This window comes from Anthonomus grandis, chromosome 19, assembly GCF_022605725.1.
Source record: "Anthonomus grandis grandis chromosome 19, icAntGran1.3, whole genome shotgun sequence".
NCBI classification, from domain to species: Eukaryota; Metazoa; Arthropoda; class Insecta; order Coleoptera; family Curculionidae; genus Anthonomus; species Anthonomus grandis.
The window spans coordinates 726,993-799,081 of record NC_065564.1 but is presented as its reverse complement, the minus strand read 5'-3'; the positions used below and the strand labels follow the sequence as shown (position 1 = coordinate 799,081).

General features: G+C 35.5%; 2 protein-coding genes and 2 long non-coding RNA genes across 4 annotated transcripts; 3 read left to right on the top strand and 1 right to left on the bottom strand.

Moving 5' to 3' along the window:
* Positions 1–23,255: 23,255 nt before the first annotated feature.
* LOC126747413 (uncharacterized) lies at positions 23,256–25,356 on the bottom strand. The gene is made up of 4 exons (XR_007664194.1): positions 25,167–25,356; positions 23,781–24,118; positions 23,439–23,722; positions 23,256–23,378 (listed from the first exon to the last, which is right to left on the bottom strand). It is a non-coding gene; the product is annotated as an uncharacterized LOC126747413 (long non-coding RNA).
* An 18,594-nt stretch (positions 25,357–43,950) lies between these two features.
* On the top strand, positions 43,951–58,650 carry LOC126747163 (MIP18 family protein galla-2; the record flags this gene model as incomplete). The annotated part of the gene is made up of 4 exons (XM_050455665.1): positions 43,951–44,214; positions 44,281–44,409; positions 44,483–44,688; positions 58,507–58,650. Coding segments are annotated over exons 2-4 (477 nt in total), but the record flags the coding sequence as incomplete, so codon positions are not given.
* LOC126747372 (uncharacterized) lies at positions 46,883–49,026 on the top strand. The gene is made up of 3 exons (XR_007664171.1): positions 46,883–47,611; positions 48,424–48,586; positions 48,751–49,026. It is a non-coding gene; the product is annotated as an uncharacterized LOC126747372 (long non-coding RNA).
* On the top strand, positions 58,613–59,434 carry LOC126747371 (protein unc-50 homolog). The gene has a single exon (XM_050455948.1). It carries the CDS (start codon positions 58,652–58,654, stop codon positions 59,411–59,413), a length of 762 nt encoding a protein of 253 aa, XP_050311905.1. The 5' UTR covers positions 58,613–58,651; the 3' UTR covers positions 59,414–59,434.
* The last annotated feature ends 12,655 nt before the right edge of the window (positions 59,435–72,089 follow it).

Genomic DNA, 72,089 nt, shown 5'->3' with positions numbered 1-72,089 from the left:
GGCATCAAAAATGCCATATCTCAGCTATTAGAAGAGCTACGACCTTGGGGATGGTCTTGTTGGATTCAAAATGACGAAACTAAGACAAAACCGTTGGAATTTTCCCGATAGCTCCCATAGAAGCCGAGATATCGACCTTCAAAGTTTGGACTTTTTCATTTTTCGGGTATACCCCCCCGTATCGAATTTTTTCACCAAAAATTGATTTTTTTCGAAATCAAACTAAGTATACCAGCGTGTTATTTGGGTCACCTAGATTACGAAAACACCGGGTTATAACAGGATCCGAGCAGAACTAAGGGAATGAGAGCACTTTGAAAATCCTGAAAAAGTCGGTTTTCGACGTCCGTTTTTGAGGCCAAAAATGGGCATCAAAAATGCCATATCTCAGCTATTAGAAGAGCTACGACCTTGGGGATGGTCTCGTTGGATTCAAAATGACGAAACTAAGACAAAACCGTTGGAATTTTCCCGATAGCTCCCATAGAAGCCGAGATATCGACCTTCAAAGTTTGGACTTTTTCATTTTTCGGGTATACCCCCCCGTATCGAATTTTTTCACATAAAATTGAATTTTTTCGAAATCAAACTAAGTATACCAGCGTGTTATTTGGGTCACCTAGATTACGAAAACACCGGGTTATAACAGGATCCGAGCAGAACTAAGGGAATGAGAGCACTTTGAAAATCCTGAAAAAGTCGGTTTTCGACGTCCGTTTTTGAGGCCAAAAATGGGCATCAAAAATGCCATATCTCAGCTATTAGAAGAGCTACGACCTTGGGGATGGTCTCGTTGGATTCAAAATGACGAAACTAAGACAAAACCGTTGGAATTTTCCCGATAGCTCCCATAGAAGCCGAGATATCGACCTTCAAAGTTTGGACTTTTTCATTTTTCGGGTATACCCCCCCGTATCGAATTTTTTCACCAAAAATTGATTTTTTTCGAAATCAAACTAAGTATACCAGCGTGTTATTTGGGTCACCTAGATTACGAAAACACCGGGTTATAACAAGATCCGAGCAGAACTAAGGGAATGAGAGCACTTTGAAAATCCTGAAAAACTCGGTTTTCGACGTCCGTTTTTGAGGCCAAAAATGGGCATCAAAAATGCCATATCTCAGCTATTAGAAGAGCTACGACCTTGGGGATGGTCTCGTTGGATTCAAAATGACGAAACTAAGACAAAACCGTTGGAATTTTCCCGATAGCTCCCATAGAAGCCGAGATATCGACCTTCAAAGTTTGGACTTTTTCATTTTTCGGGTATACCCCCCCCCGTATCGAATTTTTACACCAAAAATTGATTTTTTACGAAATCAAATTAAGTATACCAGCGTCTTATTTGGGTCACCTAGATTACGAAAACACCGGGTTATAACAGGATCCGATCAGAAATAAGGGAATGAGAGCACATTGAAAATTCGGAAATTGTCACTTTCTGACCTCGATTTTGAGGCGAGATCTCAACTAATATAAGACCGACGACCTTGTGGAATGAGAGCAGTTTGCTTATGGGCAGTGCCACATAGGCCATTTTGTCAAAAATATTTTTATCTTCCCAGCTTAAGCGTACTTAAAAAATGATTTTTCGATAAATCCGGCTAGAAATGTCCAAATTCGAACACCCTGTATAACAGGAAGAGAAATCACTTCCGCCCGAACGGTTCCGGGGATTTTAACTTAAACGTACGGTCACGTATTTGAAAATTTCCGGAGTTCTGTTCGGAGACGACGATCTCGACGACGTGACTACTGATAATAATATAACAGTTTCGCATGGATAATTTCCATTTTTCCATTAGAAAAAATCGGGGGTTAGGTTTTCCATTGAATATACGAGGGTGGATTGTTCATACAAGAAAAAAAACACTCCCTATGTTGGAGGCCAAACATCCCTTATCACTCTCCTTTATTATATTTAAAAACGATTATTCGGACCTCTTCTTCTCTCGGTGTTAAAAAGCGCGAGTCCCGGGATCCGAAAAGTACATTTGTCAGTGATTTAACCGGATCCCATTAATCTTCCGGGCAATTGGTTCCGGGGATTTACACTTTAACGGAAAAAACGTGACAGTATCAGGGGTCGCAAATTGATTTTACACTTTCTCTATCCGTCCGTCCCTCTGGACCGTACGTTTAATTAAATAATAAAATCAAACCAGGGAATGGGTATAATATGTAAGTTATGCCCGATTTTTCGTCATTAAAACCCCGAAACTGTCGTTCTAACTAACGGCCTATCCGGGAATTAAATTACGTATGGGTAATGTTTACTAATACGGGATAATGCAACGGCAGTGCCCCTAAACCTAATTTAATAAGTAGACATCGGACGAATTAATGTTATATATATGTAGGGCGAGGGCTGGAAATTATTGTATACGCCGATGGAGGAGTCCTAATTCGAGCATAATTTTAATGGATTCCCGGTTATTCCGCATATTTTTGTTGGTGCACGAATATTGAATATTCAGCCAACGGTTTTCGGGGCATATTTATTTATACACCTATATTCGACTGAGACTCGGGGATCAAGGGAGGCGATAAAACTGACCCTAACTTGTCATTAACTCGAGCCCCCGAAAGACGGTAAAAACAAGACATTTAAGGCCTAAACGGTCCTATTTGGTTTATTTAGGGGGCAATATACGCCCGCCTCAGGACCCTTCATAACCCAAGTCGTCCAATAAATAAAACAAAATAGAAACGCTTGCCTCCGGGCGAAATCAAAGAGACTAAACATTTGAACTTAGCGGGAAAAGGGATGCCTGAGGGGGGAAAGGGGGAGGGCAGAGCCGCCGCCGTCGAAAGGATTAAGTGCGACTTGGCCGAGTGAAGTTTTAAAATTTAAGTTTGGGAAAGGGGATGGATTTGCCCTCCTTCCACCCCCTCCCCCACAACCCCACACTCACCGCCGATAAAGATTAAACAGCCATCCAGGTTTTATCCCGGATATTAAATTCCGGAATATCGAGGATTTTTGATGTTTTATTGAAACAGGAATATTTATCCTGGATAATATATGGGGATCCTTCGGGACGGGATTTTATTGAGACGAGTTTGAGTAAGATAATAAGGTTATATAAAATTGTTTTTCAATATGATGCTTGGGGTTTAAGTGAGTCTTGACTGAGGAGACCTAGAGGTACGAAACTTTTAGGGTGAATGAAGGGTACCTTGGATCAACTCTCCAGAAAATTTCAGCTCTCTAGCTTGCATAGTTTTTAATTTAAAAAATTAATAAATGACAGTTAGGTACAATTAAATTATGCTTTAATGTATTGTTTGAACTTAAATAACTTTTGACTGATGAGACCTACAGATACGAAACTTTCAGAGCCTATAGGCAGTACCATAGACCATTTCATTAGAAAATTTCAACTTTTTAGCTCCAGTACTTTTTAATTAAAAAATTAACAAATGACAGTCATGTTCAATTAAATTTTGTATCAATTTTAAGCTTAAAACAAAAACCTAAATAACTTTTGACTGAGAAGACCTATAGATACGAAGCCAGTTTTTCAGAAAATTTTAACTTTCTAGCTCAAGTACTTTTTAATTAAAAAATTAACAAATGACAGTCATGTTCAATTAAAATTTGTATCAATCTTAAGCTTGGATCTAAGACCTAAATTACTTTTGATTGAAGAGACCTACAGATACGAAACTTTCAGGGCCTATAGGCAGTACCATAGGCCAGTTTTTCAAAAAATTTAAACTTTCTAGCTCAAGTACTTTTTAATTAAAAAATTAACAAATGACAGTCATGTTCAATTAAAATTTGTATCAATCTTAAGCTTGGATCTAAGACCTAAATTACTTTTGATTGAAGAGACCTACAGATACGAAACTTTCAGGGCCTATAGGCAGTACCATAGGCCAGTTTTTCAAAAAATTTAAACTTTCTAGCTCAAGTACTTTTTAATTAAAAAATTAACAAATGACAGTCATGTTCAATTAAATTTTGTATTAATTTTAAGCTTGAACCTAAATAACTTTTGATTGAGGAGCCCTACAGATAGGAAACTTTCAAAGCCTATAGGCAGTACCATATGACAATTTTTCAGAAAATTTTAACTTTCTAGCTCAAACACTTTTTAATTAAAAAAATTACAAATGACAGACATGTTTAATTAATTTTTTTATCAATTTAAAGCTTAGACCTAAGACCTAAATAACTTTTGACTGAGGAGACCTACAGATACGAAACTTTTAGAGCCTATAGGCAATACTATAGACCATTTCATTAGAAAATGTCAACTTTTTAGCTCAAATACTTTTTAATTAAAAAATTAACAAATGATAGTCATGTTCAATTAAAATTTGTAACAATTTTAAGCTTAGACCTAAGACCTAAATAACTTTTGATTGAGGAGACCTACTGATACGAAACTTTCAGGGCCTATAGGCAGTACTATAGGCCAACTGTTCAGAAAATTTTAACTTTCTAGCTCATATACTTTTTAATTAAAAAATTTATAAATGACAGTGATGCTCAATTAAATTTTGTATCAATTTTAAACTTGGACCTAAGACCTAAATAACTTTTGACTGAGGAGACCTACAGATACGAAACTTTCAGAGCCTATAGGCAGTACTATAGGCCATTTCATTAGAAAATGTCAACTTTTTAGCTCAAATACTTTTTAATTAAAAAATTAACAAATGATAGTCATGTTCAATTAAAATTTGTAACAATTTTAAGCTTAGACCTAAGACCTAAATAACTTTTGATTGAGGAGACCTACTGATACGAAACTTTCAGGGCCTATAGGCAGTACTATAGGCCAACTGTTCAGAAAATTTTAACTTTCTAGCTCCAGTACTTTTTAATTAAAAAATTAACAAATGACAATCATGTTTAATTAAATTTTGTATCAATTTAATGCTTAGACCTAAGACCTAAATAACTTTTGACTGAGAAAACCTATAGGTACGAAACTTTCAGAGTCTATAGGCAGGACCATATGCCAACTGTTCAGAAAATTTTAGCTTTCTAGCTCAAATACTTTTTAATTAAAAAATTAACAAATGGCAGTCATGTTCAATTAAATTTTGTATTAATTTTAAGCTTGAACCTAAATAACTTTTGATTGAGGAGACCTACAGATACGAAACTTTCAGAACCTATAGGCAGTACTATAGGTCATTTCATTAGGAAATGTCAACTTTTTAGCTCCAGTACTTTTTAATTAAAAAATTAACAAATGACAGTCATGCCCAATTAAATTTTGCATCAATTTTAAGCTTGGACCTAAATAACTTTTGATTGAGGAGACCTACAGATACGAAACTTTCAGGGCCTATAGGCAGTACCATAGACCATTTCATTAGAAAATGTGAACTTTTTAGCTCCAGTACTTTTTAATTAAAAAATTAACAAATGACAGTCATGTTCAATTAAATTTTCTATCAATTTTAAGCTTGAACCTAAATAACTTTTGATTGAAAAGACCTACAGATACGAAACTTTCAGAGCCTATAGGCAGTACCATAGACCATTGCATTAGAAAATGTCAACTTTTTAGCTCCAGTACTTTTTAATTAAAAAATTAACAAAGGACAGTCATGCCCAATTAAATTTTGTATCAATTTTAAGCTTGAACCTAAATAACTTTTGATTGAGGAGACCTACAGATACGAAACTTTCAGGGTCTATAGGCAGTACCATAGACTATTTCATTAGAAAATGTCAACTTTTTAGCTCCAATACTTTTTAATTAAAAAATTAATAAATGACAGTCATGTTCAATTAAATTTTGTATCAATTTTAAGCTTGACCCTAAATAACTTTTGATTGAGGAGACCTACAGATACGAAACTTTCAGGGCCTATAGGCAGTGCCATTGGTCATTTCATTAGAAAATGTCAACTTGTTAGCTCCAGTACTTTTTAATTAAAAAATTAACAACTGACAGTCATGCCCAATTAAATTTTGCATCAATTTTAAGCTTGAACCTAAATAACTTTTGATTGAGGAGACCTACAGATACGAAACTTTCAAGGCCTATAGGCAGTACCATAGACCATTTCATTAGAAAATGTCAACTTTTTAGCTCCAGTACTTTTTAATTAAAAAATTAACAAATGAAAGTCATGCCCAATTAAATTTTGTATCAATTTTAAGCTTGAACCTAAATAACTTTTGATTGAGGAGACCTACAGATACGAAACTTTCAGAGCCTATAGGCAGTACCATAGACCATTTCATTAGAAAATGTCAACTTTTTAGCTAGAGTACTTTTTAATTAAAAAATTAACAACTGACAGTCATGCCCAATTAAATTTTGTATCAATTTTAAGCTTGAACCTAAATAACTTTTGATTGAGGAGACCTACAGATACGAAACTTTCAGGGCCTATAGGCAGTGCCATTGGTCACTTCATTAGAAAATATTAACTTTTTAGCTACAGTACTTTTTAATTAAAAAATTAACAAATGACAGTCATGTTCAATTAAATTTTGTATCTATTTTAAACTTGAACCTAAATAACTTTTGATTGAGGAGACCTACAGATACGAAACTTTCAGAGCCTATAGGCAGTACCATAGACCATTTCATTAGAAAATGTCAACTTTTTAGCTAGAGTACTTTTTAATTAAAAAATTAACAACTGACAGTCATGCCCAAGTAAATTTTGCATCAATTTTAAGCTTGAACCTAAATAACTTTTGATTGAAGAGACCTACAGATACGAAACTTTCAGAGCCTATAGGCAGTACCATAGACCATTTCATTAGAAAATGTCAACTTTTTAGCTCCAGTACTTTTTAATTAAAAAATTAACAAATGAAAGTCATGCCCAATTAAATTTTGTATCAATTTTAAGCTTGAACCTAAATAACTTTTGATTGAGGAGACCTACAGATACGAAACTTTCAAGGCCTATAGGCAGTGCCATTGGCCATTTCATTAGAAAATGTCAACTTTTTAGCTCCAGTACTTTTTAATTAAAAAATTAACAAATGACAGTCATGTTCAATTAAAATTTGTATCAATTTTAAGCTTGAACCTAAATAACTTTTGATTGAGGAGACCTACAGATACGAAACTTTCAGGGCCTATAGGCAGTACCATAGACCATTTCATTAAAAAATGTCAACTTTTTAGCTCCAGTACTTTTTAATTAAAAAATTAATAAATGACAGTCATGTTCAATTAACTTTTGTATCAATTTTAAGCATACAAAAAAACCTAAATAACTTTTGATTGAGGAGACCTACAGATACGAAACTTTCAGAGCCTGTAGGTAGTACCATAGGCCAATTGTTCAGAAAATGTCAACTTTTTAGCTCCAGTACTTTTTAATTAAAAAATTAACAAATGACAGACATGTTCAATTAAATTTTGTATCAGTTTTAAGCTTGAACCTAAATAACTTTTGATTGAGGAGACCTACAGATACGAAACTTTTAGGGCCTATAGGCAGTACCATAGACCATTTCATTAGAAAATATCAATTTTTTAGCTCCAGTACTTTTTAATTAAAAAATTAACAAATGACAGACTTGTTCAATTAAATTTTGTATCAATTTTAAGCTTAAACCTAAATAACTTTTGATTGAGGAGACCTACAGATACGAAACTTTCAAGGCCTATAGGCAGTACCATAGACCATTTCATTAGAAAATGTCAACTTTTTAGCTCTAGTACTTTTTAATTAAAAAATTAATAAATGACAGTCATGTTCAATTAAATTTTGTATCAGTTTTAAGCTTGAACCTAAATAACTTTTGATTGAGGAGACCTACAGATACGAAACTTTCAGGGCCTATAGGCAGTACCATACACCATTTCATTAGAAAATGTCAACTTTTTAGCTACAGTACTTTTTAATTAAAAAATTAACAAATGACAGTCATGTTCAATTAACTTTTGTATCCATTTTAAGCTTGGACCTAAGACCTAAATAACTTTTGACTGAGGAGACCTACAGATACGAAACTTTCAGAGCCTATAGGCAGTACCATATGCCAACTGTTCAGAAAATTTTAACTTTCTAGCTCAAATACTTCTTAATTAAAAAATTAACAAATGACAGACATGCCCAATTAAATTTTGCATCAATTTTAAGCTTGGACCTAAATAACCAATACGACACTTGAACTCAAATAACTCTTGACTGACCAGACCCACTAGTACGAAACTTTCAGGAAAAACTGACAGCACCTTAGGCTTATCTATAAACCAGGAACTAGTAGCCATAACCCTCAATAAAGGGATGGTCAGCACGGTTTCCAGCAAGTTATGCCAGGATCATAAAGAGGTAAAAAACCTTAAACCTAGAGAGCGAGAACCTGCCTAGCAAAAGGCAAAATTTCGGGGTAACTCGTAGCCAACTGAAAACACAATATCCAGACTTTGTCGGACATCGGCAAACTCACCCGGCCCCGGCTACAAAAGGCCTGATTTTCCAGACATAGAGAGAAACCCGAGCAGCAAATCGAGTTTAACTTTAGTTTCTGGACAGCTAGCGAGTACGAGTGTGTTTAAAATGTTTAAATGGATATAACGTACATATATATATATGGTATAAGGGAAACGTAATATTTTCCGAAAGGGTTGCAGGGGGAGGGGGGGCGGTTGTGTCAATAGCAGTTTGGGGGGGATACACCAACCGCCTCTCGTTAGTTCACTTGCTTATGTATATCGCCCCGGATGGAAAAGTCTTTATCAGCACAAACTTAGATTGTACGGCTTCCGGGCTTTGCCGAATTAACTGCGAGGGTGGAAGGGAGGATAATGTAAATACCATCGATAGTTTCGGCTTACATAGGCATAACCTCATTTGGGGAAACCGATGCACCGTTTTATCAACTCTGGAGGCAGAGAGGGGGGGGGGGGGGGGCAAGCAACAAACAAACAAAGCACTGTCGTAGTAAATTTGGCCCGGAAAGCCCCACCCTCATCGTAGCTTAGCGGGTGATCCAGTAAATTTTTCGTTCGGACAAGTCAGTTCGACGCTTTCCAGCGTTTTTGTTCCGGGGAAAACCATTATAAAACACGTCCGCCCCCCCCCTCCCTCTCCCATAATGGGGTCCGTGTAAATTTTAAACGTCTTTTCCAGATCATCGTCCCCCCGTCCCCCCAAGAAGACGTACGCCCCTGAATCCCTTATGAGATTGATTTTAATATGTAAAACACCTCCCTGAAAAATTACTAACCGGTAATAAAAATGCTAATGAAGAGAGAGAGTCATCAACCCTCCTCTCTCCCCTCCGCCCTTCACTCCTCATCGCACCCGGAAAAATCCGGATTATAGTTCCTAAACAACCCATTTTCCTGGACTTACTATAGATATACATACGAGGGTTGGTAAATAAAGGGTTTCAAGAATTAATCGGCCATAAGCCCCGTTTGTTATATAAGGGCTTAATAGGGCGCAACTTAAAGTACCTTATAGTTTAAATCGGTTTATATTGTGAGCGGTTTAGGGTGGGGAGGCGGAAAGGGGTGAATATTCAAATGCGGTTTAAGGGATAATGGATGCTGCGAGTTTTTTAAATTAATGTGGGGTCGTTGGGTAAGTTTTAATTGTCCGAAACTGCCCTTGGGATAATGTTGACTTTTTAGGAAGTTTGGAAAGTTCGAGGGGTCATATCTCGGAAAATGTTGGTCGTGCCGCTTTGCCAGTGGTGCCACATGGTTCAGGAGGTCTCGGTTATGCCAGAAAGATTGGAAAAAACAGCTGAATGTTGATAGTTTTCCTGGAAAAAATTTTGAAAGTTGGCCATTTTTGGGGCTCATTTAACTCTTCCCTCCCCTCTCTATGGGCCGAGTTATGTGGAAAAAAAATACTACGGTGTTTCAAAAATTGTAATTAATCATGTAAAATAAAATTTTTTTATAATATTTAGAGTTATGCAGGATTTTTGAAAAATGGGAAAATTTTAAAAAAAAATTTTTTTTGAAAAATCTTTTTTTTTTGATAGATCGATAGAACGTCTAAAATCCTTCAAAAAAGCTTTATAAAACTTTTTTGGAAAATTTACCAAAAAGAAGTTATACCCGAATTTCCGAAAAATTTCTTCACCAAAAAAATCCTAAGGGTACGCCTGGAAAAATTTCCATTATTTCGGTTTTTATTTTTTTTCGGGAAAACTATTGGCTGGAGAAAATAATTGTTTTAATAAAAGTTGTTTGGAATCTCAATGCGCATCAGATGCAATAGAAAAATAACTTCTATCTTCGATAGTTTTTCAGAAAATTGGGAAAAACCTCTAAACAGTTTTCCCGAGTTTTCTCAAAAACTTTTGGGAAATTTGAAATTTTTCTTGTGCCATTAGATTCCAAATTAAAATTACTACAAATTATGTAAAATGACTTTTAGCCATAAACTTCAAAATAAAGGAGTTATGAAGGATTTTTGAAAAAATGGCAATTTTTGGCGAAAAATTGGAAAAAAAATTTTTTTTTTAGAAATTTTTTTTTATTGGTAGATCGATAGAACGTCTAAAATCCTTCAAAAAAGCTTAATAAAACTTTTTTGGAAAATGTACCAAAAAAAAGTTATACCCGATTTTCCGAAAAATGTTTTCACCAAAAAAATCCTAAGGGTACCCCTGGAAATTTCCATTATTTCGGTTTTTATTTTTTTTCGGGAAAACTATTGGCTGGAGAAAATAATTGTTATAATAAAAGTTGTTTGGAATCTCAATGCGCATCAGATGCAGTAAACAAATAATTTGTATTTTCAATAGTTTTCCAGAAAATTGAGAAAAACCTCTAAACAGTTTTCCCGAGTTTTCTCAAAAACTTTTGGGAAATTTAAAATTTTTCTTATGCCATTATATTCCAAATTAAAATTACTACAAATTATGTAAAACGACTTTTAGCGATAAATTTCAAAATAAAGGAGTTATGAAGGATTTTTGAAAAATGGGAAAATTTTTGGCGAAAAACGAAATAAAAAAATTTTTTGGAAAAATATATTTTTTTTATTGGTAGATCGATAGAACGTCTAAAATCCTTTAAAAAAGCTTAATAAAACTTTTTTGGAAAATGTACCAAAAAAAAGTTATACCCGATTTTCCGAAAAATGTCTTCCCCAAAAAATGCTAAGGGTACCCCCCGGGAAAATTTCCATTATTTCGGTTTTTATTTTTTTCCGGGAAAACTATTGGCTGGAGAAAATAATTATTATAATAAAAGTTGTTTGGAATCTTAGTGCGCATCAGATACTGTACAAAAATAATTTTTATCTTCAGTAGTTTTCCAGTAAATTGGGAAAAACCTCTAAACAGTTTTCCCGAATTTTCTCAAAAACTTTTGGGAAATTTGAAATTTTTCTTATGCCATTATATTTCAAATTAAAATTACTACAAATTATGTAAAATGACTTTTAGCCATAAAATTCAAAATAAAGGAGTTATGAAGGATTTTTGAAAAATGGGAAAATTTTTGGCAAAAAACGAAAAAAAAAATTTTTTTGGAAAAATATATTTTTTTTATTGGTAGATCGATAGAACGTTCAAAATCCTTCAAAAAAGCTTAATAAAACTTTTTTGGAAAATGTACCGAAAAAAAGTTATACCCGATTTTCCGAAAAATTTCTTCACCAAAAAAATCCTGGGGTACCCTCGGGAAAATTTCCATTATTTTGGTTTTTATTTTTTTCCGGGAAATATATTGGCTGCAAAAAATAATTGTTTTAATAAAAGTTGTTTGGAATCTCAATGCGCAACAGATACAGTAGAAAAATAATTTCTATCTTCGATAGTTTTCCAGAAAATTGGGAAAAACCTCTAAACAGTTTTCCCGAATTTCCTCGAAAACTGTTGGGAAAATTGAAAATTTTCTTGTACCATTTGATTCCTAGTCAAAAATACTACAAATTATGTAGAATAACTTTTAGTCGTAAATGTCGAAATAAAGGAGTTATGGACGATTTTTGAAAAATTGGCTACTTTTTGGTGAAAAATTTGAAAAAAAAAATTTTTCGAAAAAATTATTTTTTTTTTATACATCGATAGAATTAATAAAATCCTTTAAAAAAGCTTAATAAAACTTTTTTAAAAAATATATCTAAAAAAAGTTATACCCGATTTTCCGAAAAATTTCTTCACCAAAAAAATCCTGAGGGTACCCTCGGGAAAGTTTTCATTATTTCGGTTTTTATTTTTTTGCGGGAAAACTATTGGCTGGGGAAAATAATTGTTAAGATAAAAGTTGTTTGGAATGTCAATGCGCATCGGATGCAATAGAAAAATAATCTCTATCTTCAATAGTTTTCCAGAAAATTGGGAAAAACCTCTAAACAGTTTTCCCGAGTTTTCTCAAAAACTTCTGGGAAATTTGAAATTTTTCTTGGACCATTAGATTCTTAATCAAAAATACTACAAATTATGTAAAACGACTTTTATCGATAAATTTCAAAATAAAGGAGTTATGAAGGATTTTTTAAAAATTGGCAATTTTTGGCAAAAAATTTGAAAAAATTTTTTTTTTTTTTAGAAAAAAATTTTTTTTTGGTAGATCGATAGAACGTCTAAAATCCTTCAAAAAAGCTTTATAAAACTTTTTTGGAAAATATATCAAAAAAAAGTTATACCCGATTTTCCGAAAAATTCCTGCCTCAAAAAATCCAATGATATAATTTCGAATTTTATTTTTTTTCGGGAAAAGCTTTGGCCGGAGAAAATAATTATTATAATAAAAGTTGTTTGGAATATCAATGCGCATCAGATGCAACAGAAAAATAATCTCTATCTTCAATAGTTTTCCAGAAAATCGAAAAAAAGCTCTAAAAATTTTTCCAATCAAATCCAACTTTTTCACAATTTAAAGAAACTTCTCCAGGCCAGCGCCAAGAGGAGCGATTGGAAATTAAAAAAAAAACGAACTTTTAAAAAAATTATCCAAACAACTAATTTTCCAGACTCGGAAACTAAAATAGAGATGCTCTAAACGCTTCATTGAAATTCCCGAAATACTTCCCTAAGGAATATTAAATCTCCACTCTTTCCTTGCTTCCCCTTTGTAAGTTTGCCCCCCCCCCTCGTCCGGATTTGACCTAAACATTGTCCCTTTTAGGGAGTTCTGGGAAGGGCGGGAGGGACGTTTTTTTTTTAATGAAAACTGCCTTTTCTGGAATTCCTAGTCAAATTCCAGAGAGTTGCACAAAAGGGAACGACGACAGGGCGGAGGATAAGGGAGAGAAGAGGGAAAGGCTCTCTCGTCGCCCGAGCACTTACACCAAAGATTTACATTTTAAATTTCTGTTTCCGGGAAACTTGACAACGCTCCCACTTATCGATAAAACCGTTTTCTGGATCGAGTAAATTGTACTTGCGCTGCATTCGGTTCAAACATTAATATGGTGGATAATTTATCATTTTCCATTAAATAAAAGAGTCACGGAGGAGCACGGCACACACAATATCGCCGAGGCACTTATAGGAGTGGGGTGATTTTTTTCCCTTATTCCCTCACTCCGATATTAAACAAATGATGTAAGAAAAAGCCCGGGAAAATGAGGAGCGTAAAGGACCGTTTAATTGTAGAGGGAACGTGTCTCGTTAATGGGGAAAAACTTTATCCCCGTCGGTCGTGTAATCTCCGGATAAAAAGGGAAAAAAAGTTTATTTGGACCGACGAAGGGGGCTTATGGAAGTTAAACAACGAGCAGCAACAACAACACGAAAATCATCTTAAAAGTTACCCGAAAAAACCCTCGAAATTCGACACCGGGCCACGTTTTTTCCTCCTCCATCTGGTTTTTCTCCATTAACGCTCCTCCTCCTCGCCGTTTAAAAACTTCCCCACTTGATGGACGAGCTTTTTATTGTCTCGTTTCGTTTTGTCTGTTTTATAATGGCGAGGAATTTAGCAGGGAAAAGACGGGTTTTTCTGGCACCTTTTGCTCAAAGAACACCCCTCTACCTTATCGAAACCTGTCTCCCTTAAAACGACTAAGCTGGGACAAAGTGACCAAGGCTTTCCAGACAAAATTGAATACAAAAAAAGTCTGGATTTTATGCAGTTGCAAAGAGAATGAGACCCTTAAGGGCCTGGGAAGATTTTAGAGCCTAATCCAAGCTGACCAGACAGGTCAAACTCTTCCATACATGACAAAATTTGCGCTCGTTTTAGTTTTGTGTGACGCCGCTCCCTTGGTGCCCACAATTTCCACGTGAGAAACCCCGATTTTCATATATTAAGAGGCCCTAGTGCACCACACATTTTAAAATGGCTCTTGTAGCCTGATGGATGTTTGCTTCAGTGTTCACCGCTGGTAAGTGAGTAAGGGAAAGTTGGCGCAACTGTTTAAAGAACGCGTCATAAGCCTATGGGAAGGCGCTTGCTTACCCCGGCACCGCTAGGGCAAAGCACCAAGGCATTTCCAGAGAAATTTGATTACAAAAAAGTCTGGATTTCAAGCAAACGCACCGGGATCGAGACACTTGATGGCATATAAAGAGAGTAGGTCTTAAGACAAAGTAACCAGGCTGATCGAAAATTCCGCCTCCCTCTTGCCCCACAGTGGGCTCAAAATAAACTAATTTAATCACTGGTCCATTAATGAGGCGACAACACAAACGCCATGTTTAACTATCAATCAATATGGAGAAGGATTTGGGAAATACAGACACACACACACACAACGAGAGGCTAATATTGGAGATCCCCGGCGAAACACATTTACATACCGGGTTTGGTAATTTTTAAGTGAGTTCTATCTCTCTCTGTCTCGCTAAATATATATATATATATCCCCCGATGATGTGTGGAAATTGATGGGCATTTTCCAGGGTTCCCGGATGCTGGAAATGCAGTTTTGGTCCTACCGATCCGACCGTACATGATATAGACGGACACGTCGGTGCGGAAATCACGTGTAGCAGTAGTAGTAAGGAATCAATGGGCGTTAAGTTTACGCTCTACGTAACCGTTTTCTATATTATATCGATGTCGGTTATACGATACGGTTTTGGGGCGGTGAGATGTTGAGGGCGAGTTTTCCGAGGAAAATCCGAGTTTTTCAGAAATGATTGACCAAAGGAACCATCGGGAATCGAAGAAGGTTTAATACGAAGATTGTTAAAAAAATTGAAATTTCCATGCAAAAATAAAAGAATTTTTTCAAACTTTGAAAGGCTATATCTCGGAAAATATTAGTCGTACCATTTTCCCAGTGGTACCAAACGATTCAGGAGGTCCCAAAGATGCCAGAAACACTAAGAAATTTAAATGAGCGTTCATAGTTTTCTGGAAAAAAAATTTCAAAGTTGACCATTTTCTGGCATACCTTTAAGAAAACCGTAATTTTTGTTTAACTTTGAAGGACGATATCTCGGAAAATATTAGTCGTACCATTTTGCCAGTGGTACCAAACGATTCAGGAGGTCTCAAACATGCCAGAAACATCAAGAAATATAAATGAGCGTTCATAGTTTTTTAGAAAAAAAATTTCAAAGTTGACCATTTTCTGGCACACCTTTAAGGAAACCGTAATTTTTGTTTAACTTTGAAGGACGATATCTCGGAAAATATTGGTCGTACCATTTTCCCAGTGGTACCAAACGATTTAGGAGGTCTCAAACATGCCCGAAATACTAAGAAATTTAAATGAACGTTCATAGTTTTCTGGAAAAAAAATTTCAAAGTTGACCATTTTCTGGCCCATTTTTAAGAAAACCGTAATTTTTGTTTAACTTTGAAGGACGATATCTCGGAAAATATTAGTCGCACCATTTTGCCAGTGGTACCAAACGATTCAGGAGGTCTCGAAGATGCCAGAGACGCCACGGAATTTAAATGAGCGGTTATAGTTTTCTGGAAAAAAAATTTCAAAGTTGACCATTTTCTGGCCCATTTTTAAGAAAACCGCAATTTTTGTTTAACTTTGAAGGACGATATCTCGGAAAATATTAGTCGTACCATTTTGCCAGTGGTACCAAACGATTCAGGAGGTCTCAGACATGCCAGAAACACTAAGAAATTTAAATGAGCTTTCATAGGTTTCTGGAAAGAAAAATTCAAAGCTGGCCATTTTCTGGCCCATTTTTAAGAAAACCGTAATTTTTGTGTAACTTTGAAGGACGATATCTCGGAAAATATTAGTCGTACCGTTTTGCCAGTAGTACCAAACGTTTCAGGAGATCTCAAACATGCCAGAAATACCAAGAAATTTAAATGAGCTTTCATAGGTTTCTGGAAAAAAAATTTTAAAGTTGACCATTTTGTGGCACACCTTTAAGAAAACCGTAATTTTTGTTTAACTTTGAAGGACGATATCTCGGAAAATATTAGTCGTACCATTTTGCCAGTAGTACCAAACGAGTCAGGAGGTCTCAAACATGCCAAAAATACCAAGAAATTTAAATGAGCCTTCATAGCTTTCTGGAAAAAAAATGTCAAAGTTGACCATTTTCTGGCACACCTTTAAGAAAACCGTAATTTTTGTTTAACTTTGAAGGACAATATCTCGGAAAATATTAGTCGTACCGTTGTGCCAGTGGTACCAAACGATTCAGGAGGTCTCAAACATGCCAGTAACACCAAGAAATTTAAATGAGCATTCATAGTTTTCTGGAAAAAAAAATTCAAAGTTGACCATTTTCTGGCCCATTTTTAAGAAAACCGTAATTTTTGTTTAACTTTGAAGGACGATATCTCGGAAAATATTAGTCGTACCATTTTGCCAGTAGTACCAAACGATTCAGGAGGTCCCAAACATGCCAGAAACACCAAGAAATTTAAATGAGCATTCATAGTTTTTTGAAAAAAAATTTCAAAGTTGACCCATTTTCTGGCACACCTTTAAGAAAACCGTAATTTTTGCTTAACTTTGAAGGACAATATCTCGGAAAATATTAGTCGTACCATTGTGCCAGTGGTACCAAACGATTCAGGAGGTCTCAAACATGCCAGAAACGCCAAGAAATTTAAATGAGCATTCATAGTTTTCTGGAAAAAAAATTTCAAAGTTGGCCATTTTCTGGCACACCTTTAAGAAAACCGTAATTTTTGTTTAACTTTGAAGGACGTTATCTCGGAAAATATTAGTCGCACCATTTTGCCAGTGGTACCAAACGATTCAGGAGGTCTCGAAGATGCCAGAGACGCCAAGAAATTTAAATGAGCGTTCATAGTTTTCTGGAAAAAAAATTTCAAAGTTGACCATTTTCTGGCGCACCTTTAAGAAAACCGTAATTTTTATTTAACTTTGAAGGACGATATCTCGGAAAATATTGGTCGTACCATTTTCCCAGTGGTACCAAACGATTTAGGAGGTCTCAAACATGCCCGAAATACTAAGAAATTTAAATGAACGTTCATAGTTTTCTGGAAAAAAAATTTCAAAGTTGACCATTTTCTGGCCCATTTTTAAGAAAACCGTAATTTTTGTTTAACTTTGAAGGACGATATCTCGGAAAATATTAGTCGCACCATTTTGCCAGTGGTACCAAACGATTCAGGAGGTCTCGAAGATGCCAGAGACGCCACGGAATTTAAATGAGCGGTTATAGTTTTCTGGAAAAAAAATTTCAAAGTTGACCATTTTCTGGCCCATTTTTAAGAAAACCGCAATTTTTGTTTAACTTTGAAGGACGATATCTCGGAAAATATTAGTCGTACCATTTTGCCAGTGGTACCAAACGATTCAGGAGGTCTCAGACATGCCAGAAACACTAAGAAATTTAAATGAGCTTTCATAGGTTTCTGGAAAGAAAAATTCAAAGCTGGCCATTTTCTGGCCCATTTTTAAGAAAACCGTAATTTTTGTTTAACTTTGAAGGACGATATCTCGGAAAATATTAGTCGTACCATTTTGCCAGTAGTACCAAACGATTCAGGAGGTCTCAAACATGCCAGAAACACCAAGAAATTTAAATGAGCATTCATAGTTTTTTGAAAAAAAATTTCAAAGTTGACCCATTTTCTGGCACACCTTTAAGAAAACCGTAATTTTTGCTTAACTTTGAAGGACAATATCTCGGAAAATATTAGTCGTACCATTGTGCCAGTGGTACCAAACGATTCAGGAGGTCTCAAACATGCCAGAAACGCCAAGAAATTTAAATGAGCATTCATAGTTTTCTGGAAAAAAAATTTCAAAGTTGGCCATTTTCTGGCACACCTTTAAGAAAACCGTAATTTTTGTTTAACTTTGAAGGACGTTATCTCGGAAAATATTAGTCGCACCATTTTTCCAGTGGTACCAAACGATTCAAGAGGTCTCAAACATGTCAGAAACACCAAGAAATTTAAATGAGCGTTCATAGTTTTCTGGAAAAAAAATTTCAAAGTTGACCATTTTCTGGCGCACCTTTAAGAAAACCGTAATTTTTATTTAACTTTGAAGGACGATATCTCGGAAAATATTAGTTGCACCATTTTTTCAGTGGTACCAAACGATTCAGGAGGTCACAAGCATGCCAGAAACACCAAGAAATTTAAATGAGCGTTCATAGGTTTTTGGAAAAAAAATTTCAAAGTTGACCATTTTCTGGCACACCTTTAAGAAAACCGTAATTTTTGTTTAACTTTGAAGGACGATATCTCGGAAAATATTAGTCGTACCATTTTGCCAGTGGTACCAAACGATTCAGGAGGTCTCAAACATGCCAGAAACATAAAGAAATTTAAATGAGCGTTCATAGTTTTCTGGAAAAAAAATTTTAAAGTTGACCATTTTGTGGCACACCTTTAAGAAAACCGTAATTTTTGTTTAACTTTGAAGGACGATATCTCGGAAAATATTAGTCGTACCATTTTGCCAGTAGTACCAAACGAGTCAGGAGGTCTCAAACATGCCAAAAATACCAAGAAATTTAAATGAGCCTTCATAGCTTTCTGGAAAAAAAATGTCAAAGTTGACCATTTTCTGGCACACCTTTAAGAAAACCGTAATTTTTGTTTAACTTTGAAGGACGATATCTCGGAAAATATTAGTCGCACCATTTTGCCAGTGGTACCAAACGATTCAGGAGATCTCAAACATGCCAGAAACACCAAGAAATTTAAATGAGCGTTTATAAGTTTCTGGAAAAAAAATTACAAAGTTGACCATTTTCTGGCCCATTTTTTAAAAAACCGTAATTTTTGTTTAACTTTGAAGGACGATATCTCAAAAAATATTAGTCGCACCAGTTTCTCAGTGGTACCAAACGATTCAGGAGGTCTCAAACATGCCAGAAACACCACGAAATTTGAATGAGTGTTCATAGTTTTCTGGAAAAAAATTTTCAAAGTTGACCATTTTCTGGCCCATTTTTAAGAAAACCGTAATTTTTGTTTAACTTTGAAGGACGATATCTCGGAAAATATTAGTCGTACCATTTTGCCAGTGGTACCAAACGATTCAGGAGGTCTCAAATATGCCAGAAACACTAAGAAATTTAAATAAGCGTTCATAGGTTTCCGGAAAAAAAATTTCAAAGTTGACCATTTTCTGGCACACCTTTAAGAAAACCAAAATTTTTGTTTAATTTTGAAGGACGATATCTCGGAAAATATTAGTCGTACCATTTTTCAAGTGGTACCAAACGATTCAGGAGGACTCAAACATGCCAGAAACACCACGAAATTTAAATGAGCGTTCATAGGTTTCTGGAAAAAAATTTTCAAACTTGACCATTTTCTGGCACACCTTTAAGAAAACCGTAATTTTTGTTTAACTTTGAAGGACGATATCTCGGAAAATATTAGTCGCACCGTTTTTTCAGTGGTACCAAACGATTCAGGAGGTCTCAAACATGCCAGAAACATCAAGAAATTTGAATGAGCGTTCATAGGTTTCTGGAAAAAAAATTTCAAAGTTGACCATTTTCTGGCACACCTTTAAGAAAACCGTGATTTTTGTTTAACTTTGAAGGACGATATCTCGGAAAATATTAGTCGTACCATTTTGCCAGTGGTACCAAACGATTCAGAAGGTCTCAAACATGCCAGATATAATACGAAATTTAAATGAGCGTTCATAGGTTTCTGGAAAAAAAATTTCAAAGTTGACCATTTTCTGGCACACCTTTAAGAAAACCGTAATTTTTATTTAACTTTGAAGGACGATATCTCGGAAAATATTAGTCGTACCATTTTGCCAGTGGTACCAAACGATTCAGGAGGTCTCAAACATGCCAGAAACACTAAGAAATTTAAATGAGCGTTCATAGGTTTCTGGAAAAAAAAATTTCAAAGTTGACCATTTTCTGGCACACCTTTAAGAAAACCGTAATTTTTGTTTAACTTTGAAGGACGATATCTCGGAAAATATTAGTCGCACCATTTTCCCAGTGGTACCAAACGATTCAGGAGGTCTCAAACATGTCAGAAACACTAAGAAATTTAAATGAACGTTCATAGGTTTCTGGAAAAAAAATTTCAAAGTTGACCATTTTCTGGCCCATTTTTAAGAAAACCGTAATTTTTGTTTAACTTTGAAGGACGATATCTCGGAAAATATTAGTCGCACCATTTTCCCAGTGGTACCAAACGATTCAGGAGGTCTCAAACATGCCAGAAACACTAAGAAATTTAAATGAGCGTTCATAGGTTTCTGGAAAAAAAAATTTCAAAGTTGACCATTTTCTGGCACACCTTTAAGAAAACCGTAATTTTTGTTTAACTTTGAAGGACGATATCTCGGAAAATATTAGTCGCACCATTTTCCCAGTGGTACCAAACGATTCAGGAGGTCTCAAACATGCCAGAAACACCAAGAAATTTAAATGAGCGTTCATAGGTTTCTGGAAAAAAAAATTTCAAAGTTGACCATTTTCTGGCACACCTTTAAGAAAACCGTAATTTTTGTTTAACTTTGAAGGACGATATCTCGGAAAATATTAGTCGTACCATTTTACCAGTGGTACCAAACGATTCAGGAGGTCTCAAATATGCCAGAAACACTAAGAAATTTAAATAAGCGTTCATAGGTTTCCGGAAAAAAAATTTCAAAGTTGACCATTTTCTGGCACACCTTTAAGAAAACCGTAATTTTTGTTTAACTTTGAAGGACGATATCTCGGAAAATATTAGTCGCACCATTTTTTTAGTGGTACCAAACGATTCAGGAGGTCTCAAACATGCCAGAAACACCACAAAGTTTGAATGAGCGTTCATAGGTTTCTGCAAAAAAAATTTCAAAGTTGACCATTTTCTGGCACACCTTTAAGAAAACCGTAATTTTTGTTTAATTTTGAAGGACGATATCTCGGAAAATATTAGTCGTACCATTTTGCCAGTGGTACCAAACGATTCAGGAGGTCTCAAACATGCCAGAAACATCAAGAAATTTGAATGAACGTTTATAGGTTTCTGGAAAAAAAATTTCAAAGTTGACCATTTTCTGGCCCATTTTTAAGAAAACCGTAATTTTTGTTTAACTTTGAAGGACGATATCTCAAAAAATATTAGTCGTACCATTTTACCAGTAGTACCAAACGAGTCAGGAGGTCTCAAACATGCCAGAAACACCAAAAAATTTAAATGAGCTTTCATAGGTTTCTGGAAAAAAAAATTCAAAGTTGGCCATTTTCTGGCACACCTTTAAGAAAACCGTAATTTTTGTTTAACTTTGAAGGACGATATCTCGGAAAATATTAGTCGTACCATTTTGCCAGTGGTACCAAACGATTCAGGAGGTCTCAAACATACCAGAAACACCAAGAAATTTAAATGAGCTTTCATAGGTTTCTGGAAAAAAAATTTCAAAGTTGACCATTTTCTGGCACACCTTTAAGAAAACCGCAATTTTTGTTCAACTTCGAAGGGCAATATCTCGGCAAGTATTAATCCCACGCCTTTTGCAGCGATAGCAAACAATCAGGATTTCCTGCACGAATATTCTGGATAAATATCATTTATTCAAAATCAAACGTCACCCGCCCCGACTGGACCGGAGATGATGATGATTATTATTATTATTATTGAGTTGTCATTTCCAGACCTGTTTAGGCTGAACGATTCCAATTGTTCCAGGGAAACATTATTTATTACCCTCGCGGATTTTTGATGATAATTTTTCCGTAAAACCCTTTGAAATCAGGTGAGAGACAAATGAACGAGATCGAACCACCACTGTTATTCAAAATGGGGGCGTCACATGACGATTTGGCTTTCGGAACCTCGGCACGCCGTCTTTTGTTTTGTTTTTGTTTTTTGTTTTTTTTTTTTTGGAAAAATCCGCTTACTCCCTTCCTTGTGTGTCACGCTAACAACCATCAATATCATTTTATCGTGTTCCATATTCAATCCGTGCTAGTATAATCATATCGATTTAATATATTATATTGAAAATAATGCAGATCTTTCCGTACAAGGAGCCGTAGAAACTAAGACACAATACTGAATTGAGGTTATGTATTATTATGGGGTAAAATAAACGGTTCTTACACTAAATAAAAAAAAATAAACAAATGATATAAAATATATTTTTCTGTATACAAATTAAATCACTTTTTACACTTTTTTTCAATTGTTTAAGAGCAGCAGCACAACAACACAGATGTATCCAATAGCTCTCTTCTGGATCACAAAGAGAGAGGGAGAGAGAGAGAGTCCAAAGGAGAACGTCCCAGTTTAGAGTGAGAATCACTGTATATGTCCATAGAGCGTAACTTAACGGCCATTGACGTCCGCACATCACGTCCGGCTCGGCATTTTCAAACTTCCGGTCATCAATTTCCCACTTGCGCGTAACGCGTTATTTAATAAAATGACGTTTTATACATATATCTATATGCAGTTTGTCGGTGCCCGCAAGGGACTAATTATTAGGCAATTAATATATTGTCAGTACGTTATTTAAATAATTGAATTATTTACACCATAGAGAGAGAGAGAGAGAGAAAGGGAAAATAATTAAAATTCAAACGAGTTGTTATAGCGGGAATTAGTGCACGTAATTAGTGACAAAAGAAAGATGGCGCTGCCTTAAGACAATCAATGTCAACCCCCCTCTACCCCCCGTACTGCGAACATTATTATTATTATTATTATTATTATTCGAGATTACGTTGGACATTTTATTATTATTATTCCCGCGCGATCGTAAAATTCCCTCCCTCTGCTGACTCGACGATTGCCATGACAAATATATGTGTATAGATAAGACCCGGGGACGGGTGTGGGGCACGAGGAATCTTCAATACCCCCCTTGCCACCCCCTTAAAGGGGTCAAAACGAGATGAAAACAATCGAATGTCGTATATGGTTTTTATGACGGGAAGGAAATACTGTCCTCCTCCTCCCCCCCCCCCGCGCCGGAAGTCAATTAATTTCAGGCCTCCCCACCCCCCCCCCCCAGATTTTTCGCCCAGATGATTCCGGAAACGCGGTTGCATAATGCGATGCGTCGTTGTTTTTTTTTGGAAGACATTTTTTTTGACATAACCTAATTAAATAAGTCACAAGACTCGGTTCAAGGTATCCTAAAAAATAAAAAAAAATAGTCAATAAATTTTGTTACATGGGAGTTCAAGGATACTTACTGTTTAGAAGTATATCAAGGATTCTTGCTAATTAGCAAGAATCCAAGGATTCCCAGTACGTAGAAGTACATCAAGGATTGCTATGGTTGTAAAAAATAAATTAAAAAAAAATCTGTTGTACAGTAGGAGTTCAAGGATTCCTACCGCCTAGAAGTAGACCAAGGATTCCTCATCTTAGCAAGGATTCAAGGATTCCTACTGTCTAGAATAGATCAAGGATTCCTGCTGTTTAGGAAGAATTCAAGGATTCCTACTACGTAGAAGTACATCAAGGATTGCTATGGCTGCAAAAAATAAATTAAAAAAAAATCTGTTGTACAGTAGTAGTTCAAGGATTCCTACTGCCTGGAAGTAGACCAAGGATTCCTCATCTTAGCAAGAATTCAAGAATTCCTACTGTCTAGAATAGATCAAGGATTCCTGCTGTTTAGCAAGAATTCAAGGATTCCTACTACGTAGAAGTACATCAAGGATTGCTATGGCGGTAAAAAATAAATTAAAAAAAAATCTATTGTACAGTAGGAGTTCAAGGATTCCTACTGCCTGGAAGTAGACCAAGGATTCCCCATCTTAGCAAGGATTCAAGGATTCCTACTGTCTAGAATAGTTCAAGGATTCCTGCTGTTTAGCAAGAATTCAAGGATTCCTACTACGTTGAAGTACATCAAGGATTGCTATGGCTGTAAAAATTAAATTAAAAAAAAATCGGTTGTACAGTAGGAGTTCAAGGATTTCTACTGCCTGGAAGTAGACCAAGGATTTCCCATCTTAGCAAGGATTCAAGGATTCCTACTGTCTAGAATAGATCAAGGATTCCTGCTAATTAGCAAGAATTCAAGGATTCCTACTACGTAGAAGTACATCAAGGATTGCTATGGCTGTAAAAAATAAATTTAAAAAAAATCTGTTGTACAGTAGGAGTTCAAGGATTCCTACTGCCTAGAAGTAGACCAAGGATTCCTCATCTTAGCAAGGATTGAAGGATTTCTACTGTCTAGAATAGATCAAGGATTCTTGCTGTTTAGGAAGGATTCAAGGATTCCTACTACGTAGAAGTACATCAAGGATTGCTATGGCTGTAAAAAATAAATTAAAAAAAAATCTGTTGTACAGTAGTAGTTCAAGGATTCCTACTGCCTGGAAGTAGACCAAGGATTCCTCGTCTTAGCAAAGATTCAAGGATTCCTACTGTCTAGAATAGATCAAGGATTCCTGCTGTTTAACAAGAATTCAAGGATTCCTACTACGTAGAAGCACATCAAGGATTGCTATGGCTGTAAAAAATAAATTTAAAAAAAATCTGTTTTACAGTAGGAGTGCAAGGATTCCTACTGCCTGGAAGTAGACCAAGGATTCCTCATCTTAACAAGAATTCAAGGATCCCTACTGTCTAGAATAGTTCAAGGATTCCTGCTGTTTAGCAAGAATTCAAGGATTTCCACTACGTAGAAGTACATCAAGGATTGCTATGGCTGTAAAAAATAAATTAAAAAAAAATCTGTTGTACAGTAGGAGTTCAAGGATTCCTACTGCCTGGAAGTAGACCAAGGATTCCTCATCTTAGCAAGGATTCAAGGACTTCTACTGTCTAGAATAGTTCAAGGATTCCTACTGTTTAGCAAGGATTCAAGGATTCCTACTACGTAGAAGTACATCAAGGATTGCTATGGCTGCAAAAAATAAATCAAAAAAAAATCGGTTGTACAGTAGGAGTTCAAGGATTCCTACCGCCTAGAAGTAGACCAAGGATTCCTCATCTTAGCAAGGATTGAAGGATTCCTACTGTCTAGAATAGTTCAAGGATTCCTGCTTTTTAGCAAGAATTCAAGGATTCCTACTGTCTAGAATAGATCAAGGATTCCTGCTGTTTAGCAAGAATTCAAGGATTCCTACTACGTAGAAGTACATCAAGGATTGCTATGGCTGTAAAAAATAAATTAAAAAAAATCTGTAGGAGTTCAAGGATTCCTACTGCCTGGAATAGATCAAGGATTCCTGCTGCATTCCTACTGCCTGGAATAGATCAAGGATTCCTGCTATTTAGCAATAAAAACTACAAAACTCTTAGTTCCATTCAATCCCTAGTCGGTATTGTGTTCTTTAACACTTATTACTACGAGCTTGACTCTACACCTAGTGAGAATTGGAAGAGCCCATCCTGGTGCGTTTCTGGATCTCAAAGAAGCATTTGATCACACTCTTGATTTATTGGGACTTAATTAATGCCACTTTCCTGTACGTTTTTTTTTGTTTCTACCTCCCCTGTGGTTTTTTACGACCGTCAGCCTTTAAGAGCCTTATCAAGGGCAATTTCTTTAGATTCCTATATAGCTGCCAACCAAGTCAAAGTTTCTAAAGCAGTTATGTGGAAATTTCCAGATACAACAACAATATTTTAAGACAGAGAAGGTGAGATGTTGAAAGTAGGATAACGGATAAATAAACGGACATAGATAAGCCCTTCTATGTACGTGTATCTATATAATAATTATTGCCACGTTAATTATTACGACACTTATATTCGCACGTCGGTAAATAACCGGGGACAAGATTCAAATTGAATTTTTAATGGGAAACGCTGTCCGCACGCCCCAAAAGTAATTAACCGACGCATATTTATCGTTCGATTAAATATAACTTAATGACAACAACAACCCTCCCTCCCTCCCCCCGAGGGGGAGGATGATAATAATGATCCGGATTAATCATGATTTTTGCCCGATTAACAATAATTAAGCAAAAACAAACGACGACGACGATCCGAGGCTTACGTAACGTCAGCGTTAATTCGGCATTATTATAATATAATAATAGTTTAGCTCGTTTAGCAGGAGGGGACTCAATTATGTCAGCTGCGTCCTAATCCACACACACACACAGAGAGCCCTCAGGTCATCGCTAATTGCTTCGATTGTTATATCTACTGTGTGAACACAATGAGGGGCCCTGGACCGTTTACACATTATGGGGGTTTTTCTGGATCGCCCTAATCAGTGTAGACATCATCGGTTTCTGACTTAGGACCTATGAGTTTGTTGTGTGTGTCCTAATGTCCTGGAATAATTTATTTATTTATCAATCAGGCTCAGGTTTATTACACGTCCTAGAGGTTATATATGAAAAGGATAAGGATATATAGTATATACACAACTGATAAGGTCCTGCTTGATTACAGTAAGGCGTTCGACACAATAGATGATGAATTTATGTGCCTTAAGTTGACGTACCACAGGGATCTATTGTTATATGGTTCAACTATACGCAGATGACACCCATGTCTAGTTTCTCTAAAGGAAATTCAGCTGTTTTTACTGAAATATACATACATTGGTCCTGATGATCAACAGGCATCTAATAATTTGGGTATTCATGTAAAGGTCATCGTGAAGAGTCTGTACAAAAGTGTGTACCTGCAGATATGCTCGTGCCTTCTGTGCGTTTTCTAAGGGCCTAATTGTAATTGTAATTTTTGGAAATTGCACCGGTAGTGTGTGCCCTAGTGGCCTTTAAAAGAGGCTTTGAAAAGTTTTAAGTGTTTTTTGATTATTTGTGAAGATATGGACCGGTTTATGCAGGGGGTTTAGTGAAAATTGGTTCGGGTGACCTTGAGGTCTTTTGCTATTTTCCAAGGAAACTGATAAAGATAGAGACTTGAAAATGGGGAAGTAGGGTGCGCTCAAGTGTCCTTTCCAAGAGGATCAAAGATTTTCAAATGTTTTTTGACTAGTTTTTGAGGTATAGACAGTTTTGTCCAAGGGGGTCTAGTGAAAATTGATAAAAATTGCGCAAAGTGACCTTGAAGTTTGTCCAATTTTTCCAAGGAAACTGGTGAAACTAGAAACTTGAAAACTGGACAGTAGGGTGCGCTCTAGTATCCATTCCAAGAGGCATCAAAGATTTTTAAAGAATTTTTGACTAGTTTTTAAAATATGGACAGTTTTCTCCAAGAGGATTTAGTGAAAATTAATAAAAATTGTGTCGGGTGACCCTGAAGTTTGTCCCAATTTTCCAAGAAAACTGGTGAAACTAGAGACTTAAGAACTAGACAATAGGGTGGGCTCTAGTGTCCTTTTCCAAATGCATTAAGAATTTTCAAATGTTTTTTGAGTAGTTTTTGAGATATGGACAGTTTTGTCCAAGGAGATCTAATGAAAACTTTTAAAAATTGTGTCAGGTGACCCTGAAGTTTGACCCAATTTTCCAAGGAAACTGGTGAAACTAGAAACTTGAAAACTAGGCAATAGGGTGCGCTCTAGTGTCCTTTTCCAAATGCATTAAGAATTTTCAAATGTTTTTTGAGTAGTTTTTGAGATATGGACAGTTTTTTCCAAGGGGATCTAATGAAAACTTGTAAAAATTGTGTCAGGTGACCCTAGAGTTTAACCCAATTTTTCAAGGAAACTGGTGAAACTAGAGACTTGAAAACTGGACAGTAGGGTGCGCTCTAGTGTCCTTTCCCAAATGCATTAAGAATTTTCAAATGTTTTTTGACTAGTTTTTGAGATATAGACAGTTTTCTCCAAGGGGATCTCGTGAAAATTAATAAAAAATTGTGTCGGGTGACCCTGGAGTTTAACCCAATTTTCCAAGGAAACTGGTGAAACTAGAGACTTGAAAACTGGACAGTAGGGTGCGCTCTAGTGTCCTTTCCCAAATGCATCAAGAATTTTCAAATGTTTTTCGACTAGTTTTTGAGATATAGACAGTTTTCTCCAAGGGGATCTAGTGAAAATTAATAATAAATTGTGTCGGGTGACCCTGGAGTTTGACCCAATTTTCCAAGAAAACTTTTGAAACTAGAAACTTGAAAACTGGACAGTAGGGTGCGCTCTAGTGTCCTTTCTCAAATGTATCAAGAATTTTCAAATGTTTTTTGACTAGTTTTTCAGATATAGACAGTTTTCTCCAAGGGGATCTAGTGAAAATTAATAAAAAATTGTGTCGGGTGACCCTGGAGTTTAACCCAATTTTCCAAGGAAACTGGTGAAACTAGAGACTTGAAAACTGGACAGTAGGGTGCGCTCTAGTGTCCTTTCCCAAATGCATTAAGAATTTTCAAATGTTTTTTGACTAGTTTTTGAGATATAGACAGTTTTCTCCAAGGGGATCTCGTGAAAATTAATAAAAAATTGTGTCGGGTGACCCTGGAGTTTAACCCAATTTTCCAAGGAAACTGGTGAAACTAGAGACTTGAAAACTGGACAGTAGGGTACGCTCTAGTGTCCTTTCCCAAATGCATTAAGAATTTTCAAATGTTTTTTGACTAGTTTTTGAGATATAGACAGTTTTCTCCAAGGGGATCTAGTGAAAATTAATAAAAAAATTGTGTCGGGTGACCCTGGAGTTTAACCCAATTTTCCAAGGAAACTGGTGAAACTAGAGACTTGAAAACTGGACAGTAGGGTGCGCTCTAGTGTCCTTTCCCAAATGCATCAAGAATTTTCAAATGTTTTTTGACTAGTTTTTGAGATATAGACAGTTTTCTCCAAGGGGATCTAGTGAAAATTAATAATAAATTGTGTCGGGTGACCCTGGAGTTTGACCCAATTTTCCAAGAAAACTTTTGAAACTAGAAACTTGAAAACTGGACAGTAGGGTGCGCTCTAGTGTCCTTTCTCAAATGTATCAAGAATTTTCAAATGTTTTTTGACTAGTTTTTCAGATATAGACAGTTTTCTCCAAGGGGATCTAGTGAAAATTAATAAAAAATTGTGTCGGGTGACCCTGGAGTTTAACCCAATTTTTCAAGGAAACTGGTGAAACTAGAGACTTGAAAACTGGACAGTAGGGTGCGCTCTAGTGTCCTTTCCCAAATGCATTAAGAATTTTCAAATGTTTTTTGACTAGTTTTTGAGATATAGACAGTTTTCTCCAAGGGGATCTAGTGAAAATTAATAATAAATTGTGTCGGGTGACCCTGGAGTTTGACCCAATTTTCCAAGGAAACTGGTGAAACTAGAGACTTGAAAACTGGACAGTAGGGTGCGCTCTAGTGTCCTTTCCCAAATGCATCAAGAATTTTCAAATGTTTTTTAACTAGTTTTTGAGATATAGACGGTTTTCTCCAAGGGGATCTAGTGAAAATTAATAATAAATTGTGTCGGGTGACCCTGGAGTTTGACCCAATTTTCCAAGGAAACTGGTGAAACTAGAGACTTGAAAACTGGACAGTAGGGTGCGCTCTAGTGTCCTTTCCCAAATGCATCAAGAATTTTCAAATGTTTTTTGACTAGTTTTTGAGATATAGACAGTTTTCTCCAAGGGGAGCTAGTGAAAATTAATAAAAAATTGTGTCGGGTGACCCTGAAGTTTGTCCCAATTTTCCAAGGAAACTGGTGAAACTAGAGACTTGAAAACTAGACAGTAGGGTGCGCTCTAGTGTCCTTTCCCAAATGCATCAAGAATTTTCAAATGTTTTTTGACTAGTTTTTGAGATATGGACAGTTTTGTCCAAGGAGATCTAATGAAAACTTGTAAAAATTGTGTCAGGTGACCCTGAAGTTTGTCCCAATTTTCCAAGAAAACTGGTGAAACTAGAGACTTGAAAACTAGGCAGTAGGGTGCGCTTTAGTATCCTTTCCCAGAGACACCAAAGATTTTCAAATGTTCCTTAACTACTTTTTGAGATATGGACAATTTCCTCCTCTTTTCTTTTAACGATTTTCCTCATTATTCTGCTCATAAATTCAACCGCTCTGGATCATGCCAAAATTAAGCCACTTTCCGAAATTAACCTGGATAAGACCAGACAGACAAACATATCCAGAAACAATTGTATAAATTCCGACTGTAGACGTATAAATTCGAAACGTTCTTGTCCAATTATCTTGGGCGCATCCAGGCAAAGATTTACGGACGCGTGTCGCGTTCCAGATATCTCGAAACCGCTCTTTGTCTCTCTCACGCCTTAACGATTCTCTCGGATATTTCACTTTTTCGGGGGTATTTACTTTACAATATGTGCTACGTAGATTTCGCTCTCAAAGGGTTTTTACTTTGCACCTTAATTAGTTATTTTAAATGGCCCCGAAGGATCACCAATTATGGCAACAACTTGCGAAGACATTATAGTAGACCCTAAACGGTATAAGGGAAAATTGATTACAAAACTTCCCGGGGAATATTAAATAGGGGCCTGAAAGAGGGGGGGGGGAGGGCTCTCTAAAAGTGGCAACAATTTAATCCGGGGAATTAACGGGGTTCCGTATTATGGAAATTTCAGTTTTGATTTGATCCAGAGCAGGGTTTTATGCGCCCTACAGATGGCGCGTGACATGCCCAATCTTAAAGCGCTCTATGATTTTTCTCGAAAAACCAATGGAAGGGCGGATTTTTTTCGGTTTCCGGTGGCACCCACCACTGGAAATCTGTCAAAAATCCAGGGATTTAAAAAATTCTTTTTTAGGCCTAAAGTGCCCGATGTACCTGACAAAAAACGCTTAAGCCGCGATCGCGTCAAACCGACTCAACCCAAGTTATATGCCTGACAAACGTGTTTACCCCACTTTGAACTCCCTTAGTATAGCATTTAAATGATGCCTTCTTTATTTAAAAAAAAGAGGGCTTAAAGGGTGAAAAGGGCATTTAATCCCCGTATAATACGGACGTAAAAAGGAGACTTATTTTGCCGCAACACGAACATCACAGCAGAGTTGCAAAAATAATTAATGGGAGGAGGATGAGGAAAAAAGGGTCAAGTCGCCGCTTCTCTCTCAATTATGAAAAATCGCGTAAATTATCTCGCGGGGTGTTGGGGGGATAAAAAGATGCTTTTGTTGTTGTTGTTTCCTTTTTTTTCCGTAAGATAAATCGCCCCCCCACCCCTCTGCACAGTTTAAAATTAAATAGTCGGGCGCGAATGTTCGATTGCGAGATCCGATGATTAATGTTGACTTTTGAAATGGAACCGATCACTCCCCATCTATTGCGGTTATTTTTTATTTTTTTTTTTTAAGGAATTTTTGGTTTATTTGGTGCCTCTATTTCACCTGGAGCTGCGGCTCTCTATATGCGAGTATTAATCGAGTTTCTAGGTTTATTTTGTGAAGTTTGTCCCGATTTTTTGAGGAAATTGGTGAAAATAGAGACTTGGAAATTGGGTAGTAGGGTGCGCTCTAGTGTCCTTTATAAGAAGCATCGAGAATTATCAAATGTTTTTTGACTAGTTTTTGAGATATAGACAGTTTTCTCCAAGGGGATCTAGTGAAAATTAATAAAAAATTGTGTCGGGTGACCCTGGGGTTTGACCCAATTTTCCAAGGAAACTGGTGCAATTAAAGACTTGAAAACTAGGCAGTAGGGTGCGCTCGAGTGTCCTTTCCCAAATGCATCAAGAATTTTCAAATGTTTTTTGACTAGTTTTTGAGATATGGACAGTTTTATCTAAGGAGATCTAATGAGAACTTGTAAAAATTGTGTCAGGTGACCCTGAAGTTTGTCCCAATTTTCCAAGGAAACTGGTGAAACTAGAGATTTGAAAACTAGGCAGTAGGGTGCGCTCTAGTGTCTTTTCTCAAATGCATTAAGAATTTTCAAATGTTTTTTGACTAGTTTTTGAGATATGGACAGTTTTTTCCAAGGGGATCTAGTGAAAATTAATTAAAAATTGTGTCGGGTGACCCTGAAGTTTGTCCCAATTTTCCAAGGAAACTGGTGAAACTAGAGACTTGAAAACTGGACAGTAGGGTGCGCTCTAGTGTCCTTTCTAAGAGACATCAAGAATTTTTAAATGTTTTTTGACTAATTTTTGAGATATGGACAGTTTTTTCTAAGGAGGTCTAATGGAAAATTGTAAAAATTGCGTCGGGTGACCCTGAAGTTTGACCCAATTTTTCAAGGAAACTGGTGAAACTAGAAACTTGAAAACTAGACAGTAGGGTGCGCTCTAGTGTCCTTTCCCAAATGCATCAAGAATTTTCAAATGTTTTTTGACTAGTTTTTGAGATATGGACAGTTTTTTCCAAGGGGATCTAGTGAAAATTAATTAAAAATTGTGTCGGGTGACCCTGGAGTTTGTCCCAATTTTCCAAGGAAACTGGTGAAACTAGAGACTTGAAAACTGGACAGTAGGGTGCGCTCTAGTGTCCTTTCTAAGAGACATCAAGAATTTTTAAATGTTTTTTGACTAGTTTTTGAGATATAGACAGTTTTCTCCAAGGGGATCTAGTGAAAATTAATAAAAAATTGTGTCGGGTGACCCTGGAGTTTGACCCAATTTTCCAAGGAAACTGGTGAAACTAGAGACTTGAAAACTAGACAGTAGGGTGCGCTCTAGTGTCCTTTCTCAAATGCATCAAGAATTTTCTAATGTTTTTCGACTAGTTTTTGAGATATAGACAGTTTTCTCCAAGGGGATCTAGTGAAAATTAATAAAAAATTGTGTCGGGTGACCCGGGAGTTTGACCCAATTTTCCAAGGAAACTGGTGAAATTAGAGACTTGAAAACTGGACAGTAGGGTGCGCTCTAGTGTCCTTTCCCAAATGCATTAAAAATGTTCAAATGTTTTTTGACTAGTTTTTAAGATATGGACAGTTTTGTCTAAGAAAATCTAATGATAACTTGTAAAAATTGTGTCAAGTGACCCTAAAGTTTGACCCAATTTTCCTAGGAAACTGGTGAAACTAGAGACTTGAAAACTGGACAGTAGGGTGCGCTCTAGTGTCCTTTCTCAAATGCATCAAGAATTTTCAAATGTTTTTTGACTAGTTCTTGAGATATTGGCAAATTTTTCCATACGTCATTTCGCCTTTAATTTCCCTATTATTTCTATGCCTGGAAATTCATTTAATTATCCCTACACCACTCTTAAAAACATCCAACAATAAAAAGGCAAAAATCTTGCCACCGAACGGAGCAACCCCCCCTTTAACCTAATAAACCACAACCCCTTTATAATAATTGCACCCCTATTAACGTGTAAATATTATTTTAAAGCACTTGGGGGGATGGGGTGGAACTCTTTGTTCAAGTCGTGCCTGCCGGCGCCCCATTAGTTATATTGTGGACCATAGTGGGGCTCGTGCACGGCAGCGGGTCTCCGATAGCCGATTGTCGCAATTCCACCCCCCCAGCCAACCCCAACACATCACCTTCATCTACGTAAACGACGGAAGGGTGAGTAGTTTGAAACTTGGATCAAATATAATGAGGTGGTTCTGGGTGCTCCCAAGTCCAGACCACCCTGGAACAGTTGAAAGAGAAAACGACCCGGTCTGGAACTGACCGAGGAGGGGTGGGGCGTGTTTTTCAATTGATCAGGGCCCCAGAGCTGCCCCGTGGAGGTTGCACTTCTACCGACACTTGTACCTCGCTCCACAGGTACATACAAGTGGCAAAAAGGGTTGATCGCCCTCTTATAAATGGCGTGCACTTTCCCTTTTCGTTAATAGCCACCCTTGCATGGGTGGGCGTATTAGCATTCGAAATTGTATACGGTGTTGCTGCGGCAGGTGATTTATGGCACCATTTAATTTAGTTTCATTTTTTTAGGGGGTTCGATTAACGTTAAGGGGGCGTATTTTAATTGCAGGACCTGCCCCCGTCGGGTTGACTCTCATTGAACTCATTTCAAAGTTTTTATGCCCTTGACTGGATCACCCAAAGTAGGCAATTGTTTTTCCATAAGAGAATACGGTTCTTAACTGTGATATTGCAATATGAGATCAAAGGGGTTTAATTGGGGATCTGAGAAGTGATCCAGAGGGGCCTGAAAATGTCTCTCATATATACCGATTATATAAATATCCAGGTGGAAATTTCGGTTTTCTTGGCAAGCGAACGAGTCCTGAAACGAGAATTATGCCAAATGGGGCGAAAATCGAATCGAGGAGGAATTCAAAAAAAAGGGGGCAATTCCCGAAGGATCGTGCTCCCTATACCGGGTAGAGGGTCCAAACAGCGAAAACAAAAAACGCCCCATTATGCACCACCGAAACGATGCATAATTCACATAATAATAACAACATAACAAAAACGAAAATATATGGCCGGACGGAGGTACGGGGGGAGGAAGGGACAAATTTCGTTGCAAAAACTCTTTATTTAAACGTGACACGAATAGGCGATAGAATTGCGTTTTTAAATAGTCCGTATAAGGGGGACGATAAAACATATTATATAATAAATTATATAATGTGTGCAGTATTACCCCCGGTTCTACGGTTTTTTTGGGGGGGGGATGTGGGGAATATGGGGTAAAATAGGACACGCGAGTTATTTTAAAAGTGGAAAGTAGTAAGGGCTTAAGTGTTAACAAGGCACACTAAATTATATTCAAAGATTTCTGACTATTTTTCGAGATATAAAGAGATTTGTCCAGGGGGTCTATTAATTAATGTAATATAGGGTATGGATTAGAGACGCTCCCCATTTTCAGGAGATTTTTTACAGTAAGAGATTTGAAAAATGGACACTAGTGAGCACTAAAGTGTTCTGAACAAGACACACTAAATAATATTTAAAGATTTTTGACTATTTTTCGAGATATAAAGAGATTTGTCCAGGGGGTCTATTAATTAATGTAATGGAGGGTATAGATTAGAGACGCTCCCTATTTTCACGAGATTTTTTATAGTTAGAGATTTGAAAAATGGACACTAGTAAGCACTAAAGTGTTCTGAACAAGATACACTAAATTATATTCAAAGATTTTTGACTATTTTTCGAGATATGGAGAGATTTGTCCAAGGGGTCTATTAATTAATGTACTAGAGGGTATAGATTAGAGACGCTCCCTATTTTCAGGAGATTTTTTATAGTAAGAGATTTGAAAAATGGACACTAGTGAGCACTAAAGTGTTCTGAACAAGGCACACTAAGTTATATTCAAAGATTTTTGACTATTTTTCGAGATATAAAGAGATTTGTCCAAGGGGTCTATTAATTAATGTACTGGAGGGTATAGATTAGAGACGCTCCCTATTTTCACGAGATTTTTTATAGTTAGAAATTTGAAAAATGGACACTAGTGAGCACTAAAGTGTTCTGAACAAGGCACACTAAATTATATTCAAAGATTTTTGGCTAATTTTCGAGATATAAAGAGATTTGTCCAGGGGGTCTATTAATTAACGTAATGGAGGGTATAGATTAGAGACGCTCCCTATTTTCAGGAGATTTTTTATAGTTAGAGATTTGAAAAATGGACACTAGTGAGCACTAAAGTGTTCTAAACAAGGCACACTAAATTATATTCAAAGATTTTTGACTATTTTTCGAGATATAAAGAGATTTGTCCAGGGGGTCTATTAATTAATGTACTGGAGGGTATAGATTAGAGACGCTCCCTATTTTCAGGAGATTTTTTATAGTTAGAGATTTGAAAAATGGACACTAGTGAGCACTAAAGTGTTCTAAACAAGGCACACTAAATTATATTCAAAGATTTTTGACTATTTTTCGAGATATAAAGAGATTTGTCCAGAGGGTCTATTAATTAACGTAATGGAGGGCATAGATTAGAGACGCTCCCTATTTTCAGGAGATTTTTTATAGTTAGAGATTTGAAAAATGGACACTAGTGAGCACTAAAGTGTTCTGAACAAGGCACACTAAATTATATTCAAAGATTTTTGACTATTTTTCGAGATATAAAGAGATTTGTCCAGGGGGTCTATTAATTAACGTAATGGAGGGTATAGATTAGAGACGCTCCCTATTTTCAGGAGATTTTTTATAGTTAGAGATTTGAAAAATGGACACTAGTGAGCACTAAAGTGTTCTGAACAAGGCACACTAAATTATATTCAAAGATTTTTGACTATTTTTCGAGATATAAAGAGATTTGTCCAGGGGGTCTATTAATTAATGTAATGGAGGGTATAGATTAGAGACGCTCCCTATTTTCAGGAGATTTTTTATAGTTAGAGATTTGAAAAATGAACACTAGTGAGCGCTAAAGTGTTCTGAACAAGGCACACTAAATTAAATTCAAAGATTTTTGACTATTTTTCGAGATATAAAGAGATTTGTCCAGGGGGTCTATTAATTAATGTAATAGAGGGTATAGATTAGAGACGCTCCCTATTTTCAGGAGATTTTTTATAGTTAGAGATTTGAAAAATGAACACTAGTGAGCGCTAAAGTGTTCTGAACAAGGCACACTAAATTAAATTCAAAGATTTTTGACTATTTTTCGAGATATAAAGAGATTTGTCCAGGGGGTCTATTAATTAATGTAATGGAGGGTATGGATTAGAGACGCTCTCTATTTTCAGGAGATTTTTTATAGTTAGAGATTTGAAAAATGGACACTAGTGAGCACTAAAATGTTCTGAACAAGGCACACTAAATTATATTCAAAGATTTTTGACTATTTTTCGAGATATAAAGAGATTTGTCAAGGGGTCTATTAATTAATGTAATAGAGTGTATAGATTAGAGACGCTCCCTATTTTCAGGAGATTTTTTATAGTTAGAGATTTGAAAAATGGACACTAGTGAGCACTAAAGTGTTCTCAACAAGGCACACTAAATTAAATTCAAAGATTTTTGACTATTTTTCGAGATATAAAGAGATTTGTCCAGGGGGTCTATTAATTAATGTAATGGAGGGTATGGATTAGAGACGCTCTCTATTTTCAGGAGATTTTTTATAGTTAGAGATTTGAAAAATGGACACTAGTGAGCACTAAAGTGTTCTGAACAAGGCACACTAAATTATATTCAAAGATTTTTGACTATTTTTCGAGATATAAAGAGATTTGTCCAGGGTGTCTATTAATTAACGTAATGGAGGGTATAGATTAGAGACGCTCCACATTTTCAGGAGATTTTTTATAGTTAGAGATTTAAAAAATGAACACTAGTGAGCACAAAAGTGTTCTGAACAAGGCACACTAAATTAAATTCAAAGATTTTTGACTATTTTTCGAGATATAAAGAGATTTGTCCAGGGGGTCTATTAATTAATGTAATAGAGGGTATGGATTAGAGACGCTCCCTATTTTCAGGACATTTTTTATAGTTAGAGATTTAAAAACTGGACACTAGTGAGCACTAAAGTGTTCTGAACAAGGCACACTAAATTAAATTCAAAGATTTTTGACTATTTTTCGAGATATAAAGAGATTTGTCCTGGGGGTCTATTAATTAATGTAATAGAGGGTATAGATTAGAGACGCTCCCTATTTTCAGGAGATTTTTTATAGTTAGAGATTTGAAAAATGGACACTAGTGAGCACTAAAGTGTTCTGAACAAGGCACACTAAATTATATTTAAAGATTTTTGACTAATTTTCGAGATATAAAGAGATTTGTCCAGGGGGTCTATTAATTAATGTAATAGAGGGTATGGATTAGAGACGCTACCTATTTTCAGGAGATTTTTTATAGTTAGAGATTTAAAAAATGGACACTAGTGAGCACTAAAGTGTTCTGAACAAGGCACACTAAATTATATTTAAAGATTTTTGACTAATTTTCGAGATATAAAGAGATTTGTCCAGGGGGTCTATTAATTAATGTAATAGAGGGTATGGATTAGAGACGCTCCCTATTTTCAGGAGATTTTTTATAGTAAGAGATTTGAAAAATGGACACTAGTGAGCACTAAAGTGTTCTGAACAAGGCACACTAAATTATATTCAAAGATTTTTGACTATTTTTTGAGATATGGGGGGGTCTATTAATGAATGTAATAGAGAGCATAGATTAGAGACGACGCTCCCTATTAATTTGTTTTTCTCCCTATTCCGTTGAAGGGTTAACGTGGGAAAAAACCGACCAATAGAAATGTATAGGGTCGCGTCAAGTGCCCTCCAAAATCCCTGGAAACCGGATCCAACAAGGAATTATCCGGAAAAACTGCTACTGCCCGATATGATGATGAATGGGTCCGGTCGGACCGCCGACATTACGCAAAACAGTTGTTATCCCTCCGGCTGAATAATAATTAATAATCCCGGATGACTTTAATAATAATAATAATAAAACATAGATATATGTTTGCCTGATTGCGTATTAACAGGACGAAAATCGGGATAACAGGGAGAGAGAGAGGGAAGGGGGGTTGTGATTAATCCCGGATTTTGACCGGACTAATTAGCCAAAGGGTGGGTTGTGTGTGTGTGTGTGCGATATTTGTCCGTTTTTTTTCGCATTTAATTAAATTAAAGTCTCGCATCCTAAAATGCGACGTTTTATTGGCAATAAGGGCCCCCTCCTAATTAAAAGGTTCGATTGTACATAAATAAAAAAAAAAGAGAAAAATCGGGGATTTTATTATGGCAGGAACTACTACTGCTACTACAAGGGACTCCTTTTAACACTCACCGGAGCGGCTTTAACATAAAGAGTTTCTTTGATGTTTTCCGTACATGTGGCGGCGGCGGTCCTTTGAGCGGAAACTCGCTTCCACACATATTCCACTTATATTAAATTATACTTTAGGTCCGTGGGTAGTATTATACTGAAGTTGCGGAAAAATAACGATTACACATCGATGCGAAAACAAAAGAGAAAAATCGAAAATTCGCTTATCGCGGGTTGACTTTTCTAAAAACTTTCCTTGAACGAGAACTTTTATATTCATCTTGGGTTTATAACAAAAAAAAAAGCAAAAGAAGAAGAAGAAGAACAACTTGGAAGTTTTCGCGTAGGAATATATGCATACGGGCGGACGATAATGGCACGGGAAAATCCCCATTGTTACCTAAACACAATTTAGCCCTCCGTGTGCCATAACTGACAAGGCGAACAATAAAAAAATAAAAAAGAGAGAACGAGGATAAAGGGATGTAATGCCCTTTTTGCTAAAGACATCCGAAGAATGGGCGCGCTATGATTGATAGATGGTTAATGGTAAATAACGGATTTTTTCGTTCCCTTGTCAGGGTGTGCAAGAAACTTTGAACGTTTAACTGAGACTTTCAATTTTTATACGGGATCTCGCCCTTTCGCACAGTAAAAAGAGCCCTTAAAAGAACCGCTCCTTGCTCGCGCCCCGGCTCATTAATTAATTAATTAAACCACTTGCCCCGGCCGAATCCTTATATAACAAATGCCCGGTTATTGTTGCAAATTAAAATTTCACCTTGATATTTTTCGGTGCCCCTAAGGGGTGGGTTTCACCGCGAATAAATCGACCGGAAAATTAGATGCGATTATTTTTTCCAGGTAGGTAGTATTTCCACTTTCGGAAAAAGGGACGCATTAACCCTTGCCCCCCCCCCCCCGCCCCCCTGTCGCTACATATAAAGTAAATTATTTATGTTGAATACGCCGCCCCCTTCATCCCCTCCCCGCCCCCCGCGGCGGTTTAACCGCCGGTTTATTTTGCCGGAAAATGGATGTGACGCTGCGGCTTTCCGGACTTTGCGGCTCATTGTTATTTTCCAGGATAAAATTGATTTAGTTGCACAACTCGACTGGATAGATGTTCAACTGTCTTTTTGCGTTAAGGTATTATTATGAGCTGTATTCGGGCCCTTTTATAACCCCCTCCCCCTGCCAAGCAAGCAGCAGTCGTTTGTTTTATTGTAAAAATTGTCCCGTTTTACCCCCATACGTTGTGGTGCTAAGAAAATGGGTGGGCGGGCATTGAACTATATTTGAGCATTAAAGGAACATTGAGCTAGGCTATTGTGAAATTTGGACATTGTAAGTTAATTATTAGAACTATTCCAGGGCCTTAAATTGAACCAAGTTTGGATACTTTCCTATGAAAAAGTGGCTTTGGAAAAACATTAATATTTGACCACTGACTAAAGATATTTTGGGTATGTTTGCTTTATAGTACTGAGAGAACATTGAGCTACGTTACACTAAAATTTGAACACTGTAGTTCAATGAGCAGGATTTTTTCAGGGCCTTAGATTGAACCTAAATTGGACACATACCTATCAAAAGTAGCTTCAGAAAAAAATTTATATTTAGCCACTGACTAAAGATATTTTTTATATATTTATATTGAAATATTAAGAGAACATTGAACTACGCTACTGTAAAATTTGAATACTGTAGTTTAATTATTAGAACTTTTCCAGGGTCTTAAATCTGACCAAATTTGGATATTTTCCTATGAAAAAGTGGCTTCAGAAAAAAATTAATATTTGACCACTGACTAAAGATATTTTTCATATATTTATATTAAAATATTAAGAGAACATTGCACTATGCTATTGTAAATATTGAACACCGTAGTTAAATTATTAGAACTTTCCCAGGGCCTTAAATCTGACCAAATTTGGATATTTTCCTAAGAAAAAGTGGCTTCAGAAAAAAATTAATATTTGACCACTGACTAAAGATATTTTTTATATATTTATATTGAAATATTAAGAGAATATTGAACTACGCTACTGTAAAATTTGAACACTGTAGTTTAATTATTAGAACTTTCCCGGGGCCTTATATCTGACCAAATATGGATATTTTCCTATGAAAAAGTGGTTTCGGAAAAACATTAATATTTGACCACTGACTAAAGATATTTTGAGTATGTCTGCTTTATAGTATTGAGAGAACATTGAGCTACGTTACAATAAAATTTGAACACTGTAGTTCAATTAGCGGGATTTTTCCAGGGCCTTAGACTGAACCTAATTTGGACACATTCCTATCAAAAGTGGCTTCAGAAAAAAATTAATATTTAGCCACTGACTAAAGATATTTTTTATATATTTATATTGAAATATTAAGAGAATATTGAACTACGCTACTGTAAAATTTGAACACTGTAGTTTAATTATTAGAACTTTCCCGGGGCCTTAAATCTGACCAAATATGGATATTTTCCTATGAAAAAGTGGCTTTGGAAAAAAATTAATATTTGACCACTGACTAAAGATATTTTGAGTATGTCTGCTTTATAGTATTGAGAGAACATTGAGCTATGTTACACTAAAATTTGAACACTGTAGTTCAATTAGCGGGATTTTTCCAGGGCCTTAGACTGAACCTAATTTGGACGCATTCCTGGCAAAAGTGGCTTCAGAAAAAAATTAATATTTAGCCACTGACTAAAGGTATTTTTTATATATTTATATTAAAATATTAAGAGAATATTGAACTACGCGACTGTAAAATTTGAACACTGTAGCTTAAGTATTAGAACTTTTCCAGGGCCTTAAATTAAGCCAAATTTGGATATTTTCTTATGAAAAAGTGGCTTTGGAAAAACATTAATATTTGACCACTGACTAAAGATATTTTGAGTATGTCTGCTTTATAGTATTGAAAGAACATTGAGCTACGTTACACTAAAATTTGAACACTGTAGTTCAATTAGCAGGATTTTTTTAGGGCCTTAGAATGAACCTAATTTGGACGCATTCCTGGCAAAAGTGGCTTCAGAAAAAAATTAATATTTAGCCACTGACTAAAGGTATTTTTTATATATTTATATTGAAATATTAAGAGAACATTGAACTATGCTACTGTAAAATTTGAACACTGTAGTTTAATTAGCAGGATTTTTTCAGGGCCTTAGAGTGAACCTAATTTGGACTTATTCCTATCAAAAGTAGCTTCAGAAAAAAATTAATATTTGACCACTGACTAAAGATATTTTGGATCTGTTTGCTTCATAATATTAAACGAAAATTGAGCTACTTGATAATAAAATTTGAACGTTTTAGTTTAATTAATCAAAATTTTCCAGGGCCCTAAAGTGAACCTAATTTGAACACAATTTTAAAAAAAAAAAAGGCTTTGGAAAAACATGAACATTTGGCCACTGACTAAAGATATTTTGACTCTATTTGCTCTAAAATATCAAGAGGACATTGAGCTACTCTACAGTAAATTTTGAACATTTTAGTTTAATTAAAAGAATTTTTTCCAAGGGTTTAAAATGAACCTAATTTGAACACTTTCCTGGCAGAAGTGACTTTAAAACATGAATATTTGGCCACTGACTAAAGACATTTTAAGTCTGTTTGTTTTCTAATATTAAGAGAACAATGAGTTAGATGACAGCATAATTTGAACATCGCATTTTAATTGGAACATTTTTTTATAGGCCGCGAAAGTGAATTTATACACGAACAATCGAATGTGTGTCCTGGAGCCATATCGAAATTAATATGTTGAATCTGCATGTTCGCAGGTAATTACAGCCTCCTCCTCCCCCACCCAATTACAGAGCCGTTCCGTGGTTTACACTTAATTGAGGTGCTGCAGGTGAACTTACCGCCCCCCATCCCTTAAGCCACCCGTTCGTGTGTTATTTAAACCCCCGCTCGGTGTGTGTATAAAGTCCCTCGACCGCAAAACAATTTATTTTATTTGTCACTTTAACCCTGCGGTCCTTTTTTGGCCGATCGCCATTTTCACGGCTTTTATTTACGGTTAATACCGTTAAAGTGCCTTGTTTACATTGTCGAAAGGGGCGGGCGGAGAGGGATTTAAGACGCTTTTCCGCCCCTCACCCCAGGAGATAAAAAGTGAGTCATTGTCGAGGGAATTAATGCCCTATAGGGGCGAATTTTTAAAAAATGTCTTCCTACACAAAACTGGATAATTAAGAGCCTAATCACCCCTTAGGGCTACTTTAACTAATAACCCGAATCACACCCTTAATACTTATATCGTGACGGCTCCTGTCTGGCCAATATCAATTATTAAGACCCTATATAAGGGTGGGCAAATCACCATAAAGAAGGGGGTTGAAAAGGGATCACTAAGATAATAATTACGTGAGTTAATCTTGGCAACGTCACGGCCTTAAACCAATCTGTCGGCGGCGGCAAATTAAAGCGTTTTCCTCCGGGGGGGAAGGCGGCAAGTGGACGGACTTTGTTGTTTTAGGGTGTCTTATACGACCGGAAATGGGGCGGTGGGAAGGGGGTAATGGCCCCTTAAGTAAATTACGAATGAACCGGGAATATTAAGCCGATAACAGACAAACAAACACGCCACATAATATACAACCTCTTCATCATCAGGAGGGTAATTTATCCGGGGAGTCTCTATCTAATAAATATTTAAATCAGGACGGATGTAGAGCGGCGGCGGCGGCGTCCCCTTTTGCCTCTGGTTAATCTTAAGAGAGATTACGCGCCTTTTGTCTTACACTTTGTATATATACTCTTTAACTCTCCCTCTAATGTGCCTTAAAAAGGGAGAGATTTATTTGTCAAGTTGCATTTTAAATTATCCTCCTGTCGACCCCCTTTTCTTTAATATCGATCCCGACGTATATATACGTCCCCCGGATGTTATGATGTACAACTTACTGTACTCCCGGACTTAACCTAAAGCGCCTCGGAATTTACGATGACAGCTAATACTCCTTTCATCCTGCCCGTATGTCACACACGTATTCGGATAAATTTCTCCCGTTTGCCAGGAATTCCCGGATTCCATCATCTTGCAGTAGTAATATAGAGGGGGGAGGGAGAGATGGGAAGGGAAACGGGGTTCTTTTAAGATTGATTGAGCGTTATTAAACGTTATACTTCCGTTTCCATTAACATATAAATGGGATCATTAAAGTTTAAGCGAACACGCGCCAATTTATTTAAACTTCCCGCCACTTTCAAATTCAACAGTTTGACTTAAGTGACGTTTGACACCTGTCAAACTTTGACGTCACAGTCTAGTGCAGTAGACGTCAATTATTATTAAATTTTACTACTCTACACGCTCTTCAATTAATAATTCCTCATTCTTATTTAGACACTCTATAGAGAAATTGCGATAAATTCTTTTATAAGAACTGGTAGGTCTATCTCTAGGGCAAATGCTACAGCACCAACAACAACAAAACGTCAAATAAAGACAGCTGTCAGGAGCGACAACACAACAGCTGACAGCTCATTGTTTACACTATAATTGGTAGGCACATTTCAGCCCCCTTTTAATTTAATTTTTATCGAAAAAACACCCCTAATTTCGTCACAGGTATGCCGCTTGGTGACCAATTGGAAAACCAGAACCCCACCCTCTATTTAAAGACAGCCGAACGCCCTTTGACCGATTGCGAGTTCGATGACTCAGTAGCTGACGAGTTCGATTCCAGGGAAATTTTTGGTATGAAACGTTAACTTTAAAGTACAGCCCCCTAGTGCTGCTAAGACATTTTTGGCCCCCCTCCCGTTTACAGATTTGATTAGGACTATCAAAGATCCGGAACATCCGCTGACCCTAGAGGAATTGCATGTGGTGCAAGAGGATTTGATCAGAGTCGAGAAGAATGATGTGCAGGTGCACTTTACCCCGACAATACCCCATTGTAGCATGGCTACACTGATCGGGTTGTCGATCAGGTTTAAGCTTTTGATGTGCCTTCCCACTCGGTTTAAAGTTTCGGTGAGTATTTGCACAAAAATTGTAAAATAGAACAGAAATTTGGTCTCGAAACACAAGTTTTTTGAGTGAAAAAAACCAAAATTGCCAAAATTTTTGGGTTTTTTAGGGAGTAGGGCCTTGAAACTTTGTGGATCATTAGAATTAATGTTTTTCTACCAGGTGCTTTTTAAATGAACATTCTAAGTTGAATAGAACAGAAATTGGGTCCCGAAACACAAGTTTTTTTGAGTGAAAAAAACCAAAATTGCCGGAATTTTTGGGTTTTTTAGGGAGTAGAGCCTTGAAACTTTGTAGATCATTAGAATTAATGTTTTTCTACCAGGTGCTTTTTAAATGAACATTCTAAGTTGAATAGAACAGAAATTGGGTCTCGAAACACAAGTTTTTAAAGTGAAAAAAACCAAAATTGCCGGAATTTTTGGGTTTTCCAGGGAGTAGGGCTTTGAAACTTTGTAGATCATTAGAATTAATGTTTTTCTACCAGGTGCTTTTTAAATGAACATTCTAAGTTGAATAGAACAGAAATTGGGTCCCGAAACACAAGTTTTTTTGAGTGAAAAAAAACCAAAATTGCCGGAATTTTTGGGTTTTTTAGGGAGTAGGGCTTTGAAACTTTGTAGATCATTAGAATTAATGTTTTTCTACCAGGTGCTTTTTAAATGAACATTCTAAGTTGAATAGAACAGAAATTGGGTCCCGAAACACAAGTTTTTTGAGTGAAAAAAACCAAAATTGCCGGAATTTTTGGGTTTTTTAGGGAGTAGGGCTTTGAAACTTTGTAGATCATTAGAATTAATGTTTTTCTACCAGGTGCTTTTTAAATGAACATTCTAAGTTGAATAGAACAGGAATTGGGTCCCGAAACACAAGTTTTTTTGAGTGAAAAAAACCAAAATTGCCGGAATTTTTGGGTTTTTCAGGGAGTAGGGCTTTGAAACTTTGTAGATCATTAGAATTAATGTTTTTCTACCAGGTGCTTTTTAAATGAACATTCTAAGTTGAATAGAACAGAAATTGGGTCCCGAAACACAAGTTTTTTTGAGTGAAAAAAACCAAAATTGCCGGAATTTTTGGGTTTTTTAGGGAGTAGGGCTTTGAAACTTTGTAGATCATTAGAATTAATGTTTTTCTACCAGGTGCTTTTTAAATGAACATTCTAAGTTGAATAGAACAGAAATTGGGTCCCGAAACACAAGTTTTTTGAGTGAAAAAAACCAAAATTGCCGGAATTTTTGGGTTTTCTAGGGAGTAGGGCTTTGAAACTTTGTAGATCATTAGAATTAATGTTTTTCTAACAGGTGCTTTTTAAATGAACATTCTAAGTTGAATAGAACAGAAATTGGGTCCCGAAACACAAGTTTTTTCAAGTGAAAAAAACCAAAATTGCCGGAATTTTTGGGTTTTCCAGGGAGTAGGGCTTTGAAACTTTGTAGATCATTAGAATTAATGTTTTTCTACCAGGTGCTTTTTAAATGAACATTCTAAGTTGAATAGAACAGAAATTGGGTCCCGAAACACAAGTTTTTTCAAGTGAAAAAAACCAAAATTGCCGGAATTTTTGGGTTTTTTAGGGAGTAGGGCTTTGAAACTTTGTAGATCATTAGAATTAATGTTTTTCTACCAGGTGCTTTTTAAATGAACATTCTAAGTTGAATAGAACAGAAATTGGGTCCCGAAACACAAGTTTTTTGAGTGAAAAAAACCAAAATTGCCGGAATTTTTGGGTTTTCCAGGGAGTAGGGCTTTGAAACTTTGTAGATCATTAGAATTAATGTTTTTCTACCAGGTGCTTTTTAAATGAACATTCTAAGTTGAATAGAACAGAAATTGGGTCCCGAAACACAAGTTTTTTGAGTGAAAAAAACCAAAATTGCCGGAATTTTTGGGTTTTCCAGGGAGTAGGGCTTTGAAACTTTGTAGATCATTAGAATTAATGTTTTTCTACCAGGTGCTTTTTAAATGAACATTCTAAGTTGAATAGAACAGAAATTGGGTCCCGAAACACAAGTTTTTTGAGTGAAAAAAACCAAAATTGCCGGAATTTTTGGGTTTTTTAGGGAGTAGGGCTTTGAAACTTTGTAGATCATTAGAATTAATGTTTTTCTACCAGGTGCTTTTTAAATGAACATTCTAAGTTGAATAGAACAGGAATTGGGTCCCGAAACACAAGTTTTTAAAGTGAAAAAAACCAAAATTGCCGGAATTTTTGGGTTTTCCAGGGAGTAGGGCTTTGAAACTTTGTAGATCATTAGAATTAATGTTTTTCTACCAGGTGCTTTTTAAATGAACATTCTAAGTTGAATAGAACAGAAATTGGGTCCCGAAACACAAGTTTTTTTGAGTGAAAAAAACCAAAATTGCCGGAATTTTTGGGTTTTTTAGGGAGTAGGGCTTTGAAACTTTGTAGATCATTAGAATTAATGTTTTTCTACCAGGTGCTTTTTAAATGAACATTCTAAGTTGAATAGAACAGAAATTGGGTCCCGAAACACAAGTTTTTTGAGTGAAAAAAACCAAAATTGCCGGAATTTTTGGGTTTTTTAGGGAGTAGGGCTTTGAAACTTTGTAGATCATTAGAATTAATGTTTTTCTACCAGGTGCTTTTTAAATGAACATTCTAAGTTGAATAGAACAGGAATTGGGTCCCGAAACACAAGTTTTTTTGAGTGAAAAAAACCAAAATTGCCGGAATTTTTGGGTTTTTCAGGGAGTAGGGCTTTGAAACTTTGTAGATCATTAGAATTAATGTTTTTCTACCAGGTGCTTTTTAAATGAACATTCTAAGTTGAATAGAACAGAAATTGGGTCCCGAAACACAAGTTTTTTTGAGTGAAAAAAACCAAAATTGCCGGAATTTTTGGGTTTTTTAGGGAGTAGGGCTTTGAAACTTTGTAGATCATTAGAATTAATGTTTTTCTACCAGGTGCTTTTTAAATGAACATTCTAAGTTGAATAGAACAGAAATTGGGTCCCGAAACACAAGTTTTTTCAAGTGAAAAAAACCAAAATTGCCGGAATTTTTGGGTTTTTTAGGGAGTAGGGCTTTGAAACTTTGTAGATCATTAGAATTAATGTTTTTCTACCAGGTGCTTTTTAAATGAACATTCTAAGTTGAATAGAACAGAAATTGGGTCCCGAAACACAAGTTTTTTGAGTGAAAAAAACCAAAATTGCCGGAATTTTTGGGTTTTCCAGGGAGTAGGGCTTTGAAACTTTGTAGATCATTAGAATTAATGTTTTTCTACCAGGTGCTTTTTAAATGAACATTCTAAGTTGAATAGAACAGAAATTGGGTCCCGAAACACAAGTTTTTTGAGTGAAAAAAACCAAAATTGCCGGAATTTTTGGGTTTTCCAGGGAGTAGGGCTTTGAAACTTTGTAGATCATTAGAATTAATGTTTTTCTACCAGGTGCTTTTTAAATGAACATTCTAAGTTGAATAGAACAGAAATTGGGTCCCGAAACACAAGTTTTTTGAGTGAAAAAAACCAAAATTGCCGGAATTTTTGGGTTTTTCAGGGAGTAGGGCTTTGAAACTTTGTAGATCATTAGAATTAATGTTTTTCTACCAGGTGCTTTTTAAATGAACATTCTAAGTTGAATAGAACAGAAATTGGGTCCCAAAACACAAGTTTTTTCAAGTGAAAAAAAACCAAAATTGCCAAATTTTTGGGTTTTTTAGGGAGTAGGGCTTTGAAACTTTGTAGATTATTAGAATTAATGTTTTTCTACCAGGTGCTTTTTAAATGAACATTCTAAGTTGAATAGAACAGGAATTGGGTCCCGAAACACAAGTTTTTTTGAGTGAAAAAAACCAAAATTGCCGGAATTTTTGGGTTTTTCAGGGAGTAGGGCTTTGAAACTTTGTAGATCATTAGAATTAATGTTTTTCTACCAGGTGCTTTTTAAATGAACATTCTAAGTTGAATAGAACAGAAATTGGGTCCCCGAAACACAAGTTTTTTGAGTGAAAAAAACCAAAATTGCCGGAATTTTTGGGTTTTTTAGGGGAGTAGGGCTTTGAAACTTTGTAGATCATTAGAATTAATGTTTTTCTACCAGGTGCTTTTTAAATGAACATTCTAAGTTGAATAGAACAGGAATTGGGTCCCGAAACACAAGTTTTTTTGAGTGAAAAAAACCAAAATTGCCGGAATTTTTGGGTTTTTCAGGGAGTAGGGCTTTGAAACTTTGTAGATCATTAGAATTAATGTTTTTCTACCAGGTGCTTTTTAAATGAACATTCTAAGTTGAATAGAACAGAAATTGGGTCCCAAAACACAAGTTTTTTCAAGTGAAAAAAAACCAAAATTGCCAAAATTTTTGGGTTTTTTAGGGAGTAGGCTTTGAAACTTTGTAGATTATTAGAATTAATGTTTTTCTACCAGGTGCTTTTTAAATGAACATTCTAAGTTGAATAGAACAGAAATTGGGTCCCGAAAACACAAGTTTTTTCAAGTGAAAAAAACCAAAATTGCCGGAATTTTTGGGTTTTCCAGGGAGTAGGGCTTTGAAACTTTGTAGATCATTAGAATTAATGTTTTTCTACCAGGTGCTTTTTAAATGAACATTCTAAGTTGAATAGAACAGAAATTGGGTCCCGAAACACAAGTTTTTTCAAGTGAAAAAAACCAAAATTGCCGGAATTTTTGGGTTTTTCAGGGAGTAGGGCTTTGAAACTTTGTAGATCATTAGAATTAATGTTTTTCTACCAGGTGCTTTTTAAATGAACATTCTAAGTTGAATAGAACAGAAATTGGGTCCCAAAACACAAGTTTTTTCAAGTGAAAAAAACCAAAATTGCCGGAATTTTTGGGTTTTTTAGGGAGTAGGGCTTTGAAACTTTGTAGATCATTAGAATTAATGTTTTTCTACCAGGTGCTTTTTAAATGAACATTCTAAGTTGAATAGAACAGAAATTGGGTCCCGAAACACAAGTTTTTTCAAGTGAAAAAAACCAAAATTGCCGGAATTTTTGGGTTTTTTAGGGAGTAGGGCCTTGAAACTTTGTAGATCATTAGAATTAATGTTTTTCTACCAGGTGCTTTTTAAATGAACATTCTAAGTTGAATAGAACAGAAATTGGGTCCCGAAACACAAGTTTTTTGAGTGAAAAAAAACCAAAATTGCCGGAATTTTTGGGTTTTTTAGGGAGTAGGGCTTTGAAACTTTGTAGATCATTAGAATTAATGTTTTTCTACCAGGTGCTTTTTAAATGAACATTCTAAGTTGAATAGAACAGAAATTGGGTCCCGAAACACAAGTTTTTTGAGTGAAAAAAACCAAAATTGCCGGAATTTTTGGGTTTTTTAGGGAGTAGGGCTTTGAAACTTTGTAGATCATTAGAATTAATGTTTTTCTACCAGGTGCTTTTTAAATGAACATTCTAAGTTGAATAGAACAGAAATTGGGTCCCGAAACACAAGTTTTTTCAAGTGAAAAAAAACCAAAATTGCCGGAATTTTTGGGTTTTTTAGGGAGTAGGGCTTTGAAACTTTGTAGATCATTAGAATTAATGTTTTTTCTACCAGGTGCTTTTTAAATGAACATTCTAAGTTGAATAGAACAGAAAAAGGGTCCCGAAACACAAGTTTTTCAAGTGAAAAAAAACCAAAATTGCCGGAATTTTTGGGTTTTTTAGGGAGTAGGGCTTTGAAACTTTGTAGATTATTAGAATTAATGTTTTTCTACCAGGTGCTTTTTAAATGAACATTCTAAGTTGAATAGAACAGAAATTGGGTCCCAAAACACAAGTTTTTTGAGTGAAAAAAACCAAAATTGCCGGAATTTTTTGGGTTTTTCAGGGAGTAGGGCTTTGAAACTTTGTAGATTATTAGAATTAATGTTTTTCTACCAGGTGCTTTTTAAATGAACTTTCTAAGTTGAATAGAACAGAAATTGGGTCCCGAAACACAAGTTTTTTGAGTGAAAAAAACCAAAATTGCCGGAATTTTTGGGTTTTTCAGGGAGTAGGGCTTTGAAACTTTGTAGATCATTAGAATTAATGTTTTTCTACCAGGTGCTTTTTAAATGAACATTCTAAGTTGAATAGAACAGAAAAAGGGTCCCGAAACACAAGTTTTTCAAGTGAAAAAAACCAAAATTGCCGGAATTTTTGGGTTTTTTAGGGAGTAGGGCTTTGAAACTTTGTAGATTATTAGAATTAATGTTTTTCTACCAGGTGCTTTTTAAATGAACATTCTAAGTTGAATAGAACAGAAATTGGGTCCCAAAACACAAGTTTTTCAAGTGAAAAAAAACCAAAATTGCCGGAATTTTTGGGTTTTTTTAGGGAGTAGGGCTTTGAAACTTTGTAGATCATTAGAATTAATGTTTTTCTACCAGGTGCTTTTTAAATGAACATTCTAAGTTGAATAGAACAGAAATTGGGTCCCGAAACACAAGTTTTTTGAGTGAAAAAAACCAAAATTGCCGGAATTTTTGGGTTTTTCAGGGAGTAGGGCTTTGAAACTTTGTAGATCATTAGAATTAATGTTTTTCTACCAGGTGCTTTTTAAATGAACATTCTAAGTTGAATAGAACAGAAATTGGGTCCCGAAACACAAGTTTTTTGAGTGAAAAAAACCAAAATTGCCGGAATTTTTGGGTTTTTTAGGGAGTAGGGCTTTGAAACTTTGTAGATCATTAGAATTAATGTTTTTCTACCAGGTGCTTTTTAAATGAACATTCTAAGTTGAATAGAACAGAAATTGGGTCCCGAAACACAAGTTTTTTCAAGTGAAAAAAACCAAAATTGCCGGAATTTTTGGGTTTTCCAGGGAGTAGGGCTTTGAAACTTTGTAGATCATTAGAATTAATGTTTTTCTACCAGGTGCTTTTTAAATGAACATTCTAAGTTGAATAGAACAGAAATTGGGTCCCAAAACACAAGTTTTTTCAAGTGAAAAAAACCAAAATTGCCGGAATTTTTGGGTTTTTTAGGGAGTAGGGCTTTGAAACTTTGTAGATCATTAGAATTAATGTTTTTCTACCAGGTGCTTTTTAAATGAACATTCTAAGTTGAATAGAACAGAAATTGGGTCCCGAAACACAAGTTTTTTCAAGTGAAAAAAACCAAAATTGCCGGAATTTTTGGGTTTTCCAGGGAGTAGGGCTTTGAAACTTTGTAGATCATTAGAATTAATGTTTTTCTACCAGGTGCTTTTTAAATGAACATTCTAAGTTGAATAGAACAGAAATTGGGTCCCGAAACACAAGTTTTTTCAAGTGAAAAAAACCAAAATTGCCGGAATTTTTGAGTTTTTTAGGGAGTAGGGCTTTGAAACTTTGTAGATCATTAGAATTAATGTTTTTCTACCAGGTGCTTTTTAAATGAACATTCTAAGTTGAATAGAACAGAAATTGGGTCCCGAAACACAAGTTTTTTGAGTGAAAAAAACCAAAATTGCCGGAATTTTTGGGTTTTCCAGGGAGTAGGGCTTTGAAACTTTGTAGATCATTAGAATTAATGTTTTTCTACCAGGTGCTTTTTAAATGAACATTCTAAGTTGATTAGAACAGAAATTGGGTCCCGAAACACAAGTTTTTTCAAGTGAAAAAAACCAAAATTGCCGGAATTTTTGGGTTTTTTAGGGAGTAGGGCTTTGAAACTTTGTAGATCATTAGAATTAATGTTTTTCTACCAGGTGCTTTTTAAATGAACATTCTAAGTTGAATAGAACAGAAATTGGGTCCCGAAACACAAGTTTTTTCAAGTGAAAAAAACCAAAATTGCCGGAATTTTTGGGTTTTTTAGGGAGTAGGGCTTTGAAACTTTGTAGATCATTAGAATTAATGTTTTTCTACCAGGTGCTTTTTAAATGAACATTCTAAGTTGATTAGAACAGAAATTGGGTCCCGAAACACAAGTTTTTTCAAGTGAAAAAAACCAAAATTGCCGGAATTTTTGGGTTTTTTAGGGAGTAGGGCTTTGAAACTTTGTAGATCATTAGAATTAATGTTTTTCTACCAGGTGCTTTTTAAATGAACATTCTAAGTTGATTAGAACAGAAATTGGGTCCCGAAACACAAGTTTTTTCAAGTGAAAAAAACCAAAATTGCTGGAATTTTTGGGTTTTCCAGGGAGTAGGGCTTTGAAACTTTGTAGATCATTAGAATTAATGTTTTTCTACCAGGTGCTTTTTAAATGAACATTCTAAGTTGAATAGAACAGAAATTGGGTCCCAAAACACAAGTTTTTCAAGTGAAAAAAACCAAAATTGCCGGAATTTTTGGGTTTTTTAGGGAGTAGAGCCTTGAAACTTTGTAGATCATTAGAATTAATGTTTTTCTACCAGGTGCTTTTTAAATGAACATTCTAAGTTGAATAGAACAGAAATTGGGTCCCAAAACACAAGTTTTTCAAGTGAAAAAAACCAAAATTGCCGGAATTTTTGGGTTTTTTAGGGAGTAGAGCCTTGAAACTTTGTAGATCATTAGAATTAATGTTTTTCTACCAGGTGCTTTTTAAATGAACATTCTAAGTTGAATAGAACAGAAATTGGGTCCCAAAACACAAGTTTTTCAAGTGAAAAAAACCAAAATTGCCGGAATTTTTGGGTTTTTTAGGGAGTAGAGCCTTGAAACTTTGTAGATCATTAGAATTAATGTTTTTCTACCAGGTGCTTTTTAAATGAACATTCTAAGTTGAATAGAACAGAAATTGGGTCCCAAAACACAAGTTTTTCAAGTGAAAAAAACCAAAATTGCCGGAATTTTTGGGTTTTTTAGGGAGTAGGGCTTTGAAACTTGGTAGATTATTAGAATTAATGTTTTTCTACCAGGTGCTTTTTAAATGAACATTCTAAGTTGAATAGAACAGAAAAAGGGTCCCGAAACACAAGTTTTTTTGAGTGAAAAAAACCAAAATTGCTGGAATTTTTTGGTTTTTTAGGGAGTAGAGCCTTGAAACTTTGTAGACCATTAGAATTAATGTTTTTCTACCAGGTGCTTTTTAAATGAACATTCTAAGTTGAATAGAACAGAAAAAGGGTCCCGAAACACAAGTTTTTTTGAGTGAAAAAAACCAAAATTGCTGGAATTTTTTGGTTTTTTAGGGAGTAGAGCCTTGAAACTTTGTAGACCATTAGAATTAATGTTTTTCTACCAGGTGCTTTTTAAATGAACATTCTAAGTTGAATAGAACAGAAAAAGGGTCCCGAAACACAAGTTTTTTTGAGTGAAAAAAACCAAAATTGCTGGAATTTTTTGGTTTTTTAGGGAGTAGAGCCTTGAAACTTTGTAGACCATTAGAATTAATGTTTTTCTACCAGGTGCTTTTTAAATGAACATTCTAAGTTGAATAGAACAGAAAAAGGGTCCCGAAACACAAGTTTTTTTGAGTGAAAAAAACCAAAATTGCTGGAATTTTTTGGTTTTTTAGGGAGTAGAGCCTTGAAACTTTGTAGACCATTAGAATTAATGTTTTTCTACCAGGTGCTTTTTAAATGAACATTCTAAGTTGAATAGAACAGAAAAAGGGTCCCGAAACACAAGTTTTTTTGAGTGAAAAAAACCAAAATTGCCGGAATTTTTGGGTTTTTTAGGGAGTAGGGCTTTGAAACTTTGTAGATCATTAGAATTAATGTTTTTCTACCAGGTGCTTTTTAAATGAACATTCTAAGTTGAATAGAACAGAAAAAGGGTCCCGAAACACAAGTTTTTTTGAGTGAAAAAAACCAAAATTGCCGGAATTTTTGGGTTTTTTAGGGAGTAGGGCTTTGAAACTTTGTAGATTATTAGAATTAATGTTTTTCTACCAGGTGCTTTTTAAATGAACATTCTAAGTTGAATAGAACAGAAATTGGGTCCCGAAACACAAGTTTTTTGAGTGAAAAAAACCAAAATTGCCGGAATTTTTGGGTTTTTTAGGGAGTAGGGCTTTGAAACTTTGTAGATCATTAGAATTAATGTTTTTCTACCAGGTGCTTTTTAAATGAACATTCTAAGTTGAATAGAACAGAAAAAGGGTCCCGAAACACAAGTTTTTTTGAGTGAAAAAAACCAAAATTGCCGGAATTTTTGGGTTTTTTAGGGAGTAGGGCTTTGAAACTTTGTAGATCATTAGAATTAATGTTTTTCTACCAGGTGCTTTTTAAATGAACATTCTAAGTTGAATAGAACAGAAAAAGGGTCCCGAAACACAAGTTTTTTTGAGTGAAAAAAACCAAAATTGCTGGAATTTTTTGGTTTTTTAGGGAGTAGAGCCTTGAAACTTTGTAGACCATTAGAATTAATGTTTTTCTACCAGGTGCTTTTTAAATGAACATTCTAAGTTGAATAGAACAGAAAAAGGGTCCCGAAACACAAGTTTTTTTGAGTGAAAAAAACCAAAATTGCTGGAATTTTTTGGTTTTTTAGGGAGTAGAGCCTTGAAACTTTGTAGACCATTAGAATTAATGTTTTTCTACCAGGTGCTTTTTAAATGAACATTCTAAGTTGAATAGAACAGAAAAAGGGTCCCGAAACACAAGTTTTTTTGAGTGAAAAAAACCAAAATTGCCGGAATTTTTGGGTTTTTTAGGGAGTAGGGCTTTGAAACTTTGTAGATCATTAGAATTAATGTTTTTCTACCAGGTGCTTTTTAAATGAACATTCTAAGTTGAATAGAACAGAAAAAGGGTCCCGAAACACAAGTTTTTTTGAGTGAAAAAAACCAAAATTGCCGGAATTTTTGGGTTTTTTAGGGAGTAGGGCTTTGAAACTTTGTAGATTATTAGAATTAATGTTTTTCTACCAGGTGCTTTTTAAATGAACATTCTAAGTTGAATAGAACAGAAATTGGGTCCCAAAACACAAGTTTTTCAAGTGAAAAAAACCAAAATTGCCGGAATTTTTGGGTTTTTTAGGGAGTAGGGCTTTGAAACTTGGTAGATTATTAGAATTAATGTTTTTCTACCAGGTGCTTTTTAAATGAACATTCTAAGTTGAATAGAACAGAAATTGGGTCCCAAAACACAAGTTTTTCAAGTGAAAAAAACCAAAATTGCCGGAATTTTTGGGTTTTTTAGGGAGTAGGGCTTTGAAACTTTGTAGATCATTAGAATTAATGTTTTTCTACCAGGTGCTTTTTAAATGAACATTCTAAGTTGAATAGAACAGAAATTGGGTCCCAAAACACAAGTTTTTCAAGTGAAAAAAACCAAAATTGCCGGAATTTTTGGGTTTTTTAGGGAGTAGGGCTTTGAAACTTTGTAGACCATTAGAATTAATGTTTTTCTACCAGGTGCTTTTTAAATGAACATTCTAAGTTGAATAGAACAGAAAAAGGGTCCCGAAACACAAGTTTTTTTGAGTGAAAAAAACCAAAATTGCTGGAATTTTTTGGTTTTTTAGGGAGTAGAGCCTTGAAACTTTGTAGACCATTAGAATTAATGTTTTTCTACCAGGTGCTTTTTAAATGAACATTCTAAGTTGAATAGAACAGAAAAAGGGTCCCGAAACACAAGTTTTTTTGAGTGAAAAAAACCAAAATTGCCGGAATTTTTGGGTTTTTTAGTGAGTAGGGCCTTGAAACTTTGTAGATCATTAGAACTAATGTTTTGCTACCTGGTACTTTTTAAATGAACATTCTAAGTTGAATAGAACAGAAAAAGGGTCCCGAAACACAAGTTTTTTTGAGTGAAAAAAACCAAAATTGCCGGAATTTTTGGGTTTTTTAGGGAGTAGGGCCTTGAAACTTTGTAGATCATTAGAATTAATGTTTTGCTACCTGGTACTTTTTAAATGAACATTCTAAGTTGAATAGAACAGAAAAAGGGTCCCGAAACACAAGTTTTTTTGAGTGAAAAAAACCAAAATTGCCGGAATTTTTGGGTTTTTTAGGGAGTAGGGCCTTGAAACTTTGTAGATCATTAGAATTAATGTTTTGCTACCTGGTACTTTTTAAATGAACATTCTAAGTTGAATAGAACAGAAAAAGGGTCCCGAAACACAAGTTTTTTTGAGTGAAAAAAACCAAAATTGCCGGAATTGTTGGGTTTTTTAGGGAGTAGGGTCTTGAAACTTTGTAGATCATTAGAATTAATGTTTTGCTACCTGGTACTTTTTAAATGAACATTCTAAGTTGAATAGAACAGAAAAAGGGTCCCGAAACACAAGTTTTTTTGAGTGAAAAAAACCAAAATTGCCGGAATTTTTTGGTTTTTTAGGGAGTAGAGCCTTGAAACTTTGTAGACCATTAGAATTAATGTTTTTCTACCAGGTGCTTTTTAAATGAACATTCTAAGTTGAATAGAACAGAAAAAGGGTCCCGAAACACAAGTTTTTTTGAGTGAAAAAAACCAAAATTGCCGGAATTTTTGGGTTTTTTAGGGAGTAGGGCCTTGAAACTTTGTAGATCATTAGAATTAATGTTTTGCTACCTGGTACTTTTTAAATGAACATTCTAAGTTGAATAGAACAGAAAAAGGGTCCCGAAACACAAGTTTTTTTGAGTGAAAAAAACCAAAATTGCCGGAATTTTTTGGTTTTTTAGGGAGTAGAGCCTTGAAACTTTGTAGACCATTAGAATTAATGTTTTTCTACCAGGTGCTTTTTAAATGAACATTCTAAGTTGAATAGAACAGAAAAAGGGTCCCGAAACACAAGTTTTTTTGAGTGAAAAAAACCAAAATTGCCGGAATTTTTGGGTTTTTTAGGGAGTAGGGCCTTGAAACTTTGTAGATCATTAGAATTAATGTTTTGCTACCTGGTACTTTTTAAATGAACATTCTAAGTTGAATAGAACAGAAAAAGGGTCCCGAAACACAAGTTTTTTTGAGTGAAAAAAACCAAAATTGCCGGAATTTTTTGGTTTTTTAGGGAGTAGAGCCTTGAAACTTTGTAGATCATTAGAATTAATGTTTTTCTACCAGGTGCTTTTTAAATGAACATTCTAAGTTGAATAGAACAGAAAAAGGGTCCCGAAACACAAGTTTTTTTGAGTGAAAAAAACCAAAATTGCCGGAATTTTTTGGTTTTTTAGGGAGTAGAGCCTTGAAACTTTGTAGACCATTAGAATTAATGTTTTTCTACCAGGTGCTTTTTAAATGAACATTCTAAGTTGAATAGAACAGAAAAAGGGTCCCGAAACACAAGTTTTTTTGAGTGAAAAAAACCAAAATTGCCGGAATTTTTTGGTTTTTTAGGGAGTAGAGCCTTGAAACTTTGTAGACCATTAGAATTAATGTTTTTCTACCAGGTGCTTTTTAAATGAACATTCTAAGTTGAATAGAACAGAAAAAGGGTCCCGAAACACAAGTTTTTTTGAGTGAAAAAAACCAAAATTGCCGGAATTTTTGGGTTTTTTAGGGAGTAGGGCTTTGAAACTTTGTAGATTATTAGAATTAATGTTTTTCTACCAGGTGCTTTTTAAATGAACATTCTAAGTTGAATAGAACAGAAATTGGGTCCCGAAACACAATTTTTTCAAGTGAAAAAAACCAAAATTGCCGGAATTTTTGGGTTTTTTAGGGAGTAGAGCCTTGAAACTTTGTAGATCATTAGAATTAATGTTTTTCTACCAGGTGCTTTTTAAATGAACATTCTAAGTTGAACAGAACAGAAATTGGGTCCCGAAACACAAGTTTTTTGAGTAAAAACAACCAAAATTTTAAGTTTGTTTTTGAGTAGAGCTTTGAAACTTTCAAGATCATTAAAATGAATGTTTTGATACCCGGTGCTTTTTTAATGGACCTTCTAAGTTTAAAAATAGGGCCTCAAAAATCACACAAACTTTTTAGAGCAACCCCTTTAAAATCAATCAATTTTTTCAACTATACAAGCGACGAAATCATAAAACCCCCAAACGGCATCAGCATTGTTCAACCCCTCTTCCAGGTCAAGGTGACCCCCGGGACGCACAACGCGGAACTCCAAGTGAACAAACAACTGGCGGACAAGGAACGAGTGGCCGCAGCCACCGAGAACGTTCACCTGATCAAAGTGATCAACGAGTGCATCATAATCCCCGACCGGCGTCGCCATGGTTAAGGGCGACCCGCGGCCGCCCCTGATGTTCCCCGGGGGCGGCGGCTCCACCACCGCCTACCGCAAAATCCGCAAATACTTCCGTCGCCTGTTCAAATTCGACCAGATGGACTTTCAGTTCGCCGCCTGGCAAATGTTTTACCTGCTGATGGCCCCCCAAAAACTGACGAAAGTATTTCGCGCGCGTAAAAATTTCAAATCGCAATACGCCCGCGACGATCCCGCCTTCTTGATTTTGTTCGTGGCCGCCCTTTTTATCACGTCGATCGGGTTCGCGGTCGCCCTCGATTACGGTCCCCGGCAGTTTTTCAAGTTTATCGCCGTCGAAATTTTCGTCGATTGTATCGGGATCGGGCTGGTGATCGCGACCGGTTTGTGGTACGTCACGAATCGGTTCTTGAAGCCGAAACAGGTGCCGCAGGACGTAGAGTGGGGGTTCGCCTTCGATATACACCTGAACGCCTTCTTTCCCCCCTTAATTTTGCTCCATTTTTTCCTTATTATTTTTTATAATTTGTTCTTGTATCGTGAGGGCAGCACGGTGTCGGTGGTGCTGGGGAACTTTTTCTGGTTGGCGGCCGCCATTTACTACGTTTACATCACGTTTTTGGGTTACAATTCGATGCAGATCTTGCGGAATATTCATTTGTTCTTGGCGCCGATTCCCTGGCTCGTATTTGCTTATTTGTGCACCGTTTACATGGGATTTAATATATCCAGGGCCGTGTTCGAGATGTACAGGCAACGGGTGGTTTAATAAAGTCGTTTTTAAGGTTTATTTTGTGTTTTATTTACTGTTTTTTATAATATAAGTATGTCACTGTTAAACAATTGTGGCAAGGGACTACTACTTTACTTACAGGCTTAAGTTATGGCTAATCAACTCTGGATTCGTCCAGGAACTACTTAAATCTGGAACAAAATGTTACCTATCAATAACTCTTGGAAATATGGTTCTTTTGTTTCTATCCTAAAAGTCCTAGTGGGATTGTGACGTCGTCAATTATTACCTGGAAAAGGTGTTCATGGTTCATTTAACTCATAGAAAAGTAACAATTTTTCATGGCTTACTTTTCGTACTGAAACATAATTGGATCCAAGTAGGGTGCGAATATATCTGGAACAAATGAAGTTGACCAATATGTGCCAGGAAAACGCTATTTCCAGACTGTCATAGACAAATGAGAGGGTGATATGGAAAAAGAAAAAAAAATTAAACGTCATATTTATATCTCTGTCTCACTCTTATGTATCACATTGGAGGGTCATTAAATGATGTTGTCTCGCTCACATTCATTAAATTGTGCCTGGAAAACACGATTTCCAGGAGATCCAGACCGTTTTAGACAAATGAGAGGGTGATATGGAAAAAGAAAGGAAAATTAAGCCACATATTTATATCTCTGTCTCACTCTTATGTATCACATTGGAGGATGATAAAATGATGTTGTCTCACTCACATTCATTATATTGTGCAAGAAAAACACGATTTCCAGAAGATCCAGACTGTCATAGACAAATGAGAGGGTGATATGGAAAAAGAATGAAAAAATTAAACGTCATATTTATATCTTTGTCTCACTCTTATGAATTACAGTGGAGGGTGATAAAATGATGTTGTCTCGCTCACATTCATTAAATTGTGCCTGGAAAACACGATTTTCAGAAGATCCAGGCTGTCATAGACAAATGAGAGGGTGATATGGAAAAAGAATGAAAAAATGAGGCCTCTTATTTATATCTCTGTCTCACTCTTATATATCACAGTGGAGGGTGATAAAATGATGTTGTCTCACTCACATTCATTAAATTGTCCCAGGCAAACACGATTTCCAGAAGATCCAGACCGTTTTAGACAAATGAGAGGGTGACATGGAAAAAGAATGAAAAAATTAAGCCTCTTATTTATATCTCTGCCTCACTCTCATATATCACAGTGGAGGGTGATAAAATAATGTTGTCTCACTCATATTCATTAAATTGTGCCAGAAAAACACAGTTTCCAGAAGATCCAGACCGTTTTAGACAAATGAGAGGGTGATATGGAGAAAGAATGAAAAAATTAAGTTTATATGTATATCTCTGTCTCACTCTCATATATCACAGTGAAGGGTGATAAAACGATGTTGTCTCACTCACATTCATTAAATTGTGCCTGGAAAACATGATTTCCAGAAGATCCAGACCGTTTTAGACAAATGAGAGGGTGATATGGAAAAAGACAACAAAAATTAAGTCTCATATTTATATCTCTGTCTCACTCTCACCGAGGTATGTCTGATTGCATACCTTGCCATGGTACCTCCGTAATTATATTTTAAAAATAAATTAATGAATATTTATTCATTAATTTATTTTTTAAATTCCCTCCTTCTATTAAACAATACAATGAAATATTTTATTACCATAACCTAAAAAAATTAAACATAAAACTTTACCTCAAAAAATGAACGAATCACCCATTAAGTAGGGATGATTCGATAGAGAGAGAGAGAGTGATTATGTCGCTATAACAACTTAAAAATAACAAACGAACATTAATAAATTAAACAAAAAAATTTAATAGAAGGAGGGGGGAGCCCACCACCCTCGTACCACCGATGTATGACCGGTTGCATACCTCGGTGCCTCCGTGAATAAATATCAAATTCGCCGGAATATTTATTCATTAAAAATCCCTCCTTCTATTAATTAAAAAAACAAACGAATATGGCCCCATATTCATGAGGGTAACTCCCTCATCAACAATTAGAGGACACACTCTCAAAATATTAACAAATACATTATTATAAGGGGTTGAACATTTTAAAATTAATATAGGGGGGGAAACAGGTGATCACCAGGGGGAAAAATAATAATAATAATAAGGACAATAATAGTTAATATTAAATAATTAATGAAGGTAAACGCCTCATTAACAATTCAGGGGACAAAATATTAATGAATATAGTAACAATAACGTTAATATTAGAAGATGAATGAATGTGGCCCCCCATAAATAATGAGAGTAAATCTTTCATTAAGTATCATGGGACGCTTTTTTGAGGTTATAAATAGCGAATAATAATACGTGCATTTTTCCATACGAATAATATGTTATTACCATCATAACCTAAAAATAAATAAAACATCCGTAAAGTAGGAATGTTCTCTAAGAGGGAGGGGCAGTATGCTGCCTAAATATTAATTATAATAAAAGGATATTGACGTGTAATGAAAATACGTGTATTTTTCCATATATTTTCTTTTATTTTGTCGCTCTTTTTCTATTTTTAGGCAGAGATCTTCTTAGTTCTAATTATTACAACAAAACACTAAATTTAGCGCTTTATTGTGTTTTTTGCTCAGTAAAATCTGAAAAACTGTAGTATCCTAATTTGTAGATGTTCCTTTGGGTTTCGACCTGTTATCCCATTTATTTTAATAAATAAATTTAAAAAAGTTTAACCATAACCTAAAAAATAAACGAGACACTTATAAAGTAGGAATGTTGTAAGGAGGATAATATTAATAACGCGTGCATTTTTCCATAAAAAAAAGGATAAAATAATGGGGGCGGGGCTAAGCTATCGAACATCATCAAAAAAATACAATAAAACATCCCTAAAGTAGGAATGTTCTGACTGGTAGATGCGAAGAATTTACCATTGCCTAAGAATAGAAACTGTAGACGATACGTGCATATTTCCATGGAAATATATTATTATAACCTAAAAATAAGAGAGTCACTAGTAAAATAAGGATCAGGAAGATTGGAGGGCCCTCCAGGTTAAGGATATAATGATGGGGGTGAGGGGGAAGCAGTTTCTCATAACCTAAAAGTAGGAATGTTTCCGTGAATAAATTTTTAATTCACCCAAATACTTTTATTAATTTATTTTTTGAATTCCATGCTTCAATTAACCATAAAATGTAGCCCCTTATTAACAATTAGAGGAATAGTAATAATACGTGCATTTTTCCATATAAATTTATTACATTTAATAAAACACCCATAAAGTAGGGATGTTCCATAGGTAAAAAGGATATATATTGCCATGGCGACCTAAAAATTAAAAAAAAATGGTTATAAAATTGAATTTAGATTTACATAATTTACTCACCCCTTAGTAGGGACGTATTTACGCGGAGGAGTTTACCATAACCTAAAAATTAAAAAGAACACCCATAAAGTAGGGATGTTTTAAGAAGGAAAAGGATATACTGCTATAACAAGCTGAAAATGAAAGAAAACATTAATAAATTAAAGAATAATAGAAGGAGGGGGGAGCCCACCACCCTCGTACCACCCAGGTATGACCGGTTGCATACCTCGGTGCCTCCGTGAATAAATATTATTAAATTCGCCCGAATATTTATTCATTAATATATATATTTTTAAAATTCCCTCCTTCTATTAATTAATTAAAAAAAATAACAATAATATGTTCGCCTATTCATGAGGGTAAACCCCTCATAAACAATTATTGGCGGACGCGAATATTACTCACGAAAACAATAATTTCAAGTGCATTTTTCCATATAGACCTATTACCATAACCTGAAAATAAATAAATAAATAAATGTCGCAAGGAAGGTGAAGTATAAAATTGCCATAACCTGTAAATAAGAAAATATTCAGGGGGGGGGGAGGGAGAAATCTATAACGTGTATTATGCCATATAAATTACCATAACATTTAAATAAATAAATATTCAAGGAGGGAGGGAAATAATAATTAATTGTATTATAACATAACCTGTAAATAAAAAAAATATTCAAGGGAGGGGGGGGGAGAATAAATTACGTGTATTATGCCATATTAATAAATTACCATAACCTGTAACCTGTAAGTCCAAGGGGCGAGTGTAACAAAGCCTTCCATAGGGACAGTAGCTCACCAAGTGACCCTGAAACATTAAAAAAAAATTATTAAGTCCAAGGGTCGAGCGTAGGTGACCAAGTGACTCTGAAACATAAAAAAAATTACTAAGTCCAAGGGGTGAGTGTAGGTGACCAAGTGACTCTGAAACATAAAAAAAATTACTAAGTCCAAGGGGCGAATGTAGCAGAGCCTTCCATAGAAGCAACAGGGGACAAAGTGACCCTGAAACATAAAAAAAAATTACTAAGTCCAAGGGCGAATGTAGCAGAGCCTTCCATAGAAGCAACAGGGGACAAAGTGACCCTGAAACATAAAAAAAAATTACTAAGTCCAAGGGGTGAGTGTAGGTGACCAAGTGACTCTGAAACATAAAAAAAATTACTAAGTCCAAGGGGCGAGTGTAGCAGAGCCTTCCATAGAAGCAACAAGGGACAAAGTGACCCTGAAACATAAAAAAAAAATTATTAAGTCCAAGGGTCGAGCGTAGGTGACCAAGTGACTCTGAAACATAAAAAAAATTACTAAGTCCAAGGGGCAAATGTAGCAGAGCCTTCCATAGAAGCAACAGGGGACAAAGTGACCCTGAAACATAAAAAAAAAATTACTAAGTCCAAGGGTCGAGTGTAGGTGACCAAGTGACTCTAAAACATTAAAAAAATTACTAAGTCCAAGGGGCGAATGTAGCAGAGCCTTCCATAGAAGCAACAGGGGACAAAGTGACCCTGAAACATAAAAAAAAATTACTAAGTTCAAGGGACGAATGTAGCAGAGCCTTCCATACAATCAAGAGGAGACAAAGTGACCCTGAAACATAAAAAAAAAATTACCATGTCCAAGAAACGGGTGTAGCAGAGCCTTTTAGAGGGTCAATAGGTGAAAAAGGGCACCTGAGCAGCACTCTTTAATAAAAAAAGCTGATCACGATTAGGGGGGCCTCACTTTACTTCACTTTCACGCGAATTTTCCCTATAATTGACCGTGCGGTAGGTAAGGAACAAACAACGACCTGGAATAAGGAAATCGGGACAGTTTCTTCGAGGCACTTTTTCGGATTATTACATTCGTCCAGGAAAAAAATTAAATTGAATTTTTATTATTATTATTATTATTATTAATATTACAAGAGCGATAATTCACACCAACTGAAGGTCCATTTATCCTCCCTCCTCTCATTGGCGCAGATGCTTTCTCTGTCGTTCACTTGGGTTGTAGGTCAATTTCCTGGAAAAAGGTTGGGTAATCAATTACATAGAAAAGAAAAGAGATGGGGAGTGATTTATTCGTAAAAAAAAACAGACAGAAAAGTCACCTTAGCAGCTCCTGCAGATGGTTCTTCTTATCCAGACACTTCTATTGAGCCTTCAGTCGTTTGCTTGAATGGTATTCCTTCCTGGAACCTTCCCGAAATGATCATCATGGTATTGTGTGTTGAGTAGTTCAACATTGGGTGGATGGAATTAAATAACCTCTCAATGATTGCGTAACCAGATAAGGTTCTTTTGTTTCTACCACCATAGGGTACTACCATAGGATTGTGACGTCAATTGTTTCTGGTTTTGGAATTGGAAGCTTGGAATCGGAAGGTTTTTGTTTTAAATTTTTTTCATTACTCATGTTTTGTACAATTCATTTATTTCATAATTCATTTTACATTCTTCTCTCTTCTTTCTTCTTTCTTCTTGCTTCTTGCTTCTTGCTTCTTCCTTCTTCCTTCTTCCTTCTTCCTTCTTTCTTCTTTCTTCTTCTTCTTTCTTCTTTCTTCTTTCTTCTTTCTTCTTTCTTCTTTCTTCTTCATTCTTCCTTCTTTCTTCTTCCTTCTTTCTTCTTCCTTCTTTCTTCTTCCTTCTTTATTTATCATTTTCTTCGGTACAAAGCTGTCTGGAACAAAGAGAGAAAAAAAATTAATAAAGACTGTTTTAACATTAAACATTTGATTTACCTATCAAAATTGACGAGTTTTGGATGACTTATGCCTTATCAAATTAAGGTGATTTCTTCTAGTAGGGTAAGCCAGTCCATCTGAGGGTAATCCACGTCTATCTCAAGGTAAGCCACGTCCAGTTTAGGGTAATCCAGGTCCATCTGAAAAGAGAACTACTTCAGTATTAAGTTCCCAAAAACAAGTCGGATCACGTCCCTTTTTTATAGTCCTTAAGGTCATCTCTGGATTACTAGTCATTGAACTGCGGGGGGAAGGGGCGTAAGGGAGTATACTGCCAAGTAACCATGACCTAAATATAAACATCATTAAAAGAGAGGAAAGAGTCGTAGGAAATCCAACAACATTACCTTTTTCTCTCTCATTGTTCCAAGTTGATCCGATAGTTTCCAAGTTAAGAAAAAATGAAGGAAATGATCTCAAAGTGTAAGTCTACCATAATTTTTTAAGTTTCCTATCGATTTCCATGGAAATTGGGTCATAAGGAAGCGTATTAAACACCTAACAAAGAGTGTATCGATGAAAATGATGAGAAAGTGGAAAAAATTGAGAGTAAAAGAAATAATGATGAATGTTGGAGAGAATCCAAGTGGAAAATCTGGGATGTTTCCCCGTTTCCCCCACCGACATCCATGGAAATGGATATAAAGGAACAGAAGTCGTTCTTGTATCAGGAAGATCATGAGACAGCGAGCCCCGGGTTAGGGAGCGATTACGACTGCTCGCACCTTCTCTGAGTACCGACGTCTTCAGTTCTCGATAGTCCCCAACTCCAGTGAAGATGCCTAGTGGAAGATTTGGCATAACTTCCCTACTTTTTCACCGATCCTCGGGGAAATTGTCTCTATGAAAAGAGAATTTAATTTGGAACAAAAAATGTGTTTATGAAAAATTACGAGAAATTGAGAGGAAAAGAGAAATATTAAGAAATGTGAGAGAGAAAGAGAATCCAAGTGGAAAATCTGGGATATTTCCCCATTTCCCCCATCGACATCCATGGAAATGGATGTAAAGGAACAGAAGTCGTCCTTGTATCAGGAAGATCATGAGACAGCAAGCCCCGGGTTAGGGAGCGATTACGACTGCTCGCACCTTCTCTGAGTACCGACGTCTTCAGTTCTCGATAGTCCCCAACTCCAGTGAAGATGCCAAGTGGCAGATCTGGCATAACTTCCCTACTTTTCCACCGATCCTCGGGGAAATTGTCTCTATGGAAAGAGAATTTCATTTGGAACAAAAAATGTGTCTATGAAAAATTACGAGAAATTGAGAGGAAAAGAGAAATATTAAGAAATGTGAGAGAAAGAGAATCCAAGTGGAAAATCTGGGATGTTTCCCCATTTCCCCCATCGACATCCATGGAAATGGATGTAAAGGAACAGAAGTCGTCCTTGTTTCAGGAAGATCTTGAGACAGCAAGCCCCGGGTTAGGGAGCGATTACGACTGCTCGCACCTTCTCTGAGTACCGACGTCTTCAGTTCTCGATAGTCCCCAACTCCAGTGAAGATGCCTAGTGGAAGATCTGGCATAACTTCCCTACTTTTCCACCGATCCTCGGGGAAATTGTCTCTATGGAAAGAGAATTTAATTTGGGACAAAAAATGTGTCTACAAAAATATCGAAAAATCTAACGGGGAAGAAAGTTTCCGGGGCAAAGTGGCATTCGGCCAAAATTTCCTTCATTACCAACCGATCTCCATGGAATTCGAATTACAATAAACAAAATTTTTTATTTTCATGTAAACAATACAACAATAACAATTACGTTATTAATTTCTAAGTTAACATTTATTAAAGTGTAATTCCTTCATAATTTCTCTTATTTCCACACGATTTTCATGAAAATTGGGTCCTAATTTTAAGTCCAGGGTCGTCTTCTAAACATATGGGCTACAGGTGATTACTAAGTGACCCTAAAACAAAACAAAAATTATTAATATATACGAATATTAAATTATTTAAATAATATAGAAAAGGAGTGAGGCAATTGAGGCAATTGAGGCGTGTTTTACAAAAAACACATATGTCCAAAATCCAGATTAGTTTAATAGTAATGTCGTAAATTAATCTTCACCTCCACTACTATTATCATCTTCTTCTTCATTAATGTCCATGTTATCAGGGTAAGTATTATCCAGAATACATTCATAGCAGTTTTTATTAGCTACAAGACGTAGTAACGGTAACAGTGATCTTAAATTCTCAGCTTTATTTGAAGCAAACGGAAGAGGTTCCGCGTAAAGCCTTTCCAGTAATTGGACGTTGGGCCACTGTCTGAATCTGGCTTTGGAGTTTTTAGGAAAAAGTTGCAGGTCGCAGTTTTTATATCAAAAAAATCGTATTGCTTCATTTTTATCAAATTAAATTGGTTACGTTTCATTCTGGCACTTAAAATGATATTATGCCAATCCTCTGGTCTCTCGGCTGTCTCCAGGCGTCTTTTCTTTTTCTCTATCCGGGAAAAAATAAAAACCGAAATAATGACAATTTTCCCATGGGTACCCCTTAGGATTTTTTGAGACAGGAAAATTTGGCTGTAACTTTTTTTTAGTGCATTTTCCAAAAAAGTTTTATTAAGCTTTTTTGAAGGATTTTAGATGGTCTATTAATATAAAAAAAGAAATTAAAATTTTTTGAAAAAAAAATTTTTTTCCAATATTCACCAAAAATTTGCCATTTTTTCAAAAATTGTCCATAACTTCCTTATTTTGAGATTTACGACTAAAAGTTATTCTACATTATTTGTAGCATTTTTAACAAGGAACCCAACGGTAAAAGAATTTTAAAAATTTTCTCAATAGTTTTAGAGAAAATTCAGGAAAACTACTTAGCGGTTTTTCCTGATTTTCTGGAAAACTGTTGAAGAGAGAAATGATTTTTTTGTTGCATCTGATGCGCATTGAAATTCCAAACAACTTTTATTAAAACAATTTTCTCCTCCAGCCAATAGTTTTCCCGGGAAAAAATAAAAACCGAAATAATGACAATTTTCCCATGGGTACCCCTTTGGATTTTTTGAGACAGGAAAATTTGGCTGTAACTGTTTTTTAGTGCATTTTCCAAAAAAGTTTTATTAAGCTTTTTTGAAGGATTTTAGATGGTCTATTAAAATAAAAAAAGAAATTAATATTTCTTGAAAAAAAATTTTTTTTACAATTTTCACTAAAAATTTGTCATTTTTTTAAAAATTGTTCATAACTTCTTTATTTCGAGATTTACGACTAAAAGTTATTCTACATTATTTGTAGCATTTTTAACAAGGAACCCAACGGTAAAAGAATTTTTTTAATTTTCCCAATAGTTTTCGAGAAAATTCGGGAAAACTGTTTACAAGTTTTTCCTGATTTTCTGGAAAACTGTTGAAGATAGAAATGATTTTTTTACTGTATCTGATGCTCATTGACATTTTAAACAACTTTTATTTAAATAATTTTCTCCTCCAGCCAATAGTTTTCCCGGGAAAAAATAAAAACCGAAATAATGACAATTTTCCCATGGGTACCCCTTTGGATTTTTTGAGACAGGAAAATTTGGCTGTAACTGTTTTTTAGTGCATTTTCCAAAAAAGTTTTATTAAGCTTTTTTGAAGGATTTTAGATGATCTATTAATATAAAAAAAAGAAATTAAAATTTTTTGAAAAAAAAAAATTTTTCCAATTTTCACCAAAAATTTGTCATTTTTTCAAAAATTCTCTATAACTTCTTTATTTCGTACCAAAAAGTCCATAACTCCCTTGAAAATTGTCCAAATTTACCCAAAGTTCCACTAAATTATTAAGAAAACTTCATATTAGGTTTACAATATACCCTCTAACATACCTACATGCTTCGCCAGTTTTACGAGCTAAAACACGTTTGCCCTTGTGATTTATGTGCTCTTCACCACGAACTCTTTGATCACTGTCTCCTTCTTTATTTTCTTTGGCTTTTTTGTAGGCCAAGTATTAGTTTTTGAGCAAGAAAACGCAAATTCTAACCTCCAGTCACAAATCACAAGAATACGTCCGGCTTATAGACAAAACAATAACAAACTGACTTTTAATTCGAGTGCTTCAGCGAGATTTTACGACAAAAAGCACACACGTCCTATATCCTGTCGCACCGACTATAATTCTGTATTTGATGGAAAAACAATGGACATGTGTGTTTTTTGCAGAATTATCGAATTTTCAATTAGCTCTATCTTAGGATATTAAAAACATCATATTTTTAAACTAGATGGTGCCACCACTAGCTCAATCTCGTTGATTTTGGACATGTGCGGTTTTCGTAAAACACGCTTCAATTATATATAGAAAAGAAAAGAGAGATGGGGAGTGATTTATTCGTAAAAAAAAAGATACAAAGAAAAGTCACCTTAGCAACAAATTGAGTCCGATTGGTACTGCAGATGGTTCTTCTTATCCAGATATCGCTATTGAGCCTTCAGTTGTTTGCTTGAATGGTATTCCTTCCTGGAACAAAATTATTCACGGTGACTTTGAGTAGTTTAACATTGGGTGGGACTAAATTACCTCTCGGTAAGTACTTCCATAACAAATAAGGTTCTTTGGTTCTACCACCATAGGATTCTGACGCCAATTATTTCCTGAGAAAAGTGTTCATTTAATTAATATAGGAAAGTTGCAATTTTAAATGACTTACTTTTGGAATCGGGGGGGGGGGGGTTTGTTTTTAATTTTTGTCATTATTCATAATTTTATATATTTCATTCTTCACTCTTGCTTTTGCCTTCTTTATTCTTCATTTACATGTTCTTTTTCGGTCTTGGGTACAAAGCTATCTGGAACAGAGAGAGAGAAACAAAATTAATGAAGACTGTTTTAACATTTAACATTTGATTTACCTATCGAAATTGACGAGTTTTGAATGACTTATGCCTTATCAAATTAAGGTGAATTCTTCTAGTAAGGTAAGCCAGTCTATCTGGGGGTAATCCACGTCTATCTCAAGGTAAGTCAAGTGCATTTTAGGGTAATCCAGGTCCATCTGAAAAGAGAACTACTTCAGTATTAAGTTCCCAAAAACAAGTCGGATCACGTCCCTTTTTTATAGTCCTTAAGGTCATCTCTGGATTACTAGTCCTTGAACTGCGGGGGGAAAGGGCGTAAGGGAGTATACTGCCAAGTAACCATGACCTAAATATAAACATCAATAAAAGAGAGGAAAGAGTCGTAGGAAATCCAACAACATTACCTTTTTCTCTCTCATTGTTCCAAGTTGATCCGATAGTTTCCAAGTTAAGAGAAAATGAAGGAAATGATCTCAAAGTGTAAGTCTACCAAAATTTTTTAAGTTTCCTATCGATTTCCATGGAAATTGGGTCATAAGGAAGCATATTTAACACCTAACAAAGAGTGCATCGATGAAAATGATAAGAAAGTGGAAAAAATTGAGAGTAAAAGAAATATTGATGAAAATTGGAGAGAATCCAAGTGGAAAATCTGGGATGTTTCCCCATTTCCCCCATCGACATCCATGGAAATGGATGTAAAGGAACAGAAGTCGTCCTTGTATCAGGAAGATCATGAGACAGCAAGCCCCGGGTTAGGGAGCGATTACTACTGCTCGCACCTTCTCTGAGTACCGACGTCTTCAGTTCTCGATAGTCCCCAACTCCAGTGAAGATGCCAAGTGGCAGATCTGGCATAACTTCCCTACTTTCCCACCGATCCTCGGGGAAATTGTCTCTATGAAAAGAGAATTTAATTTGGAACAAAAAATGTGTCTATGAAAAATTACGAGAAATTGAGAAGAAAAGAGAAATATTGAAAAATGTGAGAGAGAGAGAGAATCCAAGTGGAAAATCTGGGTTGTTTCCCCATTTCCCCCACCGACATCCATGGAAATGGATATAAAGGAACAGAAGTCGTCCTTGTATCAGGAAGATCATGAGACAGCGAGCCCCGGGTTAGGGAGCGATTACGACTGCTCGCACCTTCTCTGAGTACCGACGTCTTCAGTTCTCGATAGTCCCCAACTCCAGTGAAGATGCCTAGTGGAAGATTTGGCATAACTTCCCTACTTTCCCACCGATCCTCGGGGAAATTGTCTCTATGGAAAGAGAATTTAATTTGGAACAAAAAATGTGTCTACAAAAATATCGATAAATCTAACGAGGAAGAAAGTTTCCGGGGCAAAATGGCATTCGGCCAAAATTTCCTTCATTACCAACCGATCTCCATGGAATTCGAATTATATTAAACAAATTTTTTTAATTTCATATAAAAAATACAACAATAACAATTACATTATTAATTTCTAAGTTAACATTTATTAAAGTGTAATTCCTTCATAATTTCTCTTATTTCCACACGATTTTCAAGAAAATTGGGTCCTAATTTTAAGTCCAGGGTCGTCTTCTAAACATATGGGCTACAGGTGACTACTAAGTGACCCTAAAACAAAACAAAAATTATTAATATATACGAATATTAAATTATTTAAATAATATAGAAAAGGAGTGAGGCAATTGAGGCGTGTTTTACAAAAAACACATACGTCCAAAATCCAAAGGATCCAAAAGAATTAGTTTAATAGTAATGTCGTAAATTAATCTTCACCTCCACTACTATTATCATCTTCTTCTTCATTAATGTCCATGTTATCAGGGTAAGTATTATCCAGAA

Coding starts and splice junctions, on each gene's coding strand:
- LOC126747371 (XM_050455948.1), top strand. CDS start 58,652: ATGGTTAAGGGCGACCCGCGGCCGCCCCTGATGTTCCCCGGGGGCGGC.